The 70,583-nt window shown below is 34.4% G+C and overlaps 8 protein-coding genes and 1 pseudogene across 15 annotated transcripts; 7 read left to right on the top strand and 2 right to left on the bottom strand.

The window, feature by feature from the left end:
* The first annotated feature begins 1,273 nt into the window (after nt 1-1,273).
* On the top strand, nt 1,274-13,923 carry LOC109019506 (annotated as a pseudogene).
* A 2,865-nt stretch (nt 13,924-16,788) lies between these two features.
* Nucleotides 16,789-24,578, top strand: LOC108983117 (serine carboxypeptidase-like 18). The gene is made up of 14 exons (XM_035684039.1): nt 16,789-16,913; nt 17,032-17,177; nt 18,255-18,332; nt 18,400-18,521; nt 18,973-19,075; nt 22,312-22,349; nt 22,477-22,578; nt 22,809-22,895; nt 23,005-23,169; nt 23,304-23,375; nt 23,477-23,595; nt 23,957-24,070; nt 24,194-24,248; nt 24,354-24,578. The coding sequence occupies exons 1-14, from the start codon at nt 16,789-16,791 to the stop codon at nt 24,435-24,437; spliced, it is 1,410 nt and encodes a 469-aa protein (XP_035539932.1). The 3' UTR covers nt 24,438-24,578.
* Nucleotides 24,579-25,221: 643 nt separating this feature from the next.
* LOC109019211 (magnesium transporter MRS2-3-like) lies at nt 25,222-27,968 on the top strand. Its single transcript, XM_035684040.1, has 6 exons — nt 25,222-25,644; nt 26,139-26,345; nt 26,450-26,578; nt 26,759-26,922; nt 27,016-27,217; nt 27,448-27,968. Exons 1-6 carry the CDS (start codon nt 25,243-25,245, stop codon nt 27,736-27,738), a joined length of 1,395 nt encoding a protein of 464 aa, XP_035539933.1. The 5' UTR covers nt 25,222-25,242; the 3' UTR covers nt 27,739-27,968.
* A 2,032-nt stretch (nt 27,969-30,000) lies between these two features.
* LOC109019213 lies at nt 30,001-31,006 on the top strand. Its single transcript, XM_019001460.2, has 3 exons — nt 30,001-30,338; nt 30,474-30,520; nt 30,668-31,006. The coding sequence occupies exons 1-3, from the start codon at nt 30,125-30,127 to the stop codon at nt 30,797-30,799; spliced, it is 393 nt and encodes a 130-aa protein (XP_018857005.1). The 5' UTR covers nt 30,001-30,124; the 3' UTR covers nt 30,800-31,006.
* A 3,496-nt stretch (nt 31,007-34,502) lies between these two features.
* Nucleotides 34,503-36,085, bottom strand: LOC109019212 (protein SOB FIVE-LIKE 6-like). 2 transcript variants are annotated; one of them, XM_019001457.2, is made up of 4 exons: nt 35,314-36,079; nt 35,103-35,186; nt 34,930-35,003; nt 34,503-34,780 (listed from the first exon to the last, which is right to left on the bottom strand). In XM_019001457.2, the coding sequence occupies exons 1-4, from the start codon at nt 35,725-35,727 to the stop codon at nt 34,747-34,749; spliced, it is 606 nt and encodes a 201-aa protein (XP_018857002.1). In that variant the 5' UTR covers nt 35,728-36,079; the 3' UTR covers nt 34,503-34,746. The 2 variants fall into 2 exon arrangements, with proteins under 2 accessions (XP_018857002.1, XP_018857003.1); XM_019001458.2 differs by lacking the exon at nt 34,930-35,003 and having other exon boundaries at nt 35,314-36,085.
* A 5,315-nt stretch (nt 36,086-41,400) lies between these two features.
* Nucleotides 41,401-42,830, top strand: LOC109019210 (1-aminocyclopropane-1-carboxylate oxidase-like). The gene is made up of 2 exons (XM_019001455.2): nt 41,401-42,051; nt 42,136-42,830. The coding sequence occupies exons 1-2, from the start codon at nt 41,501-41,503 to the stop codon at nt 42,710-42,712; spliced, it is 1,128 nt and encodes a 375-aa protein (XP_018857000.2). The 5' UTR covers nt 41,401-41,500; the 3' UTR covers nt 42,713-42,830.
* A 3,550-nt stretch (nt 42,831-46,380) lies between these two features.
* Nucleotides 46,381-48,424, bottom strand: LOC108979725 (cyclin-D1-1-like). 2 transcript variants are annotated; one of them, XM_018950451.2, is made up of 5 exons: nt 47,963-48,424; nt 47,744-47,830; nt 47,323-47,635; nt 47,089-47,219; nt 46,381-46,888 (listed from the first exon to the last, which is right to left on the bottom strand). In XM_018950451.2, exons 1-5 carry the CDS (start codon nt 48,236-48,238, stop codon nt 46,640-46,642), a joined length of 1,056 nt encoding a protein of 351 aa, XP_018805996.1. In that variant the 5' UTR covers nt 48,239-48,424; the 3' UTR covers nt 46,381-46,639. The 2 variants fall into 2 exon arrangements, with proteins under 2 accessions (XP_018805996.1, XP_018805997.1); XM_018950452.2 differs by having other exon boundaries at nt 47,323-47,632.
* Nucleotides 48,425-59,619: 11,195 nt separating this feature from the next.
* Nucleotides 59,620-62,235, top strand: LOC108979733 (cysteine-rich and transmembrane domain-containing protein WIH2-like). Its single transcript, XM_018950468.2, has 3 exons — nt 59,620-59,786; nt 59,950-60,127; nt 61,877-62,235. Exons 1-3 carry the CDS (start codon nt 59,738-59,740, stop codon nt 61,920-61,922), a joined length of 273 nt encoding a protein of 90 aa, XP_018806013.1. The 5' UTR covers nt 59,620-59,737; the 3' UTR covers nt 61,923-62,235.
* A 2,081-nt stretch (nt 62,236-64,316) lies between these two features.
* Nucleotides 64,317-70,541, top strand: LOC108979731 (telomere repeat-binding factor 1-like). Of its 6 annotated transcripts, none has more exons than XM_035684783.1 (7): nt 64,317-64,512; nt 65,192-65,374; nt 65,691-65,908; nt 66,121-66,205; nt 67,109-67,192; nt 69,278-69,628; nt 70,059-70,507. In XM_035684783.1, the coding sequence occupies exons 2-7, from the start codon at nt 65,225-65,227 to the stop codon at nt 70,080-70,082; spliced, it is 912 nt and encodes a 303-aa protein (XP_035540676.1). In that variant the 5' UTR covers nt 64,317-64,512; nt 65,192-65,224; the 3' UTR covers nt 70,083-70,507. The 6 variants fall into 6 exon arrangements, with proteins under 6 accessions (XP_035540676.1, XP_035540675.1, XP_035540677.1 ...); XM_035684782.1 differs by having other exon boundaries at nt 65,187-65,374; XM_035684784.1 differs by having other exon boundaries at nt 64,317-64,559.
* The last annotated feature ends 42 nt before the right edge of the window (nt 70,542-70,583 follow it).

Below are 70,583 nucleotides of genomic sequence, written 5' to 3'. Positions count from 1 at the left end.
GTATTAATCGGTTGCTTCAACCCGACCGATCACCAGAGTTGCGGTTTATAATTTAGTTCATGAGATTTGCTACTCAATATCATCCTTATATAGACGAGGCCGTGCAGCTATTTTATTATACTTCATCGAGTCCACGTACGACTTGCTGCCAAACCGTCAGCCATCTCGTCAATATTTAATATTTATAAGGCTCTGATTAATTATATATGTTATATACAACGCGGTCAATGTGCATGCCTTTCTTAAATTATATTATATGTTCGACTTCTTTACTTTGCCTGTTTTCATAATGAATATTTGTGCATGCGTGTCTAAATAATTTAAGATAGAGCAATATTATTCATGATCATGATCTTCTTATTGTTTCAACATCATGTGCTCTCAAATAATTTAAAGACTATTTATTATATTTTATTAGTCTATCAAAAACTTGATGTCACATTAAAATATATTGAGAAAATAAAACTTAAAAGATGATAAATAATATTTTTTATAACTTAAAAGGCTTAAATAAACTACGTCAGTAAGTTTAGTTTCATTTGTGAAAATGTTCTAATACATGTTGAACCAAAAATCCCCTTTATTATCAGTCTGAGAATTCTTAGCTCGCCTAGCTTTGTGCCATATATTCTGCAAGCAACTGTTGGTGCAAAGGGGCTCTAAAATAAAAAATAGTAAGAGAAAAATTTATTTTAAAGGACATTATAATATTGTTTTTCTTAAAATAATATTCGTTTCCACCAATAAAAGTATGCATATGGGTTACAATCATATTTGATTTTAAGATACAATGAAATCTAAAATAAATCTGTTTATCTAACTGTATTATGCATACACAAAATTAAATTCAAATATCTTCAAATTTTACTATTCAACTAAAAGATTATAAATTTGTCCTTTACAAAATGAATAAATCATAATATATAACAAATTTTTAAGAAATGAAAATTTTAATTTGGTAGGGAGAGAATTTCAAAATTAAATTTTTAATATGTAGTTTAATAAATCTATTTATAGATGTCGAAAGAATGAACGGCAATTTTTCTAAAATCCGAACATGTACTGTGCTTATTACCAAATGAGACAAATTAAGGTTGGACACCAATGGTCATGCTGCATGCATGCGCTCTTCTCCTCCAACCGGCTTGCCCAATTTCGAATCCCAACCCACAGTTATACCTACCTGTCAAGACAGTAACCTTCGATCTCTTCCTATAATATTTATATGCAGGCCAGGCATGTCATGAATTAACATAGCTAGCTACTCATGAATTCTAGCAGCAGCAGCATTACTCAGATCACAATGTGGTGGCCGTCCGTTGTGGTTGTACTATTGCTTCAGATCTCCAACTTGGTTGCATCACAGTCCGTCATCAACACTCTTCCTGGTTTTACTGGCGAGCTTCCCTTCAAACTCGAAACTGGGTCAGTGTCCACGTGTACTACTTCTGTACAATAATTAAATATAATTGTACTACTTCTTCTTCTGGTTTTAATTTATTTATATGCAACGAATTTTAAAGGTACATTGGAGTTGGAGAGTTGGACAAGGTGCAGCTATTTTACTACTTCATCGAGTCTGAAAGGAGTCCCAAGGATGACCCTCTTGTGCTTTGGCTCACCGGTGGTCCTGGTTGTTCCGGTCTCTCGGGCCTTTTATTTGAAATTGGTATCATATATTTCTCCCAGCTTGTAGCCACCTCTGTCTGATCTCTCTGTTATTTAATTTTTACAAATCATGGCTGAAAAACTCTTCCTCAGCTTAATAATAATTTTCGGTTTCATGGATCTTTTCTGAGAACGTGTTTCAAACCTTACAATTAATTTAAGGAAAATGATTTATAAACAATATTTTTCACAATACATTTCATAACAATGTGTTAAATGAAGGGTATTTTTATAAAACACTTTATAAAAATAATATTAATTTACAAAAATACCATTATCTTAATTGTGAAAATGTACGTGTTGTGTATATCTTTAATTAGCATAATACTTGGAAGATATTTTTTCCACGAATGTTGGTGCGCCCCGGCCCCACCCACTTGGAAGGGATAAATATGGTACATTACATAGAAATGAGGACAGCACATGAGAGCATGGCCGTTGTTGAAGCCAAAGTTATGAAAAGGGTCGAATAAGATATTAATGTTCACATGAATATTAAAAAGATTAATGGCTTGTTCCCCTTTTTCTGTGGTGTATTTATCACAGATATTAATAGTTACTGCTTAGTAAAATTATTAAGAGGTGTATTTGTTTTGAAATTGAATGATGGACCAACTTCAGATTCAGAAATAGAATCTGGAATTGGATTAGGTATAACAATATCAGATGGAATGGATGAAGGAAGTGAGGATGATTTTTGCTGAAATGGAAATATAGACTCATGAAAGATTACATCTCGGGATATAAAAAACACTTGTGACTCAAGATCAAAAAGTTTGTATCCCTTTGTTCCAAATGGATGTCCAACAAAAATACACTTCCTTGCACGAGGTAAGAATTTTGATCTATTGTGACTAAGAGTTGAAGCATAGCATAAGAATCCAAACACTCTTAAATGACAATAGGAAGGAAGATCACCATAGAGAATCTGATATGGTGATTTTTCCTTTAGAATATTAGAAGGAATACAATTTATGATATGTGTAGCAGTGAGAATACATTCACCCCAGAAAGTTAATGGAACATTGGATTGAAATTTCAAGGCTCTTGCTATATTAAGGAGATGTTGATGTTTCCTCTCAACGATAGAATTTTGTTGAGTCTCAACACAAGAAGTTTGGTGTATAATTCCTTTTGAACAGAAAAAATTAGTCATGTTAAATTCTAAACCATTATTTGTTCTTATACACTTTATTCCTTGATTAAATTGTGTATGAACCATATTATAAAAAGCTATGAAAATGGTTTTCACTTCAGATTTGGATCGCATCAAATATACCCAAGTTGATCTTGAATGATCATCAACAATGGTTAAAAAATATTTAAAACCATCATGAGTAGGTAATGAAAAAAGACCCCAAATGTCACAATGAAAGACCTTTTTGTTTTGCTAGATTAGGACATACAGAACAATGATCCTTATGATCACTTTTATTCAAAACAATAATTGGAAGTAGCTTTGCAAGTACTAACAATCTAGAAGATGATGGGTGTCCTAATCTATTGTGCCATAAGCTGGAATTAGAATCAGAAACAGAATTGACATTTGGTGAAAAACTGAATTACTAGCTGCACTCACTGATGATTGTTGCAGAAAATATAAACCAGAAGATCTTCTACCCTTCCCAATCATCTTCCATGGGGTAAGGCCCTGTCCGTAAGTGCCTCAACCACATGGAGGCTGTATTATTTTGAATAATATGTGATTAATTTTAGTTTTAACATTAGTTCCTATTTGCTGTTTGGTGTGCTAGAAATTTATCTACTAATTACCTTTTTATTAGTACTTAAAATTTTTAAATAGAAATAGAGATAGTCACGTCAAACAAACTTACAATACATATATTGTAAGATCTTCTTCTTGTGTCTATCTATTCCTTATTCGGAAGTCTTAAATTCAAACATGAACTTTTTTTTTATAAGGGGAGCCGGTTCGAAGCTAGGTTTTTCATTTGGAAAATCAAGTTATATGTCATCAGGTCATCACGCTCTTGGCAAATTCAAACATTTTATGTGTCATGAACTAATCTAATTTGCTAATTCATTGACTCCATGATTTGGCATTCGTGTGTGTAGGTCCTTTTACTTTCGACTATGCAAACTCTAGTGGGAACAAACCAACATTGGAATTGAACCCGTACTCGTGGACAAAAGTAAGATATATTATTTGATGTGTAAACTAGAACATAACATTTTATGATCGAAGTAATTTGGGTTGAACTTTTAGATTGCGAACATAATATTTTTGGATGCACCGGTCGATACTGGATTCTCATATGCAACAACTTGGGAAGCATACGACAGCAACGATACATCTTCAAGAACTCAAACCTATGAATTTCTAAGAAAGGTGAGCGGACTCGGATTAATTTACCAAAAGGCCGGGGCTAAATCTCAGGGTATATATAAGATACATGCATTAATTGGCAGAAAATTAAGAGCATCTCAACGACCACCGTAGATGTAATCTACCCATGATGATCAGCTGCAGTAGCTTGTAATATATATTTTAGGATAAGTGCTTCTGATCATGCATATATTGTACTTAAACGTTACTTGAGATGACTAATTTGTATTTATTATATCATATTGCTTCATGCAGTGGCTTATGGCTCATCCCACATTTCTCTTCAATCTGCTCTATATTGCCGGCGATTCTTATTCTGGGAAAACCATCCCAATCATCGTTCAAGAAGTTTCAAATGGTAAATTAATTTCTCAATTTCACTCTATGTAAGAAAAATATGGTACTAGCATGATCGCACTAATTTCCTTTTTCATTTTCGTCATTATTTGGAAGAAAGAATTCATCTCCCATGTATAAATAACAAAAACAGATCATTATTCAGATGATCGACCTTTCTTATATATATATATATATATGTTAGTTGCTGCGGCATGATTACTCCGTCTTGATCTTGTGATTGATCTCAAGTTAAATTGCATGTAGGTAACAAAATTGGACATTGGCCACCATTGAATCTCAAAGTATGTACTTACAGCACTATCTATATATCATAATATTATATATGTATAGTCATTTGGATTGCACTGTATTCTTTCATGTTTGTTCTCTTTGTTTGGAAAATTCGACATAGGGTTTTGTGATTGGTAACCCACTATCATCTGAGATTTGGTAATATTTTTCTACCTGAAGGACTATGTATAGTTATTAATAAAATGCTATATATATATATATATATATATATACATATGTGCTTTTAGTCAACTAAAAGAAACTGCCAAGGAAGATCTATAGATCCGGATCCAAACAATACACAATGTGTAGAAGATCTTCGAAAGGTCAATGAGGTGAGTAGGATTAATTAAGAACATTCATTCTGGATTACACAAGTCATGTTAATGTCAATTAGTGCAATGAATAATAATAATTTACGTACCCATGGAATTTTTAGTGCTTGGATGATATATATCGTTCCCAAATCTTGGAACCGGATTGCGCTGCATTCTCCCCAAAGCCAAATAAACTTTGGAGTTTGAGCCTCCATCTCGATGATAATTTCATAGATATACTCCATTCAGCACCAGATCAAGTTCCTGAACCATGGTGTCGGGTACGTATCTCTCTCTCTCTCACACATAAACAATTTCTACTCTTCTAAATGAGACGAGATGATATGCTATGTTTTATCAATTTTATAATCATACAGCCTATAATTTATCATTTCCAGAGCTATAACTATATGTACTCTTATGTTTGGGTGAATGATAAAACGGTGCAAAAGGCTCTCCACGTTCGAGAGGTATTTAATTAGTACGTACATATGGTACTTCTAATCGCGATAGAATTTAAATACATATTACGGTTTCACTAAATATGTTTAAGCTATCCTGTGATTGATCAGGGAACCAAAACAGACTGGGAGAGATGCAATAAGAGCTTAGCATAAATTGGAGTATCTTCCACTTCTTTAAAAAAAATAAAAAATTAGGGTTCTTTCATTAAATTCTTGTTAAACGTATCCTTCAATAAATATATATATATATATATATATATATTTGGAAATGCCCAATTATCCTTTTATACGATAGTGCAACTAATAATAATTATTTTGTTTCCTGAATGGGTAGGGCTCAACTCCAATATATCCCATATCCGCCCGATCTTGGATCAGAAGTTGCCACCGCACTGAAAATTGAAGTTGTGGTCCACGACAGCTTGCTCGCTACCAAACAGTCAGCCATCTCCATGTTCGTAGAATCATAGGGCACTGATTAATTATGTTACAACAATTAATCACGTGCGCGCAATATGCCTTTCTCAAATTATATTCCACTGCTTTACTCTACTTGTTTGCATAATGAACATTCGCACGTGTATATATAATTTAGAGTAATAGTATCTCATCATTTTAAGAATATTGGCGTCGGATTAGCCAAATGCCAGTACTAAACCTTCAAAGTTTGCCTAATTGTAATTAAAATAGTCTACATTGGAATAGCCAACTCATTAGCTCCACTTTTGAGATACAATAACTCTAAATCTTCTCCAAGTTTAGCAAGTTAAGGTTCATAGCTAAAAGGAATTTTTTATTCCTAAATTTTTTTTTCTGCTTTAACCCTCTCTCTCTCTCTCTCTCTCTCTCATATTTGATTATATATATATATATATATGTAGATGTGGTCTGTGTTATATAATTAGATTGAAAATAAATAAATACTTGGAAAACAATAAGTTAATTAAAATTTAAATTATTAATTAACATATAATTAGTATAATTGTAAAATATAAAAGATAAATAAAAAATATTATTATTAAAAAATAATTTTAAATTATTATTTTAACTAATCCAATGTGTGGTTATATCTTGAATAATTTTACTTTTATGCAAAATATGTACTTTTAGCTAAATTTTAGATATGACTTTAGCTAGACCAATGCCAATGCTAGATGTGCTCTTAAATGATTGAAACACTATTTTATTATGTTCTAATAATGAAAAATGTTGGTTGCAACTTGCAAGCGCTGGTGGAATCGGCGTGTCCACGTTTGGTGTATTTTTCACCCAATTGTTTTTTTATTCTTAAAGAAACACAAGTTTCATTTTCCCCTCTCCCTCTCTCTCCATTTTGTTCCCTATTTCTCTCTCGTAATTTCGCCGGTTGTAATCCCTCCATTTCCATCTCCATCTCCCTCTCCTTCTCCTCTCCTCGCCTCAATCCCTTTCCAATTTCACTCACTCTCTTTTCTCCTCCAACCGACCTCTCCCTCTCCCTCTCCCTCTCTTTATAAACAGACACCCACCAAGGTAAACACTTAATTTAATGAAAAACAAAAAGAACAAATATCGCGAAAGTTTCACGATTGCAAATAGGCACGCACGAAAGCATTCTAAGCAAACTTCAGTTACTATTTTTCTTTGTTCTTTTTCATGTTTTGGTGTTAACGCACAACCATACACATTGAACCAACATCTTACAAATAAAAGTAAGACGTAATGAGAAGAATGAATAAGAAAAAAAAAATAGCTATTCATCAAAATGATTTGAAAAATCAAAAGGCATATTAAGACGAAAATTAAAAACAAGAAAATTTAAGGGAAAAAACAAATTTCACACTCGTAACCATCTGGGTATAGAGTTAAAATAGCATAAAAAATAAAATAAAATAAAATAAAACTTGAAATTTGGCTTTACAAATAAACCCAAAAACATGACGGAGATGTCAAACATAACAATCAGAACCCAATCTTGTGATCAATCGATCAACCAAAAATGGTGCAGGAATAAAGGAGAAATCCAAAAAACAAAAAAACTTACCCAACAAATTGATTTATTCAAAAATCCTAGGCCAAAAAATACAAAACTAGCCCAGACAAGATAATCAAAGAAAGTTATATCCCTGTTTAGCTACCTTTTTAATTTTCTCGCACTTTCTCAAAAAAAGAAAACCAAACCAAGGAATGTAGAATCGAAAGAAGAAAGAGAAAGAGAGAGGTCTTAAAGGCGAAAGATTTGAGACAGAAACAAAATGTGTGCTCTACTTTACATTTGAAATGTGGTCTGGCGCTCTGGCTCACCGGTGGTCCCGGTTGTTCTGGTCTTTCTGCCCTTGTATATGAAATTGGTATATTCATATATTTCTCCCATATTTCTTATCATTTTCTTTAATTATTTGACAGTAAAATATTATTTTAAAGTAATAGAGAAACTTGGAATATTAATTAATCAGTATGTATACAAGTTCTATAATATCCAAATTTGAATGTTTCGACTAAAGAAATATATATATACACATAGAAGTAGTGGACTCTTTTGTATCTTTTGCATTTTTTGAGTATATATGAATACTCAATAAATGAGTACATGATACAATCTTAAGATGTGTAGTCTCAATTTAGGAGTGATTTAGATTCAAAGATGAGTTGAGATGATTTGTGACTAACAGAATAAAGTTGAATTGTTTATTATATTTTGTGTAAAAATTTAAAAAAATTGTAACGATGAGATGAGATGAATTGATATGAGTTAAGGTGGATTTTAAATTCAAATGAGATTTTTTTATTTAAAAAAAAAAAAAAAACGAATAGGGTACACGATGAAGAGAGTTTCTTCACGTGGAACCCAAGCCTACTTTTTTAAATGGACCGTAGAATTTACACACACGGGATGATGTGGTGGACTCTAGCTAGCTATTTTTATTAACTGACCTTATTATAATAACTCTATAATTTGACATGATTCTTGGATAGGTCCTTTATCTTTCAAGTACTATGCAAATTCTAGTTGGAACAAACCAACATTGGAATTGAATCCCTACTCGTGGACAAAAGTACGTACGTAAGAGATTTAATTATTAATTTGTTGTGTCAAGTTTAAACTAGTACGTAACATTTTATGATTGAACTAGTAATTGGGTCGATGATCTTTTAGGTTGCCAACATAATATTTTCGGATGCACCTATCGCTAGCTACGGGATTCTCATATGCAACAACTTGGGAGGCATATAACGTCAGCAACACATGATCATCAACGCGTCCGATTAATTAACCAAAGGGGTTTAATTAACCAAAGGTGAGCGGAGTACTCCGAGTCCGATTAATTAACCAAAGGGGTTTAAATTTGAAGATGCATTATATTTGGTAGAAATTTAAGAACATCCCATACATACTAATACATAGTGGTATAACCGATCCAATTTGGTCATGTTTTGGACAAAAATTGGAATCGAACCGACACGTACCGATTTTGCATTTTCAAGAACCAATTCTACACCGGTTGTCCCCTAAATCGGTACTTTCAATTTTATCGGTTCCTGTCCAGTTCAGTCTTGTTTTCTGATTTAAATATACTATATACTATATTATATAATATATATAATACTATAGTGATAATATATTGTAGTATATTATAATATATATTATAATTATATTATAGACTATAGTGATATATTATATTATAGACTATAGTGATATCTTATAATATAAAATATAGTGATATATTATAGTATATTATAATATATAGTGATATAGTATTAATATAACTATTAGGACAACTATAATGATATAAGATTTTAAATTTTAATATTATATTAATTAGTAATTTATCATATAAGACAAAATTATTTTATATATAATTATATATTATATATAAAAATTATATACAATATAAAAATTATAATCTATATATAAACCAACCGGTTTTAGAAAAAGAAAAATTAGAACCGGATCGATTTTGACCTATTTTAAGAAAAATACAACCGATACCAGACCGAACTATTGATATTTCATTTAAGGAAAATGCTTAAGCTACCGCTGGGTGCTCCTGCTGGCTCTTTTATGTGTGTATTTTTTTTTTTTTACATAGATTTTTTTAACAATTTTAAATATTTTTAAAAAATAAAAAAAATACAACATCATTAAAAAATACTTCCTTAATCAAGAAGTGTTTTTTTATGATTAATATTTTTTTATTAGTTCCAATGTAAAGACTAATATTTTTTTAAATTTTTTTTACTTTGTAATTAAGAAAATATTTTTTAATGATGTTGTGATTTTTTTTAAAAAAAAATATTTAAGAGCGTTAAGAAAATCTATATAGAAAAATAAAAAATAAACGCACACGTGAAGAGTAAGTGGGAGCTCCCAATGGTGGTTGTTGGGAGCTCCAGCAGCAGTAGTTGCAGCATTGTCATTTAATATGGGTAGCTGAGATCGTGTATACCCAACCTGCAACTAGTGATATTTCATTTAATTTGACATGACATAAGATACAGATCGAGCTTTGTTTTAGATATGGCAGGATATTGGCGACGCGTGCTCAGAACGATGTCCAGTACCTCATCATCCACGGCTTCCATCACTCTGGTTTTTGTGCTGGTGTTTCTGATTGTCCTAATGTGCATGGCTGACTCACAGTCAATTGTGGAGACTCTACCAGGATTTCCCGGAAAACTGCCTTTCAAACTTGAAACTGGGTACGTAAGAAATATTCTATAATCCGATCGATGCTTAATTTGTGTGTTTTTGTTTCCCAATGCCTATGAGAATAATATATATATATATATTTATATTTATGTAATCCGTTTGGAATGGAAACTTTAGTTGTTAATTTCTCAGATACGTGGGTGTTGGGGAAGCAGACGAGGTTCAACTATTTTACTACTTCGTTGAATCCGAGAGGAACCCAAAGAAGGACCCTTTGTTACTTTGGCTGACAGGAGGCCCCGGTTGTTCTTCTTTCACCGGATTTGTTTACGAAAATATTGGTAGGCTTCTCAATTTTTTCTCCTTTTTTCTTTTTTTTTGGCCGGTCGTGAGATTTTCCTAGATTTTCCGAGATTTATAGACATACCAAACTTCCAACTGCCGGCAGAAAACTGTTGGAAATTTGTTTTAAGGCTTTTGTCACTCAAAAGTCAAAAATCTGAGTATTGGGTTTTACCCCACGCGCCGACTTTACTCACTCTTGCACTTTTTTATTTTTCTTCTCTTTCTCAGGCCAGGCTAATGCACAAAACTTGTATTCTTCCTGAATTACATTATATATATTATTATATTAATATATTTGGAGATAATATTACAGTACGGTTGATATTATATCATTAATCGTGTCAATTAGATCAAATGAACCTTATCAGACCTCCAAAAATACAAATTAATTAGAGAGCTAAAAACATGGGTCTCAAGATGCATTAAATTGATTAATTGCTCTCTCTATACTCTAATATATCATGTAATGTAGGACCACTTAACTTCAATTATGAAGATTTCGATGGAAATCTACCAACCCTTTTGTTGAACCCATATTCATGGACACAGGTATGCATGTCATTATCTCGCCCTCCGCGGCCTATACCATAAATATATCATAAGCAATTAATTAATTAGACGGTCATGATTTAATATCCTGCAGGTTGCCAGCATTATATTCTTAGATGCTCCCGTTGGCTCAGGATTCTCATATGCAAGAACCTCCCAAGGTTACAATATCACCGATAAAATCTCAGCGGCACAAACCTATCAGTTCCTGCGGAAGGTGAGTGAAAATATAAATATATTATTCGACCAGAGATCACTGATCAGTTTTCCTACTCCCAAGTAAATATATACTATCTTGACAAAGACTTAATTAATTCCTTAGAATGTCCACAAAAAATATATATATATCATATAATTATTTATATATGTATCTAACAAAGAGCGCGCGCGCTATGTTTTAACTTTTATTTTCCGATTTGTGAAACAGTGGCTGATAAATCACCCACAATTCCAGTCAAATGCACTTTACGTTGGTGGCGATTCTTATTCAGGCATTGTCGTTCCAATCATTGTTGAAGAAATATATAATGGTAATATATAATTTATGGACCCAGTTTTGGTCTCTTTCATTAATCCAATTTGGTTCCAGAGAAATTAAGCATATATAAGATCAGAATTGACTTGACTTCCAAACACGCCCCAATTGCACTTTTTTTCTGGCCATGTTCGTTTAATTGTATCCATTTCACTACTCTTTTCAGTACCAAAATTGAGCAAAATTAAAGACTTATTTCCAAATCATGAAACTTGGTATCCTATTTTAGCTCCAAATTAACACGCCATGCAGTTTAATTTCAACTATCAAACTTTCTTGCAGGTAACTTAGTCGGAAAGGAGCCCTACCTGAAGCTCAATGTAATTACTTTTATTGCATCATTATTAGAGCTTGTTTTGTAGCATTAGATTTGCAATTAATATTGCAATATTCCTGATTTGGGTTTCTGGTATGTCATGACTAAATCAATTGAAAATAGGGATACCTACTTGGCAACCCAGTAACAGATCGTCGTGGTGATGTCAATGCAGAAATCGAATATGCTTATCGTGTGTCCCTTATATCTGATGAACTCTATGCAGTAAATCTCTCAAAACTTGCATTGAATGCCTAGCTGCAGCACTTATGTCCTGTGTTTATGTTTAATATTATGTGCACTATATATATCATAGTCGATTCACGACAATATATGTTTTGATCTGTCACTCTCATTGTTGTTTTTTTTCCCTTCTAAATTTCCAGTCATTGAAAGAAAGCTGTCAGGGCGAGTATGTGGTTGTAGATCCAGCAAATGTACAATGTGTCAAAGATCTTGCAGCATTCGAGGATGTGAGAAAATTATTATTCATTGGAGTTGTTCTTCTTTTACCATATTTGAAGACAGAAAATAAAATTCAGTTTCAGTTTTATAATGAGCATTAATTCAGAATGACTAACTGAGTTGGCGTATAATGATCTGTACGTAGTGCATCGCCAATATTGATGTTGCATATATTTTGGAACCTAATTGCGCTCTAATCTCTCCAAAATCAAATGGAATAGAATGGCCGCATCAAGCAATTATGGAAGAAAATCAGAGGAATGTTTTACAGCTCCTTTCATGGTCTAAACCACCCCCTGCATTATGGTGCCGGGTAACCTAATCATCTGCTTTTCTTCCCCCTGCAGCTTTCTCGATCGTACTCTATATACATAAATTGATATATATTAATATTTATGGTACGAAATGATCATGATATTGTAAACTATATAGCTTAATTCTTCATTTACTTACAGAGTTATACTTACGCGCTTTCTTACATTTGGGCTAATGATGAAAATGTACAAAATGCGCTTCATATACGGAAGGTACGTACGTATATATATATATATATATATATATATAGACTGCCACTACTGTTATTAATTCCTAACTCTGCTATATATGATGACCCTCAGGGAACCATCAAGAACTGGGTGAGATGTAATAAGACCATGTCGGCCTACACATATAATGTTATAAGTACCGTTGATTACCATCGTAATTTCACAGAGCAGACAGGTTACCGATCTCTGATTTACAAGTGAGAGCGCATCACTTCATATTTCTCTTCTTCTTTTTTTCGATATATTTGAGTGCTCGGTGAAAAATATATCAAAATGAATAATACTACGTACTGCTCTTCATCTTAAATTTTGTTATTTTCAATCATATTTGTAAATACAGTACATTTTTTAACTCGATTAATTAATATTCTAATGATTCCCCTCCCCCGCCCTCCGTCTCACAGCGGAGACCAAGACCTGTCTGTTTCATATATTGGCACCCTACAATGGATAAGAACTCTGAATATGACCCTCGAAAGTGGTTGGGAGCCGTGGTTTGTGGAGGGTCAAGTTGCCGGGTTGGTACCTCTTTAAGTTTTCAAATTGAAGTCATCATCACTAGCCTAGCTGTATTGTCAAATTTTAATCAGTTTTCTTGCCTGTATGAAATTCTAGCTAGAATGATCTCACTGGCCTGAAGAACTAATTTTTTTATTTTTTTTTTCTTTTAAAAATCATGGCAGGTACACAATGAGCTTCACCAAGAATAATTACCATATGACTTATGCTACGGTTAAGGTATGCAAAACACCCTGATCTGAATTATTGTTTTTTTTTTTTTTTTTTTTTTCCAGATCTAAATTTTTAACTATTTTTATATATTGTAAATCATGCAGGGAGGGGGTCATACAGCTCCAGAGTACAAGCCTAAAGAAAGTTTTGCCATGGCATATAGGTGGTTCGCCCACTACTATCTGTGAGTTAATTAGATTAGTTGCAATTAAATTTAGGCATGCAACGAATTGACATGTAATTGTAAGAAGTGATTTATGAAACTCTTCAAGCCTACTGTGTTGAGTGTCACATGCAAGGCCATAATTCGATGAACTGTAAGAGAAAAGATAGAGAAGGAGAGGAATACATGAAAAATGGTGGAGTTCGTGGTAATAAAATCTGGGTTCAAAAAGAAAGACAGGCCCCCCCTCAGGCGGTGAATGATTCACAATTGGAATCTCCTCAAGTGGAAGTGATGTTGCTTGAATCAGGAAAAACAGAGGAGGCTAGGGACGTTGTTGATATGAGCAAGCATGGGGAAGAAAAAGAGATGGATGGTTTTACAGAAAATGTTATGCTAGACATTGATATAGAACAGGAGGTGGAAAATGGGGCAGAAAAAGGCCAAGGCACTGGGAATAATTTTTTTTTTATGAGGTGGTGCAGAAAGACATGGAGGAGGGGATGCAAGACGATATCAATGAGTTAATTTTTCTCCTACTCGATCAATCCATAACTGAATAGCCCTCCAAACCGAGGCACTAGATTCAAGAGTTCCCTCCATGCGGCTTGTACACCGACGCAACCAAAGCCTCCAAGTGATGATGAGAGGAATTAAACCCATCAACTGTCCCATTTCTGATCTTTTTGTAGCCTTTTGAAGCCACAATGCAACAATTTCCTGCCAACGTTGTCCAGGAACACAAGGAATCCCCACAAGTACACTTGCTTTTTTCCATACTTGGCAAATTCACCTGTTGCCAAAACATGATCTTGGTCTTCATAACCACCATTCACACAACAATTACATTTAGAAACAATAGGAATACCAGTCTTTTTGACCCCATCATCTACACTAAGAGCAAGACTATAAGCTTTCCACACCATAACAGAAATATGTTTTGGTAAGCAAGAGTGCCAAACCCATTTTGTCCATTGAAGTTTAGGAGCTTGTACTCTAATGATGTCCCAAGCACTTTTAGAGGAGAAATTCCCATCCGAGTTGCCTTTCCACACCAAAATATCTTCTCCTTCTCGAGTTCTACCAAACGTTTAGAGGACAATCTCCGTTTGCTCCATACTCAAAACTCTTTGAAGAAAATCAATATCCCAACCATTTTCCAACTTGAAATCCTTCACTCGAATCTTAGGAAAATTTGTGATTGATAGACTATCACAAAGAGGGCCATCATCTAACCAAGAGTCTCATGCATTTAATTCAGAAAAACTAGATCAGGAAGAAAATTAATAGTTTGTGATAGTTTTAAGTTTGTGACTATTTCTATTCTTCAATAAAAATAAAAACTGAAAATGCTAGACTAACAGGTCGTAAAAGACGAATGATTATAAATGATATAAGAAGTGGAGGAAGCATGTGTTGTGATGGTGAACAAAATAGTGACAGTATAAGTGATGACATAGTTGTGCGACGTAGAAGATGAACGATAATGGATGATATAGGAAGTGTAGCAAGAATGTGTATTGATGGTGAACGAAACAAAGATAATACAACAGACAAATATCTAAATATATATCTATATAATCCAACATAAATAACGGTCTACGCATTGCACGGGTTATAAGCTCGTATATACAATGGGTAAGATTAATTTTTGTATTTAATTTATATAGCAAAAGAAATGGGCCACATAATTATATCAATAAAATTAATTGGAGACAATCCACTGTCGATATTATATCATTTATCGTGTCGATTGAACCTCATACCCCCAAAATAGACATTTGAAAAAAATATCCCCAAGAGATTGCTTTGTACGTAATCTAATTAATATGGGACCACTTCAATTTATTACTGAAGAATAAAAAAATTCCTTTCTCAACTCTCAAGCCAGTGTTTAATTAGGGCATACTTAATAAAATATTTACATGTCATCTTTTAATTTGGAAGATCATAATTTTGAAATTAATTAGAGCTAACTACCAGTACTTAAACCTACCCGTCAAGACAGTCACCTTTCTCTTCCTACATTTCCCATGAGCTACAGAAATTGATCATATGCCATTAAAATATAATATCCCTTCGATGATCAGTATCATGATAGGCTTGCTATTGATCAATAGTATATCTGAAATTTTTATTTTTTTATTATTTTATTTTATATATTATTTTAACATCCTTAATTATTAATTCTATTCATTTTCTCACGTCATTACACGATAAATTATAACTTGATTTGAAACGTTAAATCATATGTATTTTCATATGAATACATATTTTTCCCCTAATAAAAATTAAGAAATAAAAATAAAAGTAAAAAAGAGTTAAACAGAACAATATATGATATTTCATCCCTTCTTATATAAGAGTTTTATTTAAACTTTATGTCTCATACACTTATATTGATAGAGTTTAGAATAACTCAAAACTTATTAATTAATAAATGAGTTATAATAGATAAAAAAAACACTTAAGAGATAAAATTAATTCTATATCTCTAATCACAGTCAAACACAAAGTCTTAGATTTTTTTATGGTTAGAAATTTATAAATAGTACTGATAAGGGATTTAGGGTTCTCACTTACAGTCTCATTGTGCCTCTAGTCATTGAGAGACACTCGGAAGTAAAGTTATTAGAGTGATCCTTTTTTCATAATCAGATCAAAATCTTTATCAAACTATAAAAGAGAGATACATTTTCTAGCTGTTATTATTATATTATTATAGATTATAAAAAATAAAGATCTAATTATTAATATTTATGTTAAAATATTAATTAATACCTTAATCATGCATTTGGTCGCTGGTAACTTGGTGAATACGAACTAGGACGGTAGCTCCGTAGCTAACAGTTTTTAAACCTACCTGTCAAGACAAAGTCACCTTCTGTTCCTACATCATTTCCCACGACCTACACGTACAAATTCAAATTAATGATATCGTCGGCACCTTCGATGAACAGTACCAATTAAGTTACCAAGGCAGCCTAGTATATATTATGCAGACTGCAGGGCACCTTCAGTACCACATCTGAAATCCATCTATATATTCAGACGTTGCAGTACTAGTAGTAGTAATCTGACAATGTGGTTGTCTGTAGTAGTACTTGTTCAGGGATTGCTCCTGATCTCCAACTCGGTTGAGTCGCAGTCCATCATCGACACTCTTCCAGGTTTCCCTGGCAAACTTCCCTTCAAACTCGAAACTGGGTCAGTGTGTATAACACATGTTGCATTATTGCATTCCATATATATATATATATAGAGAGAGAGAGAGAGAGAGATCAGTTTAATTATATGCATGGTTCTGTTTTTACATGAGACGAAGGTACATTGGCGTTGGAGAGTTAGACGAGGTGCAACTGTTTTATTACTTCATCGAGTCTGAAAGGAATCCCAAGGATGACCCTCTTGTGCTTTGGCTCACCGGTGGTCCTGGTTGTTCCGGTCTCTCGGGCCTTTTATATGAAATTGGTATCATATATTTCTCCCAGCTTGTAGCCATCTCTGTCTGATCTCTCTGTTATTTAATTTTTACAAATCATGGCTGAAAAACTCTTCCTCAACTTAATAATAATTTTCGGTTTCATGGCCGCGTCCACCTTTCCTGTGAACGTGTTTCGCACCCTATAATTAATTTAACTAGCATAATACTTTGAAGATTTTTTTTCCCACGAAGGGTAGTGATAGGGTTGTTATCTTGTTACTATCCAATTAAGTGCATTTCAAATTTTTTTAATTTTTTTATTATTTTCTTTTAAATATTTTTTAATATCCTTAATCACTAAGAAAAAATTAAAAATATATATAAATTTACTAATACTTACTTTCTTAATTATTAGGTAAAATTAAAAATTAAAAAAATTAAATATGAAATTAAAAAAAAATAGTAGATGAATAATAATAGAATAATAATCCTACATTATTCAAATGATTAATATTTTAGAGTACAGCAGATCGTTCCTTTTTTAGGTTTTTTTTTTTTTTATTTCTTGAAATGAGGGCAAGTACACATGAGAGCATCGTTGTTGCAGCCAAAGTTATGAAGGGTCGATAAAATATTAATGTTCACATGAATATTAAAAATATTAATGGCTTGTTCCGTTTTTTCTGTGGTGTATTTGTCCGTGCCTCAACCAGATGGAGGCTGTATTATTTTGAATAATATGTGATTATTTTTAGTTTTAACATAATTAGTTACTATTTGCTGTTTGGTGTGGTGGAAATTTATCCGCTTACTTTTTTATTACTACTTAAAAATTTTAAATAGAAAGAGAGATAGACACGTCAAGTAAATTTTACAATACATATATTGTAAGATCTACTTGTTGTGTCTATTTATTTCCTATTCGGGAGTCTTAAATTCAAACATAAACTTTTTTTTTTATAAGGGTGGTGGGGTTTCGAACTTAAGTTTTTCATTTGAAGAATCGGATTATATGTTATTAGGCCATCAAGCTTTTGGCAAATTCAAACATAAAAGTGTGTTGTGGACTACTAATTTTTGCTAATTCATTGACTCTATGATTTGGCGCGCATTCGTGTGTGTAGGTCCTTTTACTTTCGACTATGCAAACTCTAGTGGGAACAAACCAACGTTGGAATTGAACCCGTACTCGTGGAAAAAAGTAAGATATATTATTTGATGTGTAAACTAGAACATAACATTTTATGATCGAAGTAATTTGGGTTGAACTTGCGAACATAATATTTTTGGATGCATCGGTCGGTACTGGATTCTCATATGCAACAACTTGGGAAGCATACAACATCAACGATACATCGTCAACAGCACAAACCTATGAATTTTTAAGAAAGGTGAGCGAACTCGGATTAATTTACCAAAAGGCCGGGGCTAAATCTCAATATATATATGTATGAATATACATGCATTTAGCAGAAAATTAAGAATATCTCCACGATCACGGTTCATCTAACCTAACCCAACCGACGTTAGAATTAGTAGCTTTAATTGTAATATTTTAGGACAACTCATGCATGCATGTACAAACATATAGGTCTCGTTTGGATATAGAAATAGTTTCATCTCATTTCATCATTAAAATTTTCTCAAATTCGTATATAAAATATCATAAACAATTCAATTTTTTTAAATCTCAAAATAATAATAATATTAAAAAATAATATTATAACAATATTTTATTCATGAACTTTCAACTTTCATCGATCTAAAATCATCTCATTTCATCTCATCATCCAAATGAGGCAGATACTTACGTTATTTGAGACTTTGTTATATATACTGTAGTGGCTCATGGCTCATTCCACGTTTCTTGTAAATCCGCTCTATATTGCCGGCGATTCTTATTCTGGAAAAACCGTCCCGATCATCGTTCAAGAAGTTTCAAATGGTAAATTATATATTATTAGTTAAGCTTCGATCCAGTTTCATTCTAAATAAACTATGTTAATATGATTTCAAAATTTAAACAAATTCGGATATATTCTGTTGATCACATTAATTTCCTTTTCGTTTTCATCATTATATGGAAGAAATAGGAGAACGTCCTTATTGTTATCCTTCTTGTTATCATATGTGTTAGAATATAAATGATATTTGAGTCTTAGGGTTTGCAAGTCTCATTTGAAAAAAATGGGTAAATTTAAAACTTATATTAAAAATCATTTTTTAAATGGTAGACTCTATTTTTTTTTTCAAATATAGTATGCGAAACTTGCACATCCTAACACTACAAGAAAAAGGGCCATTTCCAGCGTTTTTAATATCGCCACAACTATAATCGCCGCTAAAGGCTAGTATTTGCAGCGATTTCCATGCCGTCGCTGAGTTGCAGCTCAAATTCGCAATCTGATGTTCACTTTTGTTTTTTGCGGCGATTTTGTATTATTGCAGCGATATTTTTTCGACTCAATAGGTGTCGTTAACTGTAGCAGCACTTATTTGTCGTCGAAAGTGAATAATTGACGCAATATCTCTTTTTTGCGGCGTATATTGTCGTCGCAATAGTCAACGTTGTCAGCGTAAAATAGATGGGCAGTTAATTGCGGCCAATGATTTGTTTTTTGCGGCGACATTTAAGCGCCGCAAATATGAATAAAATTAATATTCCCCCGCGGGCGCCTTATTTCTCCCACCCTACCCAAAACTTTCCCCCCTTCCCGATTTCTCCCAGTTCCCGCCCCCTTTCTCTCACCCTCTCTGATGTTCTTCACTTACACATTGTCGACTCCGGTGCCCATCTCGCCGCCTCGCCGATGCCGGTGAGCTTGTATTTCAGCGAGTTGGTCTCCATCCACCTCTCTCGCGCTCTCGTCTTCGCAAAGCGGTTTCCGGTTGCCCAGTGCCGCCGTCATCTGCAGATCCCTAGTGAGTTTCTCTTAAAATATTTTCGTTTTTCATTACTATGATTTGGGTGCATTAGGTCATGAGAAATGTTTTCCATTCACACTAGAAGTTCTGGAATCGAGCCCCTGTGTCCCTAATTTCACCCCAATGTCGACTTTGTTTTCCTTATAGTTTCGTGTTACACATTGTTATATAGTGTCTTTAGTGACTTTATAAATTTGTGGGAATGAGATTAAAAATTTTTTTATGGTGTAGAAGGTGCTCATAATAATGTTACGTGTTTAGGCCTATACCGATTGTTTTCTTTATGGGTTCACAGTTGATTTCTACTTGACCATATGTGAGTTTGTCTTGATCTAAAAGTGTATAAGTAAGCATATGAACTGTAGATTATTCTATCTGTGAGTAGTGGGAATGCTTGCAAAGACCTAAGAACTGTAGTCTTCATATCTGGGCTGTAAGAAAATTTAATACTAATTAGTGCATGAATACATCCAAATGTAACTCCTTGTTTTCATTCCCCATTCAAAATTTTGAAAACCAATAAAAACAAAACAACAAAAGTCAGTCCCAAATAAGCATGTCATTTTTAAACTTATCCCTCAAAGTAATTACTTTGAGGGATAGAGTAGCAACACCCTTTTTATTTTATTTTTTTCTTCTTTCTTCTTCTTGATCTAACAACCGTATATATAATTGTTATATAGTGTGTGCTGATATATTTTATCTATAACTGTCAGATTGGTGTTTGTCGAGATGGAAATGAGAAATATCCCACGAGTATAAGGGAGTTAATGCAATCTTGCAAGGAGGTGTTTTGCTGACCTCTCATGCCCAGGTGCATATTGTTAGATCTGACTAGATATAATTTATAAAGATGGAGGAGCAGTACAGCAAGCATATTGTGAATGATATATGTACTCTCTGCTATTTAGTAGTTAAGATGTAGTGTTTTGGCTTATGATTGGTCCACCACAGTGTATATAGCCCATAACAATATTTAATATCATTTCCCCACCTCAATGGATGAATTGAATGTCATTAATTTATGTAATTAGATGGAAATGGTTTGAGTACATTTGTCATGGAATCCTACATGTTCGGTCAGGCATATATAGTGGAAGTTCTATAGCATTTCCATCTCTATAGCATTTCCATCTGGGTTTCATGTTTCTAAGTATATATTTAATATCATAAGGCATGGCTACTGCTGGATAAACACTAAGTACATAGCAATGAAACAATATTATTTTACTTGATTAAAGTGCAGTTTATTTTATTAACAGTATATCTTATTCCAGGTCAGTCACTAAAACAATATTAATACACCAAAGTTATAATTAATATTGTTTTAGTTACTGACTTGGAATAAGATAAATATATTGTTAATCAAATAAATTAAGGTTCCATTACATGAAGTATGCAACTGAAGTCAGCCAACGTCTCTAGGTGCAGCGGGAAAAAAAAAAAAAAAAAAAAAAAAAAAAAAAAAAAAAAAAAAAAAAAAACACATTGCGGCGATTACTTAACCGTCACAATGGGCTAAAGCTGAAATGGGATCCTTGCGGCGAATTATTTATATCGCGATAAAAACTCATTTCCGGCGAGTATTACGCGCCGAAAAAGCCATTTGACATTTAATTACTTATAGTGACGACAATCGTAATCGTTGCAGCTGAGGAAAAGCGGCGGAAAAAATAATATTGCAGCGATTACTTTTCCGCCGCAATATCTTGAACTGCAACGAATGTGAGTATCGCTGCTATAATCCGCGCTCAATTGCGGCGATAGTCTGATATCGCTGCGTTGATCTAGAATCACTTGCGGCGATTAATTGATTTTTTTCGACGCTAAATAGTCACTGGTGATACTAAGGTGCGGCGATTATCTCCGAATTTGATACCATCAATTTCGGCGTTTTATTTTACACTTTGTGGCGACATATTATCGTTGCAATTGATAGCAAATACGGCGAGTTTTTAAAGTCGACGAAAGTGTTCTATATTGGCTTCAGGATATCGTCGACTTGGCAGCGATTCAGAAATCGCCGAGATGAATCAATTGTAGCGAGAAGTATGGGTATTTTTGGCGGTTTTGCCCGCCGGAAATGACCCTTTTTCTTGTAGTGTAAAAGTATTGTATCTAACATTACTCGTATTAAAAATAACTAATCATGATCTCCGCTAACAGCTCGATAAATAACAAAAACAGAGTTTTATTGTTTTTCTATATATGTTAGTTGCTGCGGCATGATTACTCGTCTTCATGTGCATGTTGTAGGTAACGAGATTGGACATTGGCCACCATTGAATCTCAAAGTATGTACTTATAGCAATATATATATATATATATATATAGTCATTTGAATTGCATTTAGCTCAATCGTATTGATCATTATTAATGTCTTATATCCGATAGACTTATAGTTTGGAAAATTCGACACAGGGTTTTGTGATTGGTAACCCACTAACACATGAGATTTGGGACACTAATGCAAGACTAAAATTCGCTCATCGAACAGCACTTATATCCGATAGACTTTATCAGGTGAAGTCCTGATCAATCTTAATTAGTTAGCCAATGAATGCTTTTAGTAATATTTTTCTACGAAGGAGTACTATACTTGTTATTAAGATTCTATATAATTCTATTCCAGTATTATATACAATGTATAGAAGTACCGATACTCTCTTGTAATTTATTTTCATTTTTGGCTACAAAAAAAGTATATCTCATTCTAAAACTCTGTAATTTATTATCTATATATGTGCTTATAGTCAACTAAGAGAAACTGCCAAGGAAGCTATATAAATCCGGATCCAAACAATACACAATGTGTAGAAGATCTTCGAGAGGTCAATGAGGTGAGTAGCTAGGATTAATTAAGAACATTAATTCTGGATTACACAAGTCATGATGTTGTCAATTAGTTTGATCGGGCAATGAATATTAATTTAGCGATGGAATTTGTAGTGCATAGCCAATATATATATTGCCCAAATCTTGGAACCAAATTGCGCTTATTCGCAGCCTCCAAAGCCGAATAAACTCTGGAGTTTGAGCCCTCATCTCGATGATGATAATTTCATAGATATACTCCATTCAACACCAGATCAAGTTCTTGAACCATGGTGTCGGGTATCTCTCTCTCTCTCTCTCTCTCACACACACACACGTACACAAATTTCAACTCTTCGAGATGAGATGTGCTAGGCTAGCTCTATCAAAATTACGACTATTTTATAATCATTCAGCATATTTATTATTTCCAGTGCTATAACTATGTGTACTCCCTCATTTGGGCGAATGATAAATCAGTGCAAAAGGCTCTCCACATTCGAGAGGTATATAGTAGTACGTATGGTAATTATAATCGAGATAGAATTTGAATTCATTACGGTTTGATGATCACTAAATATGTTTAAGTTGGCCTATGATTGTTCAGGGAACCATAACAGACTGGGAGAGATGCAATAATACCCTAACATATACACACAATATCATAACAAGTATTGATTACCACCGAAACCTCACCAAGAAAGATCTTCGAGCTCTGGTTTACAGGTACTACGTACGTACTAGATCTATGTATGCTCCTTCTATGAGAATTTCGCTACTCATACTTATCGATCGAACAAGGAACTACTGTAATAAATTCCTGTGATTGCCATGCCAAGCTTATGCCCTCCCTCCCCTGCCTTGGGCTTAGCTTGGTGTGTCAGTTTAACCCTAGTTTAACCCTAGTAAAGTTTATCACGGTTTTGTTATAACCATGATTTTCCTTCGCCACAAATGAAAGTAATCAATAAAATTTGAGTGCCGACTTTTTTATAAAAAAAAATAGAATAATATACATATATTTGGACTAGACTCTATTTCAAAATTCTCTAAGCATTCCTAACCTAAAGAGCTTCTCTTCGTGTAGCGGTGATCATGACATGTCAATTCCATATGTGGGCACATTAGAATGGATTGAATTACTGGACTTGTCTGTAAAGGATGACTGGAGACCTTGGTTTGTTGATGGCCAAATTGCAGGGTGAACTTCCATGACCACCTAATTAATTTGTGACCCTACTCCTTTGATCTAGACAGTATGATTTTCCTTTTTTTTAATTTGCTACCATCTTATGCATGATAAATCTCAATTTGTTTTCTTCAGATACGTCACGATCTATACAGAGGAAAAGTACAGTTTGACATTCACAACTATAAAGGCAAGAATTATCCATGCTTCGCAATATATATATATAATTCCCTATATATCGTATTCAAGAAAGAAAATCTGTTATGCATATATAATGTCGTTTTGGTTTGTGCAGGGCGCGGGTCACACAGCACCGGAGTACAAGCCTAAGGAATGCCTTGCCATGATCGATAGATGGTTTGCTTATTACTTTTTATAGTGAGAGTTGTAGCTCCAAATTATGATCAAACGGCTTCTTTCTCATTAGAGTGAGCTGGTTTTTCTAATTATTATGTAATAATTGGACAAGTACGTACAAGTTCCAAAAATAAAAGCATGCTAAAAAGTGGTTGTGGCTCCAGCTTGATCGTCGGGTAGTCGAGTTGCTGTGTGTTGTCAGTCCTTTAATTAAATTAATTAAAAAACTAACGAGCAACATACTCGAAATAAAAACTCTGAAAACTGAAGCATGAAATTACACGCGTGAACCACCACCCAATAGTTTTTGGACTGGATTTCAGTAAACTTGATTGATTTCAGAATCTATGAAAAAACTTTGGTTTTAAGACCAGTAATTAAATAAATCGGCTCCGCTTACATGGATGATTTCAGCCCAATAGCCATAAGTTGAAACCAGGCACTCACCCACAGGCCACATCAACCATCAACTTTGGGCTTCGTGCTACCTATTTTGGGCTGTCCCACTTAGTAGCCCAACTTTTAATTCCGGCAAGTACTTGCAAAAGTATGAAAAGAATTGTTACTATTTTGTTTAGCAAAGGTTTTCCTTAATTGATTACTTACTTCAAATACTCAAAATCCAGATACAATCTACCTCAATAAAAACAAAAATCTTGACTTTATAGTCACACACATCATACTTTTGCTCTCCGGTATTAACCAGACACGGTGCCATCTTGTTCAGTTGCAACCTGGCACTCCCTCTTATCTGCTTATTGTAGCCTCTTTGTTGGAGTTAGTACCCACTAAGAAACACAGAGACACCGGGGAAGAGAGAAAGAGAGATGAGCCGTTGTGATCTTTCCGACGACATTGGGCAATCAGAAGACAGCCCAGAGCAGGTACTGACCGCCTCCACGTGGCTAAGAAAAAAGGGAACCGGGATTCGGGCCTGGATGGTGGTGGATACAATGGGCAAGGCGCATGTGGTGGAAGCCGGGAAGCATGCCATCATGCGCCGCACGGGTCTCCCCGCCCGAGACCTCCGGATCCTCGACCCAATTCTCTCCTACCCATCAACCATTCTAGGTCGTGAGAGGGCGATCGTGATCAATCTGGAGCATGTAAAAGCCATAATTACGGCTCATGAGGTTCTTTTGCTGAATTTGCGAGACCCATCTGTAACTCCCTTTATCGAGGAGCTCCAGAGGTGTCTTCTGAGTCACCACCACGCATCTAAACATCAGGTTGGTTGGTTGGAGGTATCTATCCTAGTCAATGATTTCGTAAGGTTCCCTTAGTTTCGTTTTCGTTATTAATTAATTTAGATATACTTTGTCAGTTTGTCTCTCCTTAATATCATCATTTCGTCCATGCCATCAATCATGTATGACACGTGTGCTACGTTTTTAGTTTTGCCGGCCACATATGGTTTAATTCGTAGCTAACGTGCTAGCTATATCCTCTTTCTATTAGTTAGACACGTGTTTGAGTTTCATCCTAAGTTCAAATCATTTTCTGTTTATTTTGTCCTTACTATTTAAAGATTATAATAACATCATAGGTTCAACCTATGATTCAAGTTAATTACTAGACTTTGTCTAAAAAAAAAAGTTGATTACTAGACCAATATGGCTTTTAGACAGTACTTGAGGAGTAGACCAGACCTCCTTTTCTTTTCTTTATGCTGGTTTATTGTTTCTTTTTGTAGCTTTTGTTATTTATTGTGTTGCTTTTTCAGGAGGGCAATGGTGATGGTTCAAACGGGAAGAATTTGTATGAACTAGATATACCGCATGAGTCAAGGGTGTCTGAGAATCGAGATGAGTCGAGTAAGGTGGAGGGGAAGCGTGACATTGAGAATCAAGATGGATCAGCAGTTCTTCCATTTGAGTTTGTTGCATTGGAGGCATGCCTCGAGGCTGCTTGCAGTTGCTTAGAAACCGAAGTAAATGTTATTCCCTTTTCCATTTGATAGTTTTTTCTTGCGTGTCAGCTTGTGTGTGTCTGATATAGCTTACTTTTATTTCCTCTCCGTTGTTACCAAACTAGGCAAGGACGTTGGATCAGGAGGCTAATTCTGCGTTAGATAAGCTGACTTCAACGATTAGTACTCTCAATTTGGACCGTGTTCGCCATATTAAAAGCCGCTTGGTTGCTATAACCGGACGTGTTCAAAAGGTTAATTTGCTGTGTTAGGATTGAGAACCAATACGCATTTTATCAATCAGTTAAGATGATAACGCCTTGTACATGGTTGTTCGTATATAGTTTGGATGACAGAACAATTGAACCACACTGTTGTATTCCATATTTGCATATTTGCTTTTAATTGTGGTACTCATGCTCATGATGGTTCAGGTAAGGGATGAATTAGAAAACTTGCTAGATGATGAAGAAGATATGGCTGAAATGTATTTGACAGAAAAGTTGGTTCATCAAAACCTAGAAGATTCTTCTGATTCCTCAATGAATGAGATAGATGAAATGGTTGATGAAGCCTCTCAATCAGATATGCATGATAGGCACGTAACTAAATAAGTCTCATTTTTATCTTATAAATTACAACCTTCTATTGGCTTCTGTCGCATCTAGAATTTCCCATTGCATTTTATCAGGATGATGCCTCCCGAAATATCTTTGCAAACTGGTGGGTGTTCCAATGTTTACAAAGGTGGACATAACCCTGACAACCCTGGTGGGAACCGCACTAGCACTAGTCACAGTGGTGGGAACAAGAACCTTGATGTAAAGGAGCTTGAAATGGTCTTGGAGTCATATTTTGTGCAAATTGACGGTACACTAAACAAATTAACCACGGTATGCAAACCCATTTTACCACTCAATTTTCTCTTAGGGGTTTTCTCTTTCCCTTTCTTATAAACATAGGCACCAACATAGTTCAAAAACAATTGTTCTCGTGGCAAAATAATTTGGTATTTCTCTAAAAACAAATCTCTGTTCTGGTTTCTTTTATTTCAAGCATGCATTCGATTGACTTTTCCATTGTTAGCATACCTCATTCTTTTCTGGTGGTTGTCTCTTGGAAGCTGAGGGAGTACGTAGACGACACAGAGGACTACATCAACATAATGCTGGACGACAAACAGAACCATCTCCTGCAAATGGGGGTCATGTTATCAACAGCAACTCTTGTGCTGAGTTCCTTTGTTGTTGTGGCTGGCATTATGGGAATGAACATCAGAATAGAGTTGTTCGAGGATCAGGTATTAGGGCCAAAAAAGTTCATGTGGACTATTGGGGGAAGCACTGCTGGAAGCATATTCTTATATGTCTTTGCTATTGCCTTGTATAAACGCAAGAGATTGCTAGAATGGTGAAGAGAGATAGGCCATCAATTTCATGCATCTTTGTGCCGGTCCTGCTGGACAATACTATATAGAGAACCAAAAAATCTGTACCCTTGCTGTGTTTTTGTGGTCACTGGTCTTTTAGCATGAATATCAAAATCGAGCTGTTGGCTGTGGAGAGATCAGGGATGCTACAGTTCCTGTGGACTGTATGTAACTGAGCTGCATTTATTTTGCACAGACAACTACAACTTTCTACACATCTTACAATTTCTATCATAGACTGCTCGAAAATAAACATGTTGCAACATGCGATTCAAACGCAAGAGCTTTTCTGTTAAATAACGTCCGTGCTATATTTTGCAGGCTTCCAAACACTGAAAACCAATATATTAACTAATCTTTTACTGAGTATAAATAATTTAAATCAACAAGTTTCAAATAGCCTTGGAAGTTCCAGCAATAGCAATTCTTTCTGCGTCATTGGTTAGATGAATACAGAAAATTATGAACATATAAATCAGTTGCGCCGAGGCTTGAGAGAAATCGTTCACTTAAAAAGTTTTTTTTTTTTTTTTTTTTTTTCATATCAAAGTCTTTGATACTTTAACCCCTCGAGTAATACTGCTCTTTATTTTGAATATTATCATTTTTAATCATATCAATTTGCGTTACCATAACCCGCGCAACACCACATATGTAACTCCCAGAAACCAAGATGGAGAAGAACACTTCCGTCGCCGATCACCTTGCTCGCATGAAAGTCAAGTAATTTCTTCTATCTCTCTCTATTTCATCAATGCCTATAACAACCTCTGCTACCCATATTTGGTTTTCGAGGAAACTGGAAGAAAATGAACTGAACGAAATAACAAAGAAATTAGAAAACTCTTTTCGTAACTCTTTCAGATTCATGGAACGAGGGAAATTAGTGAAGGAGTTTTGATTTTGGATCATTGCATTTGTGAAAAATGTCACTTAACTACCATAGTGGAAGTGGGTAGATGTGATTCCTGTCGATGATTCTTGGTTGCAGCTATATGAACAAAGAGATGAGGACCAGCATGGAAGGAATTTTACTGGTAGGTTCATTTGATTTAGCTGCGCGCTCTGTGTTATGATGATGTGGGAACTCAACTTCATGATTTTTTTTTTCATGGTCATTTTTGCTTGCTCAAAGAAATTGAGGAACTGCATATCTTGTTCATTTCAGTGCAGTATCTATACACTATACTTTCTCGTTTCATTTCGCTTCAAATTTTGGCCCATTTCGGCCATTCCTATCAAATTCAAGCCATTCCGGCCAAAATTGGCATTTTGGTCTCTATTCTATTTCTGGCCATTTTTATAATTTCTTGTGTTTAAATGATTTTTTTGTAAATTTTAAATTTAACTAGTATTTAATTAATTTTAGAATATAAAATGTATTTATATAATTTTAATTTTTTTGTAACTTTAAATATGTCCCCTCATTCTCTCTTTTTTCAAATATCATTATTTTTTATAATTTCTCTATTCTATTTTTTTTTTTTTTTTTTTTGTGTCTCAACTTAAGTTTGTGATTTTTTCAAAAAATATTCATTTTATAAATCTTCAATTATTCCATATATATATATATATATATATATATATATATACACACATATACATCATACACACTTATACATATAAATATATAAATATTTATATATAATATATAATTAATCTCGAAACGGTATATCGGAATTCACCGATACCTAAATATTCTATTTCAGTATGTAGAACCCCTAAAATCGGCGCCTTCGTTCCAAAGAGGAACTGTTTTTTTTTTTTTAAAAAGGCACATCGCATTTGATTTGCATGATAAGTGTTAACTAAGCCTTCGTCTGGTTACACAGTTCAGATGAGATGAGATGATATGTTTTGTTAAAAATTAAATAAAATATTTTTTTAATATTATTTTTTAATATTATTTTTGTTTTGAGATTTAAAAAAATTGAATTATTTATTATGTTTGTGTAGAAATTTGAAAAAATTGTAATGATTATATGAGATGAGATAACCAAACAAGTCCTCATGTCTAATTGAGTGTTAGGAGATACCGTTGGTAATTTAAGTTGAAAAATTTTATACATAATCCTCACACTTTGCACACTATTTAAAAAGTATGTAATTTTATTTTTCTTATATTTTATATTTCAATTCAATATAAAATATGAGGATAAAAAATTAAAATCACATATTTTTTAAATTATGTATAAGTTTTTGAGGTTTATGTATATCACAACTCATATAAGTTACACGAAGTCAGAGTAGGAAAGGAAACCTTATACGAACTCAGAGTAGGAAAGGAAACCTTATCGTCATATCCATATTTCTATAGAACTGGTGGTTGTCCTCGTACCCCACACAGAGAGTTGTAAATGGTAGCTCTGAAATGAGTTCAATAGGCCAAAGTATATTGATGGCACTGACTGTCACTGTGAACAGGTTTGCTTCATCTAACGTGCAGGCTGTCCATAGAAGAGAGCGAAAAACACCATCTTCAACAACCACCACCACCACGTCAGACATTGGAAGGCGATGCCTCCTCTTATCCACTCTGGTTGCTGCTCCCCAAGTCGCTGACTCCAGGACTGACCTTCTTAAACGTATTGATTTCTCTCTTCAGCCTCAATCGCATTTTTTTTTTTCTATTCTGTCAAAGTTTTTGGGTGCCCATATATTTAGCTTTGCCGTCCGCTCTTTAATTCTTCTGATTAATTGGCACTAGATAATCTTTTCAGAGTATCTGAAGAAGTCAGAGGAAAACAAGTCCAAAAATGACAAGGAGGTGAATAATTTCTTGGCTGCACAGATTTCCTACTTTCATTTTTTGTATATTGGATTAAAACCGTTGAGCTTAAAAGAAGGGTTGCTACTTTCTAGAACTAAAAAACTGTTGAGATGCATTTTTATCATTATTATGATTATGTTGCAGAGACTGGATAGTTACTACAAGCGCAATTACAAGGACTACTTTGAGTTTGTGGAAGGAGCTTCAAAGGGGAACCAAGAGCAGCTTTCAGAGGCAGAGAAGGGTATTATTGATTGGCTTCAAAGAAACAAATGAGAGGACGTTTCACATCACTTCTTGAAACTGTATAAGCTGCTTAAAAGATGTTATTGGAAGCAACATTTTGACTTGTTTTGCACCCATTTACTGCAACTTCTACCACACTTTCAAGTTCCAAATGTTCAGCAATTAGTTCCTGCTTTGGTGATTTGATAATACTCATTTTTTGCGTGAAATTTCTTTCCATACGGAATGAGTTGTATATATATATTTCCAGCTGAGGAGCAATCATTTTACTGTTTAAACTATGGGCAATTAACACATCAATGGAGGGCCTTCTGCCATTCGAGTCTGTGCAAACTGCATGCTCCGGTAAAAAAATACTTCATTTGCCAAAGCAATTTATTATAAATTCTTATAGGTGAAGGGGAAAATAGCTGTAGGTATTTGATATCTTATCAGGTCTCCAATACAATACCTGGGGGGCAGGTTTGGCTTTACAACGAAAACAGCGTTATGATTGCTGCACAAGGTTTGAGCTTTGAACTTGGAGTTGAGACCGAAAGCATTCATGCGATTGAGATTTGGTTGAGTCCCAACGTAACTATTGTGATGTTGCACAATGGATTGGGCTGACATGTTTTGGCCCAAAGAATCCGTGATTCTGGGCCCTTTTCGTAGTTTTATTCTGATAGCATTCTACCTCAGCCACAATTCTGGGCCCATCGGGCTAATTTAAGCGTATATTTGAATATTGATAATTGTAGAATCACATTTTCAGTATTTGCTGTATAACCGAAACATGAATAGGATAGTTGTGGATAAAAAAGAAAAGCCCATTTGCCATATTGAGTTTGGCTCTTCAGAGGATATCGCGATGTTGAATGGCGAAGATAATTTCAAAACAATGAGGCTTGATATTATTTTGATTTGATTTTTATTATTACTAAATTTAGAGATGTGATTTTAGAAGATACTTATCTTATCTCAGCTTTATGGAATCTTCTTATAAATGGAGATCAATAATTCAACATAATTATTGACAGTTGTCATATTTTTCAGATTCTCCGTCTCCCGAAAATCAGTCACCTTAATTCTAGGAATCTATTTAATTTATATAATTAGTCTATTTACCTTTGATACATGTTTCCATACTTAGTCTGATCCTTATAATTAGTTCCATATTTTTGTAATTAGAAAATCATTCCCTTACATACAAAGTTTCCATACAACGTTAGCCTTCTGTGGCTATATATATGTAACGTTCCTCATTGTAAAAATCAAGTTATGTGAATGAAAGTTTGTATATTTCTCAATTTTAACAATAATTGAGAATTATAAAATGTAGTCTCAAAATCTCTCTCCCTCAGTTATCCCATCTCTATCTCAATTTCTATTCAATATTTAATTTTCTATAAACGCTAAATTACCAAAGCAAGCTACTCCCCCCGATGTGAGTCCGCCTGTGGATCTGCTGGTTTGGACAAAATCTTGAGGAGCTCAGTCATGAAGATCCAGCTTTTGCTTAACTATACTGAAATATAAAACAAACTCTGCGAGTGTTGCCAAATACCAAACTAGGTGTATAGATAAGAAGAATCTCTATGGCTTACATGTATTGATTTACGGGGGCCTCATAGCTAAGAGATTTATCCACCCTTTCCAGAACTTTGCAGACTGTGCCGCAGATTCATCTTTACAGTGGAGAGAGTTAAAATGCATGTTCAGCGCCCTGGCTTGAAAGAAAATAGGATATGCATTTATGTGTTATGTTCCCTTCTTTCAAGCACACAAGTTATGTTGAAATCAATTTACTGGTCCTGTCACGAGACACATCATAGTTCTGATGATAATAATTGGCCACAACCAGCAAAAGCACCCTCTGCCAAAATTAGATTTCACTATTATTGGTACTGTCAACTCTTTGGTCGTGACAGTGGACCTAGTGCTTCCATGCTTCCTGATTCATAACATATTCATGTCCTTGGCAGAGATGATAAGGTATGTGGAGACGTTTTGTCTAAAGAAATGGGAACACTCGAAGTTAACACAGCATTGCAGACACAAGTAGATATCAGAGCTCTTGTAAGAAACAACAAAGCCCCCCTCCCTTCCCCCTCTCTATATGTTTCAGTAAATTGAAGGTTTTGTTTTGGCGGTGGTTGGAAGGGCAGAAGAAGTTTCTCCCATACCTCTTAGATCCTCCTTATCCAATATGATGATGGAATACAGTGAGGCAAAGACTTAACACCTTCTCCTTTTTTATTTTATTTTTTCTTATTTGTCATTATCTTGCTTCCACTTTTTTTCTTTTCCTTCTGCAATTTGTTGACTAGATGGAAGACTCCATTACTGAACCAGAGAATTAAATATGAAAAAGGGGCATGTGAGCAAAGCTTAAAATTTGGACATCCTAAATTCCCAAGTCCTATCTTTTCTTTATCTTTCTCAACCTTTCTAGCAGAAACCCAACTTTATTTTATTTGAGTAGGAACTGACTGGGAATAGTAAGAGGAATAAAGAAATCCAGGGAAAGACACATAATTGTGCATGACATCAAGTCCAAGGACAGCTTCAAAGGCGGACAGGCTTGCATAAATAAATGTCGTATACATAAAATATTTGAGAAATGAAGATCCTTCCAAATGAGATAAAGATGACATATTAAACAAAATGGGGCATGTTCCATTAGGTCAGAAAGATCACAGGCAGGATCTCGTGGACTTAAAAAAGGGTCATGGAGATGCATATGAAATATTCCCCCATCAAGTTTGGCATTTCCGCCTCATCCGTGCACTCTGTACTGATTGCCCATCACCCATAATACTTTTCATTTTCCTGCATTATTTTTCATGTGCAGATTAAGCCTAAACTGTCGTGTTGTCATGAGGAAAAGAACTATCAGGACGGATGGAACCTTGTCTGGATTATCAGAGACACAAGTTTATTGTCCTTGTTAGTGCCCGAGCCTTTTCTAAGATTTGGTTCTTCTCCTACAATAGTAAGCTTTTCAACAAAGATTTGAAGGGATTCCATCAAATCATAACATTATAATTATGTGTTTAGATGATATGTATAATGAGTAGTTAACTTCATTCCGTCCTTTGTTAAAAAGTTATGGTTTAAAGAAATATCAAAAGCACCCAACGCATTACTAAAACTGCATGACAGCTCTATCGCTATCTCTCGCTACCTGTTTACTTTCTGATTAATTTGCTAATCTCTTGCTTCCTTTTTTTACGGTCACTTCCGAGGACTTGGTTTCGTTTGTTGTAGTTTGGATGGGTGAGAATGACTGGAATTTGCTGAAAGATTGATGTGCGTGCGTCATAAGATTTGGTAGGGATTTAGTGTGGGAAGCAGAGGAGGAAGGATAAGAGGGAGGGCAGCTAGGAGTTGCAATCTGCAAGTTCCAATAACCACGACATATCTGATTTATGTTTTTAGGTAGGACACAACATATGTGAGTAGTGAAAAATGTGAAAATAAATAAGAATACTGAGGCAACACCCAGTAAGCCCCAAGTTTTCAGTGAACATCCATTTCCATAGCAATTTTCCAGAGCTTTCGGAAGCAGATATTAAAAAGTGCTCTGCTGGATTGCAGATCCACCATCCAGTTTTTGCTCTCATTGCCATTTGAAGTAAAATTAGTTAAAAGCATCTAAAGATGCAAATAAGTGATATAAAGACTGCATGGGGCTCCATGAAAAACAAGAGCTGGCATGACAGCATGGAGACTGCCTAAAAGACAAGGCTGATTTGTACCCACTATTCATTGACAAGGAAATTAAAATTTTACAAACAAGAAATTTATTTCCAAGCATTCCTCTCAGGTTGTTTCCCACTGCATTGACAGGCAAAAGCAGAGAAAAGAAAATAAAAGGCATGGAACAAGATCCCTTTTGAGATTCAGCTCCTTTACTTTGACAGCCATTCCATCATTTCATTCAGAGCAACTTCTATAGTAACAACAGCATCAGCGGCAGAAGCAGGGAAATCACCTCATCCCAATCCTAACCTCTTCCCTTCAAGCCACCTGTAAAGAAGAAAAATTTAGGTTGATTAATTACGAACAATCATTAGCATGTTAATAGCTCAAGCAATGAATCATAACCATTCAAGCTTTCAATAGTACCATGGTATTAGAATTTAAACTAAGAAATATATTAATAAGCAGCACTAAACTGGTTGTTCTGAAGCTGGTTTGCAGGCAGGGTGGACTTTGAAAAACCAAAGTGGTCTTGGAATGCAGGTGTACGCTGCGAGAATGCACCAGCTATAAATATACTTTGTATAATTATTTACAAAAGAGAAGTAAAAGCTTCGATCAAACCCCAGAAAGAGTTAGGGGCAAGTACCTCAAAACGAGTTTCTGAGAAACCTTGGGAAAAACCCAAGACACTCTCCATTGAAGGTTGATTATTGTCAAGAGTGAAGTTGTTCTGCCAAATATTAAAGAACCATCAGAGAAAATATAATCCAATAATTAATTTCTCCTAGCAAACACCATCTGGATCATGCTATTTTTGGATATTACTTTAGTTAAGGGTGCTATATATGCGAACTTACCCAGGAGAAATTGATAACAGGAGAGCTAGCAGTGTCATCGAGAAAATCATTCAGTTCGTGATCTTCACGGTGTCGGTGTTGTTTTATTTTCTGCCTTTTCCCCACATTCTTCGCCAATGTGGCGGCTCTGGACGCAGGGTAAAAGCACCCACTATCATCATTGACGTAACCTTCATCTTCAAAGAGATGTGGAGGCCCAGAAGATGCATCAGAAACCATAGACAGGTCCTCTTCTTCTTCTTCTTTAGCCTCTTCTTTAGCTCTTTTATCTTTATATTCATCACAGAAACGATTGTTTCTATCTAGAATCCCAGTATCTCTACTTGAAACATTTGGAGAAAGAAAAGAGTGTTCCAAGTATAAAGTCCAACCAGACTCGCACCCACTGCTGCATTCTGAATCAAACACATTCATTTTCCTCTAATTTGGTCAAAGGAAATCCCAAATGGGTTTTCTTCTATAAGCCCTGAAATTTATCAAGAAAGAGAGACAACTAAACTGAGAGTCACTCGTGCTCAAGCTTCCTAGCGCTCCACTCTTAAGACTACTTTGTTTTCTCACCAAGTAGTGTGAGATGGGAAGAGTGGAAATGGGGTGTGAGGGAAAATCCAAAGGAAATCAGACTAAAATCCTAGACTAGTTTTGTCCTGACTCTCCCCCCCTACTCGGGCCTGTAAGTGAATGAATCAGAAGTGCCAGTTGGGGCTGGGGTTATAAGAGGGTGCATGTAAGAGAGAGAGAAGGGGAAAAGCCACAACTTCACATGCTAGACAGCAAGGCACTGTGTACCTCAACTAAACCAGGTACACGTCCATTTCTCCCTTCCACCGTATATGGACACCTATCCTTTCTGCAGTAATGCACCTCTCTCTCTCTCTCTCTCTCTCTCTCATGGCAAACTCTTATCTTCACTTTTGTGCGTGATTTAGTGACAATCTCTGATTTGATTAATATGGTTGGTCTAGTTGGCTTATTATAATTTATATCCATATCTATGAACTATCCTGTGCACCAGGTATATGTGGTCCTCTGCTAGTGCAGAAATATGGAAAGATGGGAGGTTCATTTTCAAGATTACAGTGAATACTTTCTAGTATTTTTTTCTCATTTTACTCAAATTTCCCTCCTTTTTGAATCTCTGCACAGGTAATGTTTAATCAATTGGAATGAAGAATTGAAAGTGTGGTAAAGAGAACGAACATATTAGGCTTTTGATGCTGCAGAACACCAAAATAAAATGACATAAATATTTAGGTTCTTGTCAGTGCATGTCCTCTGATTGGAGGCTCTCTCCCATATCTCTCTCACTATCTAACATATTTTCCAAGAGATCATTTCAAAAAAAAAGAACAAAACAAGTTTTTATGGCATGACAGCATGAGTGGAGACTGTAGAAATTTCTTGGGGCCAGGAGTGTAAGTTCTGTAGTTGACTGGGTTTTTATGAATCCACATGCCATCACATTCATAACCAGAGAGACAGACAGACAGAGAGAGAGACAGAGAGATTTCTCTACCAAAAATTTACTCAGCCTCCAAGAACTCACACACACATGTGGGCACGTGTGCTTATGCATATTCGGCCTCCCATATATTCACACATGTATGCACGTGCACACGCACTTCAACCTAAAATTCTTCTACTAAATTTACTCCATAAAAATTGACAGTTGATGATCCTTTGTGTACTACTACCAATGTAAAATCCGCCATTTCTTTTCCACATACTCTTCCTTTTACGCCTAAATGGTCTTCTTCTTTTTTCCCCCCATTTATATAATAAATAATATATTTTCTTTTTTTTTTTTTCATTTTAGAAAAAATGGTATCTTGTTTCACTCTTAGGACAGTGTTACTTGGACCGATATTTAAACGAATGAAGTATATCTATGAGTGTAAATCCACTTTTTATTTTTTTTTCTTTTATTTTAAATCATTTTTTACACAATTTTAAATATTTTTTTTTTAAATATATCAATTCACTAATATTCATTTCTTTAATCATTAAGTAAAAAAATTAAAATTAAAATTAAAAAATTAAAAATTCAATTGATCATTTTTATTGATTCAATTAACATTTTCCTTCACCCTTAATCTTCGCAATATTGTTCCATAAATGTAGAAAGGAGGGTGGAATTATGATGGTATTATCAGCAGCTAGAAGTAATATCATGGAGGACTACTTGCTTTGCTCTTTTTTATTATTATTTTTAAATAATTTTTTTATTATTTTTAATTCATCGGTATTATATAAATATTATAAGTTTTCTCCGCTAATGAATTCAGCAGACCTATGTCTGCTGGCCTAGTATAAATTTGGCAAGCCTCACCCTATGTTCCATAAGTTTAATAATATCAAGTGGATGCAAGTAATTTCTTATATTATGCTAAGGAAAAACAAAAGATCAAGATTTATGGTTATATTTCCAATAAAATTAAAAGGTTAAAAAGTTAATGATGCATGTGAAGTCAAATAAAAAAAAGTGCACGCACGAAAAGCTTTTCCTTAAATAATTAATAATCTTTCACGTGTTTATTGAAAGTGCTCCATAGTCTTATAATAGTCTATGCTATAATTTGAGGATGATGGCTATTTCATTTGATAGGCATCTAAAGGTATATAATTTATAAATGGGTGAAAATAGGGGAAAGAAAACAGAGAGCTCTAAATCTCTCAAGACTCACATGGCACCACAGGAATTTTAATACCCATGTGAAAATTTTCCCTCAGATCACTCATTAATTAATGAATGAGTGATAGCACCTAGATACCCTAATTTGTTACTTTTCGGCCTTCCAAGGCTACCACGCGCTCTACTATTGGACTCCCAAGTCGCTGATCTATTAGACGGTAAGAGAATATCGTTCAAACGAGTGGCGCGTGTGTCTCACGTGCGGCCTACAATGCGCATGGGTTCTAGGCACCGCCTTCCCAAGTGGAGTCTGCAGCCATCACGAGCGGCAGTGCCAGGGTCAGCAGCTTCGGCTCCCTCAGATCCGATTGTTCTTCTTTTTCCTAGTGTAGCGCGTGATCTTCAAATGCCACCACAGCCAATGGCAGTCCTATACCAATGTATCAGTTTATCTATTGGTTGTTATTCTCCTATGTTTCTATTTTCCATAACCACTGATTAAGATAAAATGTCGATGATAGTCTCCCTCAGCCAGACCAGATCAGCAAAATGCAGCACGCTCCTTTTGACTACGACTTTTAGTTGTAGTTTTTTAATCTGTTTATCAAACATTGTAACCGTTTTTACATGTCATCCCATTTGTAGAACATGGGTTAGAATCAATCTTTTGATTCGAGAACCCGCTTTTTATTTTTATTTATATTTGCTGGTGTTGTTTTTACTTGTTTTGGAACAATTATTGAGGACTCTACTCCATAGAATCTTGTATCTTTGTAATCACTTATTTTAATCTATGTTTTTCTTGAGAGGAGGAAAAAAAACAATAGCCATCCAAATCTCTCTCTCTTCTCTCTCTCTCTCCATTGATTGGAGGGAGTATCGGTATGTGCCCATGTCCAATACAGCTAATCTGGGCCATATTATTGTCAATTGCTGATTTAGGGCTTCACTATTAATGGGCCATGATTCTGTTTCGACCTCCTCGCTGGAGACAAACTAATCAACTAATTAAATGAGTGTGCTTCAAGTTAATTGATTAATTACCTTAAGAAGAAATAATTAAAAAAATATGATACTTTGTAATCTCTACCTATCCATTCGTAAAAGCTTCCTAACCAAGATCATAAAAATAATTATAAAAAAAAAAAAAAAAAAAAACCTTCATAGTTATTCCTTGAAGGTGCACTCTAATGTCAGCAAAACATCCACATATTTCTAGTAAACTACGCAAAATCCGGAACTGGTATCATTGGAAGGTAGTGCTTCTTTTATTCATTAAAAAAATAAATCAGCAAAGCTGGTTACAGATCATCTAATCACTGAAAAACAGCATACCAAGTAATATCCACAACTGCACCCTTCAATAATAATAATAATAATAATTATTCCTAATTTCGAAAAATAAAACTTAGATAAATGTTACATATATAAAAAGATTATATAAAAATAAATTCATAAAAATGATGTGACTTTATGTAATATTTTATATCTGTTTTATAATAAAAATAATTTTATAACCTAAGGTACAATATCAAGACATGTTACTTTATGTGTTTGTGACAAAAATATTTTTATAGAACAAAAGAACGGAATTTATCAAAAATAAAATATAAAAAAAGAAAATAATAGAGTTATTATCTTTCTACTATTTATTTATTATTATTTTTTTGATTTTTTTTAATTTTTAATTTTATTTCATCGTTAAAAAAGTAAATATTAATAAAGTTATATGTATTTTTAATTTTTTTTAATGATTAAAAATATTTAAAAAATAATAAAATAATAAATAAATAATAAGAGACAGTAACTTATCACTAAAAAGAGTGCATGAAGGAAGGGGTCGGCGAGACAGGGACATCCAAGCTGGCTCCCACGCCCGGAGGGAGGGAGGGAGGTAGGGTTCCCATGGGAAGGAGGCCCACGCCACACATACTGCCGGTAATATCAGTCAATCGATGATTTGTCGTTTAGCAAAAGTACATAGTACGGAAACACGTACGAGGGCACACCACCACGAACGACCACAGCGTGGGAGTGCCGTGTGTTCCGCTGCTTTTGGGATGCGGACATGAATTTTTTTTCGAGATAAGATTTTATTGCCTTTTCCTTCGCTTTTTCTTCCCCACTCTCCATTACCATGCGTGTCGTTTATAGGATCATGCTTTGTTTGAATAGTGAAATAAAATATTATTTTTTAATATTATTATTATTATTTTAAATTTTAAAAAAATTAAATTATTTATTAAATTTTATGTGAGAATTTTAAAAAATTATAATAATAAAATAAAATAAAATAAAATGAAATGGTTTCTTATCAAACTAACCCTAATCTTATAAAAAATAGAAAAGATATTTACAATCGTGAATGTGTAAGTACCGTACAATTATTTTAAAAAAAGTAAATAAATACAAAATTCACATACAAATAAATTAATTTGTTAATAATATATCTCACTCTTTTTCAAAATGATTACACAATACTTACACATTTCAAAATTATATATAATATTACTTCATAAAAAAAAATCCTATCTATTTCTTCATCATACATACATTTATAAATATATGTATATAAATAAGTACAGGTGGCTTGCACTTCTGCCGTCCTACATCTTGGCTACGTTACAGTGGCACGTGGGTATGCTTCTCATTTTCATCACTCATAACCCATACAATCTATTTTCTTATAATTCTATTTTAAATGAATAATGTTAATATAAATATAAAATAATAACTACTAATTTTTATGAGGCTACTAGCTATTAGAATAATAAATTGTTAAATAATTATCTAAATATCATTAAATTAAAGTATAAAGAACCACTTGTAAATACATTGCAATCTCAAACTACTTTTCTCACTGATTTTGCATTTCTTATAAATGATATTCGTCGTATGATTAGGAATTTTCAAGAAGTGCAGATTTTACATGTCAACCGGATGGGTAATATTGCAGCTCACCAATTAGCAAGAAATGCATGGAATGTTGAGGATATTGTAATGTGGTGGGGCTCTTATCCTTCTTTTGTATCACAAGCTGTATGACTTGATAGAAATAATGTTATGTAAAGACTTTATTATTTGAAATGAATGAATGAATCATTGGTTATCAAAAAAAAAAAAAAAAAAAGTTTCGTATAAAATCAATCATCATATACTTTGGGCCGTTGGTGTTGCCATCGGCCCATAACCACAATAACAGTCCAATTAGGCTACCTGCTTGAACTGTTAGATCGTTACTGATAGAGTGGTTCAATGACGAAAATGGCTTACTTGTCCTGTCCTGTCCAGTCCAGTCCAGAGAAGTCCAAACAATTGTCGAATCTCTACAGCAACAAAATTGATTGGCATAATTTTCAGCCTCTTCTTTCTTCTTTTTTCTTTTTTCTTTTTTCTTTTTTTTTTTTTTTGAATTGGGATCGAATTCAGAACTCAGTTATGTCATATAGGCCACAACTTTGGCAAATGCTCCACTCGTTAGTTCTCTAATCTTATCTACATTTTCTTCTGAACAATCTAAACCGACCTGAACCCCCTTACTCGCAAGTCACCAACATGGAGGAAGACAAAGGTTGCTTCCATCTAGCTAGCTTCATCGACCAAAAGGACCGTTTGAGAATCTCAAGAGTCCCCGTGGTACAGGAATTAGCACGCCAAGGACTCCATTACTTGCCAGATAAGTTCATCAAACTGCGCCCCGACCAACCAACCACACCCTCTCTCGTCCATGAGGTCAATACCTTTCCATCCATCAATATGGCTAAGTTACGGCTGGGGTCCGAGCCCGAAGGTCGAGCCCACGAGCTAGCCAAGCTAGCCAGTGGTGCCCAAGAATGGGGCATGTTTTTAATCACCGACCATGGGATGCCCGCTGATGTTTTGTACGATGTTAAGGATGTTGTGAAGGAGTTCTTCGGCTTGTCTTTTGAAGAGAAGAAAGCGAGTGTTGGATCTTATGCGAATGTCGACAACATGGGTTATGGCCGGAATTTTGTCAAGTCGGAAGATCAGCCGTTGGATTGGATTGATCGGCTGACCATGAAAGCAGCCCCGGAAGGAGCAACTGAGGGACTCCATGTTTGGCCTCAGAAACCCAATAATTTCAGGTACGTTTACTGATTCACATAATGGACGATCGTCACTAGTTTAATAGAAGATTTCATCAAAGTAAATGACATTGGGAATGACAGGCAAGCCATAGAGAAATACGTCAAAGAATCAAGAAAGGTCTTCAACGACCTACTCGAAGCCCTTGCCGAATCCTTTTCACTGGAAAGACATGTTTTTGTGCATTATTTCCATCATAAAGATAGTGAGGTTAATGTGAGAGTGAACTACTACCCACCATGTCCGAGGCCTGACCTTGCCCTGGGCATCACCCCACACACGGATGCAAGTGCTCTCACTCTCCTAATGGAATTTGACACCACCGGAGGACTCCAAGTGCTCAGGGACCGAAAGTGGGTTGCGGTGCCATGGCCACGGGATACATTGCTGGTGAATGTGGGAGACATCCTAGAGATAATGAGCAATGGAAGGTTGAAGAGCCCATGGCACAGGGTTGTGACCCAAATGGATGCCGACCGATTCTCGATTGCTTTGTTCTACAATCCACCCTCCCGGGCTGAGATTGAGCCTGTAAGGATCAATGCAACCATGGAGCATGAGGTTTACAAGAAGGTGGCGCTTAGGGATTATTTGCAGCACTTTTATAAGATCAATCCCACATCTGAGAAACAAGCAATCGACTTTGCCAAGGTTCAGTGAGTTTGATGTTTTGAGGAGGAGAAATTATTTGAAACTCCAAATAGGAAATAGAAAAAGCCTCGGCAGCGTTGAATTTTTTTGTGGGTTGAGGTGAGTTATGTTAGTTTTGATTCTTGCACCACCATGCAAGCCCATATAGTATATACCACCATGCATTGCATTCTACTACTTTAAGAGGTTGCACCTAACGAATTTGACACAGCCTCATCAAACCCGAGAAGAAGATATGATTCCTTTCTAATCTACAACCTAAAATTTAAAAAACGTATTTTAAAATCTAAATTGGGCATGAAATTAATGTAAATCCTTCAACCACGCATAAAATATCTAGGAAAAGTTCAACAATCTCGCATGAACTCAGTCCAAATCATAGTTACAATTATCCTATTGTCCCAAAGTTCTATTCACACCTTGGATGCTAATTATTGATATTGAAAAATCAAAGGCACACCCACTTGGCAACCGGGACATGAGGACTACTAAAATTAAAGTTTGCAAATAATTTTAAAGAAACAGTATTATTGCCATCTTCAACTGCTCACCGTCCCAACTGTGGTGATGCATCATAAATATTGGTCAAGTAGTCTGTAGTTGAGTCGACCCTTTCTTTCATTTGATCCATGAAAGTCTTGGTAGTTTATATGGTATCCGGTTGGTCATAGGTGGCCGTCCCTCTTTCTTTATCTTTTTGATAGGCTAGAAAGGGAGGCGTCCTTAAAGTAAAAAGAAAAATTTCAAAATTTCAACGTGAAAAAAATATGCGAAGATGGAGGCAAGTGCGACATGCGTTTCAAATTTCAATGAAGATAGTATGAGTACTGCCTAAGTTACGCGTGAGGGAGGCACAAAGAAGTCACAAATTTACATAAGGTCGGCAGGGTCTTCACCAAGAAGAAAATTTTCAGCTTCGGGAGCTGCCATGACACCCACTAAAACTAAAGTAAGACGTAGCAACGTGTCTGTCAGCATTGGGGTTGAGTATGAAGACGCGAGAAAAAAAAGCTTAATAATTATCACCTTCCTTCAAATGCAATTTCCTTTTATTTGGAGATTTTAAGCGTGTGGCTTTTAGTGCATTGTCTCGACTCTCAATCAATCATGCATGCTGTAGAAGTAATAATGGTATTCATTCACAGGCAGAGAGAGAGAGAGAGAGAAAGAAGTAGGTTTAGAATTGATATCAGTTGCCAAATTCGAAAACTTATGGTTGAACCATTGGATTTTCATGCTTATATAAGTGAAATGTTTGAGAATCTAATTTGCTCTGTTTTTATAGGTATTATAATCTTTGTGGGATCCATAGTTTCTGAATCCCCCGTTAATTTCGACACTTTTGTCCATCTTATTGTCTACTCTTGTTCCTACTTGAAGTTTGCTCTTCCATAAAAGAGCAAAGCAAGGGTTAACAATAGGAATGGCAATAATAATAGGAAAATGCCAGGGACCGATGAATTTGACTCCAAATCAATCGATACTTCGTTTTTTTTTCTAAACTTAATGGGTAAGAAAGTGTTTATTAGTGACTTAAATTTTTTTTTTTAAATATATTTTTAAAGATATTTAAAAAATATGTAAATTTTTTTTTTATTCTTATCGGTTCAGCTATCGGTATCTGTTATCAGTAACAAAACTCATCGTTTAGTAGTAATAATAATAAGAGAGGGGTTATTATGCCACCTCACTTTTTTCGCTGGACGGTACGTGTTATTTTTTTAATTTTTAATTTTAATTTTTTAATTTTTAATTTTTTAATATATTTAAATACTTTTAAAGAATAAAAAAATATATTAATATATTTAAAATTATTTCTTTAATTATTAAATAAAAAAAATTATACAAACGATCAAATAGAGCTCGGCAGACTATTTTTTCTAATAATAATAATAATAACGACAAAGCACATTGACGAGGGAGGGAGGGAGGTACCGTGGTTGATCAATTAAAGAGGAAAGAGATGGGGATTGGGCGTTGAAGGTGTAGTTCATGAGCTCACGTGAAGAGGGGAGATGGTGGGATCGGAGGTCATGAGTTGCTTCAAAAAGATTGTCAATGCTGGTTTGTCTCATTCATTGGCTTGGCTCCTCCTCTATTGAGTCAGTCCTAAATGGTCAAGACTCTTGGAAAGCCTGTGCCTGTGGGGGAAAACTTTCCGTACTATCACTAAAAGTATGCTCGTGAATCTGTCGCCTTGTGAGCAGAGAGGGGTCCATTCCCTGGTCTCAGACTCTCAAGGCCCACTCTTTCCATTTGCACACTCCACTCTTTTGGCAGATAAAATTATTACAACAGAAACTCTCTTTAAATAACATTGGAAGTAGTATGTGTTTTTACTCACAACATGTAATAATTACTTTGTACGAGGACCCAATAAAAAAACAGAATTCCACGTTATACATGTCCCCACCTAAAAGAAAAGAAAAAAAAAAAAGAAATCCCTTGCAACAATTACCTCATTAATCTTTCTTATCTGAACACGCCCATCCGGTCCGGTCCGGTGCAATGCAGGAAAATTTGATGAAGAAAGAAAGCTGGTTTTTAAACAGCCTGGAATGGGGCCCAACCTTGACCACTCTTATGGGGAATCCCAGCCACTAACTTGTGCTCCCCATTTTTAGCCCTCTTTCAAACCATAAAGAAGAAAATAGAAAGCTCTAGGCAGAGGAGTCGATCCCATGTTTTGGTGGTGCTGCGATTGAAACTAGAAGGCCAACCACTCCAATTATTGTGATCCTACGACCTCTCTCTCTCTCTCTCTCTCTCTCTCTCTCTAACATCAACAAAATAGTCCAAATCAAATGGGTTTTTTAAAAAATTATATTTTTATACTTATTTTACTACTGTTTTATTATTTAATTATTATTATTTAATTATATTAATTGATTGAATTTATTTTTTTTTTAAATTATGTAAAAATATTATGTTTTAAACTTTTTAATACAGATTGAAATAGTTTAAAAAAAATAGTAAACTAATGATAAAAGAGGTGTAAATTTATCCTTTTTTTTGTTTTTCTGGAAGGGGTGGGGGCGGCGGCGGCCAAGTGGCGCACACGAGCTTTCTGTTCGCTTACAAGCTCTGAGATGATGTGTCCTCTATGTGGTGGTCTCCACCCCCAATCTCTGTCACCCCACACATACCGTCCATCCAATCAAATCATTGCCTTCCCCTTTATTAGTTGTAGTGGCACTATTCCGACTGTTCACTCTCCAAACTCCATTCTTACACGTGTACGGACCCGATTGATTCTACCTCTCTGTCTCTCCCACCCCCTCCACTCACATAATTTCCCTCCAAATCTCCTCTCTCCCCCACCCTTTCACCACCTCTTACGTGGCTTCTGCCCGTCATGCCCCCAACTTTCCACCTATCAAATTTGATTTTTCTTTTTGCGATTTACTATAATTTTATCACGTGTCTCAGCAATGATGTCGAATATGTAGGTTAGATCCTGGTTCGACATCTACGGATTCGAGATATAACCGTCGAGCACCAACAATCAATGGGTCCAATATAACACTCATCAATCAAGAGAAATCAAGAGAGCCAGAGAGAGAGAGAGACTCCTTTGTCGGGGGCTTTGTGAATTAGAGAAACATCATTGGACTAGAGTAGTATAGACAGTAAATGTGCGTATTTGACTAAACTCCACAAAGTAGCCGAAACCCACCGCAGCTTTTACTTCAAAAGTGGTTATATAACAGCATCATATCATCAACTACAATATATCATCTTACTCTTATCATATATCATTTATCGATTTTAACGAAACAAAAAAGGAAATTAAAAAAAAAAAAACTCTCTTTCCTAATACCTACCTACCTTCTTGCAATCCCGACCGTGCATTTTATAATCCAAATTATAAAAAAATAAAACTTTAAATTGACGCTAAAAGAAAAGGAGAGATAAATAAAACCGGTTTGGGCTTATCTAGTGCTGCTGTAAATCCGGGGCAGAGGATCGTTGCCACTTGATAGGCCGCTCCTCTTCCGCCACGGTTAAGCCAATAGTGGCGGGGTTCTCGGAACGCGTCTCGCAGCTTCCACAGTCAGCGGCGTCCAGCACCGCGACTGGGCTGGGCGGAGCCGCCGGCTTAGATCTCCCGTCTTTTGGGCAAGCTGCCGTGCACGTGTCAGTCAGGTACTCCACCATTAGTTGGTGACAGCTTCTCACCCTTTCCTGTCCCCAAAATAGAAAAAGGGTAAAAAGAAAAGAAAAAGACCAAAAATGTATTACACTGCTTTCAATGACCTTCTCTGCAGTACATTCTACACACCACGCTTCTCTTTGAATTTCTCGCAAAAGAGAAAGAGACATTTATTTACGAAACAAGCCCAACAACGAATTAAAATTATATTATATAGACGCCAGAATAATACTTTGTTTACTCTCTCGTGAAAAACAACAGGCAATTTGCCATCGACCACCGGTGAATCAGAAGCATCAGCAGTAGCACAAAGCACAGCCGCTGCTGCTAATGTCGATGGCGCATAACCCAAGAAATCTACCACTGAAACATAATATTATAAAGTATAAACTTAAACTGTTAGTAATAATCTAGTATAAAAAACAGAATCCGAAAAGTAGCTGGGATTGGGTTGGGTTTGGATTACCGCGGGTGGTGCTGAGAATGAGATCCGAGCAAGCGGAGAAGACCAGGTTGAAGAGCTCGGATCTTGGAGTGGAAGAAGATGGAAGCTTGGAGATGAAATAGTCGAGAAAATCGAACGGTGTGACCGAGCGCAATCTCCAATTGAGAAGGGACATGACCCGGAGCTCCATTCGCTGCACCGTTTTGGGATCGAACACGAACTTGGGCTCAAACACTTGGAGGTCCAGTAGGAGTGGGACCTGGGGTTCCTCCATTTTCGCCGCTAGAGACAAGCACGCCACTGATAGCAGCTGAAGCGGCCACCCATTTGGCTGCTGAGATGAAAACAAGACGATCAGCAAAGCTCAGTGTCAGACACACTCCCGGTGAATCCGGAATTTCTTCCGAAAATCAAGTGTTTTTTCCCGGGAAATTACTCCTACCAGTAAAGAATGGGACGAGAGGAAACGATCGAAGTAGTTGACGGAGAGGAACGCTGTAACCGGCCTGAAGTTATAGTACGCGTGCACCTGTGTCACGCAGAAAACCACCACAGCAACCAATCGAAAATTCAACATCCGCACTACCTTTAGATACCGTATATTTAATGTATACATACCTACCCACGCACGTACTTTCTATCTGTAAAGCAAACTGTGTACCTTTAAGATCCAGTCGATGGAGTCTTGGCGAGTGGTGACGTCGATCGAGCGGTCACGACAGCGTCTGAGGTAGTCCGGGATGGGAAAGTGGAGGAGTTCCGAGTCGACGAGCGCGGAAATGGTGGACTCATCGGAGGGCGGAGGATGAACGGAGAGAGACGATGATGAAGTCTGATTGGAGATCCACGTATCTGCGTCCAAGGAAGTGACGTCGACGACATCCTCGCTGCAGTACAAGCTAGCAGTGGCGGCGGAGTGGCCCGCTGAGTGAGGCATTGCGGCAAGGAGAGAGGGAGACTAACGGAGAATTAAGAAAGGCGACGGCATTTGTAACGGCGTTGAGAAGGAGAACGGTTGGGGTGGTAGTGGAGATGGTGTAGGTGGTGCTTAGTTTGGTCATGGCTGGCCTTTTGGGTTTGGACATAACAGTCTTTATTAGCTAGCTCTATGCCTCTGTCCCTCGCGCGCGCGCGCGCTCTCTCTCTCTCCTCAGCCTTTTTTTTTAAGAGCTAAATTTTATTATATAGAAATGAATAAAAAAACTCAATTCATTTAAAAAGAATAAAATCAAAAATTAAAAAAATAAATTAAAATAAATATAATATATAAAGATAATGAGTATCAAAGCTATTAATACAAATAAAAACATATCCCACCGACTAATAATTTTTTATAGAACTTTCCTACGAATAAATTGATGTGCTAATACATCACTTTGAGATTTACTATAATTTTAAAAAAATAAAATATTAATATTGTTTAGCATAATTAATGTGAAAAACTTTCGCATCATTGGTACGTAAAAAATAAGAATTCTAAATTAAATTTCTCATTGTTGTAATTATAATAAATTTTACAGTAGATAGTTAATCAAATTATAAATAACATATTTCATATACACATATAAGCCTAAAATCAGTAAATGTTCCTCAGCTGGGGCTATCTATTTAAGTGGAAGAATCTTTGGACAGCTAACTAAATTGAATTCGCGTTCTTTTATAGCTGTTAGAGTAATACTAAATGGGTTCTACAAATACTGCGTATTTAAAAATATATATATTATTAAAGGTTTAATTTTTTATATAAATCTTATATTTTTTATTTTTTAAAAAATAAATGGACGGCATTTATACTGAATATAAGATTATGAGTGACACAACAGTCATCAAAAAAGTGTTCCGATAAGTATATTTCACTTTTTTTTTTTCATGTATTTTTAAATCATCATAAATATTTTTAAAAAAAATAAAAAATTTATAATATTATTAAAAAAAATACTTCTTTAATTATTAAATAAAAAATTTGCTGGGAGGCACACTTTCGGAATCCGACTTCGGTGGGCATAGCATTTGTGTAAGATTATGTATGATCTCTTGTAGCCCAAAACTAGAGGACAGAACAAAAAGAGAATGGTCTTGTCCGAAATTAAGCATAATTGGCAAAAGATATTAGAAAGGCAATCTTGTTGACTTTGGTACGCATCTACTAATGTAGCCTTTGAGTTGGGATATTTATGTCCAAATCTCAAGACTCAACCCCTCTTTCAACGCGCTCTCGCTATGTTCATCATGTTCATGCATAACAACACTATTGATGACAGCAAGATTACTGCCTTCTGCAGAATGTTGTGGGCAGAACCTTTTATTTCATGAATTTTGTTGTTTTGGTTTATAATAAGAATCTAATGCAAAAAAAACTAAAGGACGCTCATATTGCAGAAATTAAAGGACGCTCGAAGCATAAAAGAATGCCAAGCGCTCAATCAAAGGATGAACTCGACAGTTAGAAGGAAGGGAAGAACCTGTTAAGATTTATCAGGCAGCCCATAGAACTACTATCTCCTATTATCTTGAGCTGCGGCCACGGCGGAAAATGGAGTCCAAAGAGAAAGTGACTATAGCTGCTGCCGTAGCCAGAGATGAGGAAAAAAAATTGGTACTAAGGCTACAAGTAGGCATACGCACCCGTGTAGAACCAGTGTGGATAGGACACCGATCAGATAGATGTCAACAGATACTCGTTGAATTAGGTAGGCACGTAAAAACCCATGAAGACAGCAAAGCCTAGAATGAATTTTGAACTGTAATATTTGATTTGACTCTTCTACTTCCAACTCTGGGTGAGAAGAATGCTGGCTTTACTCTTTGTATTAAGATGTTGTCTTGACGTGTATATTAAATTTTCACTTGGAGACTATGACAATGTTCATATCCAAAGTCCTGCTCTAATATTTTCTCCAGGAAAGCGATAGAAGGAATTTCAGAAGTTAGATACTTACAGTGATGCATTGGAGCCACTGGCAGTGCCAAAAATGCCATTCAACAGTATCTATGTCATTCTAATTTTTTAAAATTTTTATATAAAATATAATAAATAATTTAATTTTTTTAAAATTTAAAATAATAATATTAAAAAATAATATTTTAAACTTTCATCTATATTTATAAACATTAAACAATCCAAAAGAATCATTAATCGATTCTTAAAATTTACTGAAAGCTAATTACAAAGAACGAGAGTCGAGGCAACAGGGTATCAATAGCAACCTGCCAGCCAACACCACGGCCAAACAGAAAGGGAGCACATGCTTTGGCAATCCCATATCTCGAGGCTGCAATACATGTCTATATCTACCTGTGAACTGCTACAGCAATAACAGGATAAATTACTATTGAAGCATATAAAACTAATGCCAATCCTTATCTTGACATTTACTTTATTAAAATTATTTTTAAAATTTAATAAAAAATACATATTCTTCTTCTATTTTTTTAATAATGACATTTTTTTTTCTTTTACAATTATACCATCTAAAGAAAACTCAATGATTAACAATCAAAAATTAAAGAAAAGGCATCTCAAATAATATCGATAACTTATTTGCTGTTTTAGAATTCGATGGGAGCATCAAACTTTTTAGTTAATAATATTATATTATATTATTATAACAAATAAAAATTACTGTAACTATAATCCTATATAAATTTAATTGGATTATTATTTAAAGAACAAATTATTATATTACTATACACTGTTTACCTAGGAAAGAAGTTAGTTTTAATTTTTATAATAAAATATTACTTTTATGATGAACAGAAGATGTACTTAAAATCACTATAACTCAAAATTTAAACTTTTGCATTTTGATGAAGCCAATATAAATGATTTTATCTATATTTCTTTAAATTTTAAAGATGCATTGGTTTTCAAGGTAGGAACATGAGCAGAGCATGGATTGACAATACTAGTGGTTTATAATTGTGTCCAAGAGGAATACAATTTGTAATTATGAAGTACGTAAATACTATGCAATTCCCTTTAAAAAAAATGAGTAAAAATGTGATCCATATTAAAAAATTATTTTTTTAATAATAGATCAATTCTTTTTCAAAATGATTACACGACGTGTGAGGAGCTATTCCCAGTGATGGGCCTGACCGCACAAGCCCAACCCAACCCACGCGACATGGGTGGGCCAGAGGATAGCTCGGTAGGATGAAATCGATATGAGACAATAGGATGAGCTGAGTCGGCCTATGAAAGGCGAGGTAGCACTTGCGGGGCATGGGACTAAGCCAGGAGGCCTAACACGTCTACTGGCTGACAATTCGCACATACAAGGTCATGGACAACTAAGGTCTTTGAGCATCGACAATTGGACAGACTTGGAAAGTGGGTGTGCCTGACCAAGGCCACGCCTCATTTAATGAAAGACGAAGGTTGGTACACCACGACAAGGACCCGAGGTTGTCAATTATCACCACGATCAGGCATGGACAGCCTATTGCATGGCAAGGAGTTGGCAAAGGACACGACCTGGATTCAAAGCAGCACCACGACGATCAGCCTAACAAGGAATCACCACTACCAGGTATAAATATCTCACCCTTGGGGGCAAAAAGTCCTACATTCTACACATGCTTTGATTGGAAGCTTGCACAAATCACAAACTCAAAAACCTAAACTGACTTAGGCATCAGAGATATCCTCCACCACCCCAAGCCCTCATTTTCTATTTGCACAGGAACGGATCATCACAATGCGTGGAGTTGCTCGAGCTACAAAGCATGGCATCAACACGACATTTGCAAATCTTATAACTGTATATAACTTTACTTTATATCCAATTACTACCACAAAGGAAAGAAACCCACCAAATTGCCGTATCATCAAGAATTAGCAAATTGCCATATTACTAGATATATTAAAAAAAACAAGGTCAATGAATGCTTTATATAAATTTAAATCTCAATAATACCAAGAAAAAAACAAAAAAAGTAGCCATCATTGCAAAAGCATCTCCAATAAGTACTGTTTGAATAGTAAGTTAATAAGATAGATAAAAGTTAAATAAAATATTATTTTTTAATATTAATAATATTATTATTATTTTAATATTTTAAAAAATTAAATTATTTATTATATTTATATAAAAATTTAAAAAAATCGTAATAATAAACTGAGATAAAATACTTTTTGTATTCAAACTGGATAGATGCCCCATCGGATTGGACATGGAACTCTAATCCCGCATATGACAATGTAAAATAATTTGAGTTCCCACAGCATATAAGACAGCTTTGATTAAGTGGATGTTAAGAAATAATTTTTATTTATCTCAATTCATCTCATTCTATTTCATTTTTATTCCAAACAACATTCAAATACAAATATTTTTAAACTAATCATTATAATTTTTCTAAACTTTTAAACAAAAAATAATTCAATTTTTTTCAATCTCAAAATAAAAATAATATTAAAAAATTACATTATATCAATATTTTAACTATATAATATCTTTTATTCAATTTTTTTCTTCTTATTTCTCAAAATCTAATAAATACTTAATTCAAATTATCTCACTACTATTCACGTACAAACTATCTTATTATTATTCAAAAAATTATTACCTCATCACATTATCCATCATCCTTGAGATTACAGAGACTACATATTGTTTGGGATCTTGCATTATCAGGTAGTTACCTGTCAACTCACATTTTTCAATGATCATGTTCTAGTGTAAATGCCTCTTCATGATAATACTATGACCAGGAATTATTTTCAGAACTAGGATACCACTCATACCATAAAGAAATTATATGCATGTTAGATCTAAAGCTTTTAAGTATTAATAAATGAATATTTTTTTGTTCGTACCATTTTTTTTTAAGACGATAGGGAATTGGTATATACTATATAATTCCTTCCAAAAAAAAAAAAAAAAGGAAAGAGAGAAGACAGAGATAATTTTATGATTTACTGAGTAGAATAGCTAAAAGAAATGGAAACGGAATAGTTAAAAATATTCAGATGTGTACTACATTGTTTCTTGTACGAAACATCGGATAAGATAAATGGTAACGGTAAAAAATGTACAGTGTAATCGATTAATCACATGAACAAGTGCCCCGAATGAGAGATGCAGCCGAACAGATCACTACAGCTGAATTTTCACATGATTTTCCTTTCACATATGATCTCACCAAGGCGCGGCACTTATGAGCCCAGAGTGATCGGCACGGCAACTTATTTGGGTTTTTAATGACATATTATGATCATATGCATCAGCTACAGTCAATTTCCGCATACATCTATACAAACACGACCGAGACTATCACTGCAAATCGATCGAATATGGCCCTTTTCGATTCTGTCATAGAAGGTGGTATATGCTGCAATCCTTACGTTAGCTCGACAGAAGAGAGACAGCAAAAAACAAGTAAATTATCTGAAAATATAAGCGATGAAAGGTTGCAGTCTAGTTTCCTAAAATTTATAGACTTGACACGCTCTTTTTTTTTATCTCCACCAGTGCAAAGTAAGGATGCAATGCTGCGAACTAGTATCTAGCGGCCATTACCCAACCCAACATCCTATCTAACAATTGCCATAGGTGCCACTACAGGGCTCCTGCATAGGTTCATATATCATGTCAACCAAATCAGAGGATGAATGTAAACAGCATTTGTCAAGCCAAAGCAGGCTTGGTTGTAAAAACATACTCGTGGAGAAATGCAAATAAGAATGTAAAGAACGATCAAATTACATGCCTTTATTATTTGAGAATTTTCAAAGACAAAGCAGCACAAGCTGAAGTACACTGCCCACCTGAGATAAAACAATCATCATAATCAATTCAGGGGGAGCCCAACTATAAGTACACCTTGGAATGGATCGAGTATAGAGAGGTGTTAGAGATTTAAGGGAGAGATTGTAACACACTGAATTGCATTGAATATAGGAAGGTAGTAAATAGGATCCCATATTCCTTGAGTTTGAGAAGTTCTTCCCCTTTATAATAATTTCAATGTTAATACAGCTTGCCAGCTACAAGCATCAATGAAAAAGAAATGTCATCTTCATTATATATGTAGAAATGTTATCAATTCTCCCACTTCAATGCATTATGCCTATTAGTGAAAAGGCAACATCTTTTGTAAAAGAGATTTACTAATATAAGTGGAGCTGCTGCATTAATACGAGTACTTGTGTAGAACACATCAGTACTGGGGAACTACACGCGCAGTTTCCAAGTAAAAATCATATCAGTATAGGCTAGTCAAAGAATTTATTAGAATAAACAAAATAGATAAATCCGGAACCAGTCAAGGCCTGTTAGAGAACATCAGTTTTGGGATAGGCAATTTGTCTAGACAAATTTTGAACTAGCTGGTGCCTGTCAGAGAATTTCATTTTTGGTTGATAGAAACTCCACTAGGAAGCAAATACAAATTTTCACTTCTCTCACCAGGAGAATGTGTTTTCTGGTTTATTTTCTCAACATCTAGCATTAAATGATAAACTTACAAGTGAATTATATATTTAATATCACATCATAAGATAATGAGAGAATAATAATAAAATAGACGAATTGAATCAATTTATTCCATGAATTTAAAACACACTATTCATTGGCTTGGGAAGTTGTTGATCTCCTGCATTTTGACTCTCGAGTACCTTGCATTTTTAAAGAAAACTATGTTTATTGCGCATCTAAAGCAACAACTAGTTTATTGAAAAAATTGTATAAAATGTTCACGTTTTAAACTTACACGTACCACTACTCAAATAACAATCAATTCCAAAAGAATGTTTCAAAACATATCTAGGAAATATTGAACCTTAAATAACAATCAATTCGAAAAGAATGTTTAAGTTGGGAACCTTAAAGAATGCTAAATTAGAACCTTATAAGGTGTTCTTGAGTGGCTGAATTACCTGATTGTGGTCGCCCCAGTTTAGCTTGGAAGTACATTTGATTGGGCTGAAAATGAAAAATCAAATAAGTTGTGCATGTCTAATATTTCTTGTTACCAAGAATATGTATTCTAATTATTAAGCTTGAAATTTATGGTCTCTAATTGTACATAGTGACAATTTTTTTTATGGACACAGTAATCCATCTATAGGTCACGCAAAATAAAATTAAACAAAGTAAAATAAATTCCTTAAAGCTTCCTTTTAAGTTTTATGTTGTAAATTACTTGGAGGACGTATTAACTACGTAACTTATGCATATCAACCCTTACGAGGAGCATAAGGTTTCGTTTGGTAGATGATTTTATCTTATATAATTATTATAATTTTTTAAAATTTTTATATAAAATATAATAAATAACTAAAATTTTAAAATAAAAATTATATTTTAATAATATTTTATTTAATTTTTAACTTTTATGTTATCGTATCTTATTTGTAATCAAATGTGAATTAATTTTGCTACGTGTAAAAGCATGCCCCCGGCATTTCACACCATTTGTTGAATTTAAAACACGGTGTAAACCCACGTCGAATTTGCTTTACCACGTCAACCTCTTCCCTTTTCGGAATCAGAAATGGTAACAGGATTAACATGGATTCAATAAAATTATATTTTAATTAAAATTTAATTATATTATATAAAAATTTATTATAGTAAATTCGATAAAATTATAATATTTTTAATTTTGATCATATTCACTAAGCAAATATGTTAAATCTAAATTGCTAGTTAAATATTATTTTGACATAAAAAATTTCATCTCTTGCATGCTATTCGTTTCGTACGAGCTCACAACTCTAAAAAATTTCATTCATCTTGAAAATACGAAATGTCCAAATCTCAAATTCAACTACAGAAGGCGACCAGTTTTCATTAGTCATCATTTCAATGACGTGGCATCATCTTATTATAATACTTCAAGTTCTAGTTCTGTAATATTATTATTAGTTTATACCAATTTTTTCTTTTAAAGTCTAATATCAATGTTAGAAAATTAATGTGTACTTTTTTTATAACGACTATATATTAAAATTAAAATTAAAATAAATGAAAATGTCAAAATCAATATTTTAATAAAATAGTGATAGATTTTGAGAGTCTGTTATTTGTTATTGTTGAAAAGTGAATAGCTAAATTTATAAAAGAGAATTATCTAACTAAATTTTGGTCAAACTTTGTTGAGTCAACTACTAATACTCTAAACCCCACATTGTCCACACATGGGCTCCCAATAGAGGTTTTTTTTTACATAATAATTAATGAAGTATTTTTTAATAAATAAATAATAGTTACAGTCGTAAATGTACAAATATCGAGTAATCACTTTAGAAAAAGTAAATAAAGAGATCTAGATAAAAAAATTAATTTTTTAATAATAGATTCTATTATTTTTTAAACCGATTATATGGCATTTATATATTCAAAGATTGTATATAATATTACTCCTTTTAATAATATTGTGAATTTTTAAAAAAATTCCTTATAAGAGAAAATAAAAACATTAAAAAGATTAAAAAAATAAAAACAAAAATTGCACTGTCGGTATCCCATGTGTCGGTACCCATGCGTGGCTGTACCGCTGTATAGCGACTTTCGGAATTCAGGACGAACAAAAAACCAAATTGATTCACATCCATAATGCTCGAGTTGTCACTGTCCATGTGTACCTCCCTCCTCTTAAAAAAACAAAATTGAGGATGAGTTATTTTTAAAAATATTTTACAAAAATAAATTTATAAATTGATAAAATTAATAATTTATTTCAATTGAAATTTTTTTTAAAATAATTTTAAAATACTATATCAAATTTTGTTAATTTATAAATTTAATTTTATAAAATATTTGTAAAAAATAAACTCGATATGTCATTGTCTAGAAAAAAGTAAAAACATAGAAATTACGAGTACCACAACTACTACAATAGTTTGGTTTTTTAAATTATTACAAAAGGTTACAAGGTCGCTATCTATTAAGAGTAATACTACATACAGTCGTGGAATGCGCAAACGCCGTGCAGTCGCTTTGAAAAAAAGTGGAGTCTACTATTAAAAAATTAATTTCTTTTCATGTGGGTCCCTTATTTATTCACTTTTTTCAAAGCGACTGCACGGCGACTGCACGCTCACGACTGCAAGTATCATTTCTCATCTATTAATGAGAGTCCAGATCTGTCAAAAAAGAAAAAACCATGAAAGTCCAGATAATGCGTATCACTTATTTATATTAATTTCTTATCAATTTTGAGCATCATTATTGATGGAAGTTGTTATTTGTCTTAATGTCACACTATTACTTTTATTTATTATTTATTAAAACCAAACAAATACCATAATTATGAAAATGTGCAGAATATGTATTTATAACTTATAATATATAAATTAAAAAGTAATATTAGATACAATAATAGATTATACAAGCGCAATGCTCTATTTTTAAAAAAGAGTAGGGTTTGATATTTACTTACTTTTTTCAAAAGATATATGCCATATTTGCTTACTTTATGATTGTAAATATCATTTCTCAAAATTGAAAAGTGCAGGCATGTCATTTTTGTCATATTTAAAAAATAGAATTATATTATAAATTCGGTGTGTAGGTTCTTAAATATTTACACGTCATAATCTGACTTAAAAGATAAATTTTAAATTTTACATTTTACAATATAAGTGATTTGCATTATGTAATTTTACAATGTAAGTGATGTGCATTATGTATTCTATACATCGAAGTGATAATAGAATAACTTCATTTTTAATAGGATTTAACTAGTGACATGGACACCAAATTGGAGTTATTTGTGGATGTCATTCCAATAAGAATAATGCTAGTTTGTCATCTTATTTTTACCATTTATGTAATTAATTTTTACTTATTGATTAAAGAAATAACTATTAGTGTATTGATTTTTTTTTATTTTAAAAAATATTTAAAGATATTAAAAAAATATGAAAATACAAAATACAAAAAAAAAAAAAAAAATTTGAAATTTGCCTAGCAGGCCAGCGTGGACGGGAGCCTAACATCACTATATAAAATAACAAAAGAAAGAGAAAACATTAATCCCCGTCAATTAAGCAAAGACTTTGATTAGAAAAAATAAATAAAAATAAACAAAGACTTTGGAAGAATCAATACCTATTCCAACGGATACTATTAGGTGTCAAATTGTCGTTAACTGAGTTATTCAAATTTATAAATAATTATTAAGTAATTTTAGACTTATATATCATTTTAATTTTACAATTGAATAGTATGACAATGGTAATTTTGTTTTTAAAATGGCTAACAAGAATTTAAAAAATATATCCATCAGATTATGTATAGTAAATGTAAAATATATTTTGTGCTGTAATGATTATCTACATTTAAACAAGCATTATTTATATATGTATCTTATTATTATCTCTTTTTCTTTTCATGTCATTTTTATATTTTTCACAATGGCATTATTTCATTTTAAAAAAGTAATAAAGGTACTCTTGATGTAAGTTTATAAAACATAATATAAGTTACAATATTACGAGAATAATGTATTTTGTTAAAGAGAAGAATAATCATGATAAAAAAAAAAGTTTATAAAACATAGGCTACGAAATCTAAAAAAGGAAATACATGGAAAATATTTAGGACGGCCGATTTTTTTCATTATTATATTATTATGAATTTTTATCTAAGATATTTTTATCGTATTCAGTGTAAATTATAAAGAGAGATATTACAAATTGAGTAATGATATACACACAATATATTTTACAACATATTTCATAACTCGTGTTATAAAATAAGGATATTTTTATTTAATAATATTAGATTTATAAGGTATTTTACAAAATATTCCTCATTTTAAAATATTATTGTGTAAAGTATTATATAAAATGTTGTGTATTTATCATTTTTCATACAAATTTACAACCATGCTAATAAATAAGGGATGCTATAAAGAAAGGTTGATATTGCAAATTCATTAATAGTCCGAGAAAATAAGTACATTTTTAAAAATAAAAAATAATATAAAGAAAGGATGGACTATTTAAAGTACGAGAAAATAAGAAAAAAAAATTTCTGCAAGTGAGTTCGCGCACCTAATTACTTATCGATATTGTCATGTAAAACGTTCTTTTAATAAAACAGTGTGAATTAAGATGAAAATTATTTTCGTAAGATAAATGACCTTATTCTTCTTTTAAAATTTTTATTCTTTTATTTTTTTATTTAATAAAAAAATTATGTTAACATGGATATGCCGTTTAGTACCCAAATCGTTTGTACCTAACAATACTAGTTTGTTTAGGTAAACTATAAAAAATGCTCTAATAATTTCACCTCCTGCAAAATTAAAGCCATTAAAGAAAAAGATTGAAAAAGAGAAAAAGAAAACTTGTAACAATATAAAAAGACCAACTTTTTTTATCCCGTGTACGTACACCCACCTCCTCAAAAACTCTGTTTGGGGAAGAACGATAGGAAGGAGATCTCACATTCCAAGGCCAAACCATCAAGCAAACTAAAGTATGAGCTATTACAACCAGAATCCACCTGTTGGTGTTCCTCCCTCTCAAGGTCAGTGAATGCTGTCTTTCCCACCCCCTCTTTTTTTCTTTGTGATTTTCTGTTCGAGTAATTGCAATTCTCTTTTTTGGTTTGTTTTTGTTTTCCGCATTCGTCTTGTTGGATCTGACCCCTGGATCTGTGTGTTTGTTTTCTTTGTCTGTTAATATAATAGGTTATCCGCCGGAAGGATATCCTAAGGACGCGTATCCGCCGCCGGGCTATCCAGCACAGGGATATCCACCACAGGGTTATCCTCCTCAGCAGGGATATCCTCCACCCTATGCCCCTCAGTACGGGCAGCCTCCCCCGCATCAGCAGCAACAAGGCAGCGGTGGCTTCATGGAAGGCTGGTACGTCCTTGCCTCCCATCTCTCTCTATTTATTCACTGTCTCGCTTACTCAGATCCGAGTCGATCTGGTTTCTTGTCTCGGTTAAGAACAGTCAACTCGACGACGGTCGAAAACGATGGGGTTCATATTAGCTGTTTGGTAGTTGGGTTATCTTCCTTTCTTTCTTTTTTTTCAAATTAGAGAAGGGTGTTTTACTAATAATTCAATTCGATTCTTTTTTCCGTTTTATCTTTTCATAAACTAATCTAAATTGAATTGGTCACTACTGATATTGGCAGAATCCCATGATATAAAATATTGCGGGAGTCTGTGAAGATCCCAATTTTAAATTATTTGTCGTTGGTAAACGTTGGGCTACATTTTATAACTAAATAATTACTTCCTTTTATATTATCTAGTGGAAAAGCTCAAGTTGCATTATACTATTGTCCAGCCATTTCAAAACCCCATATGTTTTTTCTTATTCAGGATTTAGAAAAGAATAGTATAAAAGTTGACATTGTCCTATGTGAACACATATCTTTTAAAACACACTCATATTTTACCGATACTCTCCCAATTCAAGACCCTTTTCTGCCTTGCTATCCGCTTGTCTTTGGGTAGTTTGTTTTAGGTACTCATTGATTCTGATTAATGAAGTGCTTCCTACCCTGATTTGACTAATCTAAATGGATTAGTGCTGCTGTTGCCATAATAATCTCATATTGATATCTTCTATTCATTTATAGTTTGAGTTTATTGTTTAAATTTAATTCTTTACACCATTTACAAAAAAAGCTTAAATCCCTAGGGTTTGGCTCAAGTGGAAAGAGGCTTAATTTTGGTGTATGCTCCCCAAGTCTAAACTTTGAACCTTCGAGGCAAACAATTTCTAAGGGCTGCGTCCTATTGGTTAAGGCAATGATTTGTGTGATCCATGTGATGCGGATGCATTACATGAGTTTGGGGCTAACCAGATAAAATGCATGCTGCAATTGCAAGGGCTAACCACCCCTTGGGCTTAGATGAGTGGTTAAGGGTGGCCGATGAGTCAAGGGATGGTGAGATCAACCTCCAATGGTGGATTTCACGAAGTCATGTCACATAGTGGCGAAAACCACCCGAAGGGTTGCCAGTCACCCCCCAAAATGGGATGGTCACCCTTTCCGCCCTAACTACTCATTGAGGGATGGTCAGATTGCCTAGTCACTCCTTTAGGGGTAATCACCACCCTTCAATATTTTTCACAGTTTTTATTTATTTCATATAATGATAAGGAATTATTTGGTGCGTGTTTAAAGCATGAAAGGTTGATATGGTTCCATTGGTCAGTATAAAACCACCATGGATACACTTCTCAAAAAGATGTTTTATTGCGTTTGGGTAGTGAGGTGATTTCAGATATTCTGTGAATAATAGTGAAAAAGTAATAATAAAATATTGAATAATAGTAAAAAATAGTGAAAAGTAAAAAGTAATGTTAAAATAATGAATAGTAGGGAACACTCCACTATCCAAATGGAATTTTCATTTCAAACTTAAAGATAAAAGTTCAAATTATCTTCATGTCTGAGTTATATTTATTAATTTGTAATGAATTACTGTTGTTTGAACCAACCGTGAGGCGTGAGGAGATACGCGGGGCCTTGCTATTATGTTTCTTTTGGGTAGATTGTTTAAATACGTTTTAATTTATGCATTAACGAAGTACTCTGTGCTAATGATTAGTGGGTTTTTTGTCATGGTTTGGTTTCTAATTTTGCTTGTAGTTTGGCTGCTTTGTGCTGTTGCTGCCTCTTGGATGCGTGCTTCTGATGAGGAACATTGCAGCAAAAATGGGTTGATGTTCTATTGATCACGCTACTTAGATAATTCAAATTCCCCTATCTATTTCGATTGTCAAGTTCTTCTTTTCCCATCCCTTTCTTCTTCTCGTCTGTTTCTCCTTGTGAGTAATATGTACTTTTATTTGGAAGTGAACATGTCCTAGACAACTTCCTATTGTTTGGGTTTCTCGTTTGAATTCCTGACTCTCTGTTTCTTTTTTACATGGTTTGATTTCTAGGCTTGTGGATTGTGAGAAATTCAACATGTAATGAAATTAAGGTCCGTTTGATACCTTTTTTTTTACGTACCTTTCAAATGAAAAAAAATGTGAAATTTGAGTATTTAGACTCGTGGCCGTTTTTTAAAACGAGAGGGATGCCTTTTTTTCAAAATGCATTTTTCCCCCTAAGTTTTATAATCTTTGCTCCAAAAATACCATTGCCTTGAACATCTATAACATATGGTATTTTGATGTTGCCATTATAATCTATTTCATATCGTTACTATTCTCTCACTCTGTCGTTTTGAATTTTAATTGAGGTGACAGTAATTAATTTCTATCAGATTATTATATACTAAAATATTTTTCCAATAATTTGAAAAAAAAAACTTTCCATCGTTTTGGGATTGGATTTTAAATTAGTGTTGGTTTCTGGATAGAAAAGGCCATTTCTCCTAAAATGTTGAGCTCAAACTGGCCCGAACCGAGCAACAAGTAGGCCGTCTTTTGTAGACTCTCAGTGGACCGGTTTCAGTTTAAAGTTCACACATTCCCCAACCTTGATTGTCCTGAGAAGGGCCAACCCTGCCACTAAATTCCAATGTCTTTTTTTTAACTTGATCTAAATCATGGTTTGCAGCAAAATAAAGATATTTACTATGGTACACAAAGATCGGACTCTCAAATGTATTGTGTTAGTATATTTAATATTTGATTGGTTACCTCAATATTTTTTTTCTTTTTTTCTTTTCTTGGGAGAGAACTTGGTTAAACAAGACAATAAAATAATGATAGTACGAGCCTATAATCTATGCAATGCGCAGATTATTGTGTATGTTGTGTACGAGAGAGAAAGATTTAGAGAGAGACCGAATTTTATAGTAGAGAAATTTGAAACGATTTATAGGGCAATTTATTTTACAAAATAATATAAATGTTGAAATAGTGCATTTGAGTGAATACTTGAATCAGTTTATATCTTTATATATAAAAAAAGAAATGAAAATTAAAAATTACAACAATTCATAATGAAACATTGATTTAAAATGATTACCGTTCCATAAACATAGCATTTCAAGTTTAATGGGTAGAATACTTACTTTTAGGGGTAGAATGTCACATCAATGACTCCGCTTATAATACAAAACAATATAAATGTTGAATTAGTACTTTTGGATGGAGTCTTTAATCGGTTTATATTTTTATTTGTAAGAAAATAAATGAGACTTAAAAGTTATAATGATTCATAATGAAATATTGTTTTTAAAAGGCTTACCGCTTCATAAACATAACATTTCAAATTTAATGGGTAGAATGCTACGTCATAATTCTATAACTCTGCTTTTATATATAGTAATATATGAGTTTTTTCTTGGTAAAATCACACTTCATGTATTTGGTCTAATCATTCAATTGTTAAGATTAGCATTTAATCAGGGTGGACACTTAGATGAGAGGTAAAAAAGTTAATGAGCGGGGTGGGATCCGAATAGGATAAAAACCTACTCGGCATGTACCTAGCCACCCGTTTATCCAAAATAAGAAAAAAAAAAAAAACTAGTAAAACCTAAACCTAGTCTCTCTATTAACTCACCGCCTCTCTTTGTTCTCACCGCCTCTCTTTCATCCGCTCTCTTCTTCCCACAATGCTTGTGCCTTCTATTCTTCTTATCTTCCTCTCCTCTCCTCCTTGGTCTCTTCATTTTCTTCTTCTATCACTCTTCTCTATTTTCTTGCCTTCTTGCATAGCATCCGGCTGCCATTAGAGCTTGCATATTAGATGGTAGCATTACTCATGGGTTAGCTTTTCTCTCCATCCAAATAGTTTTGTCTATTCATGTTTGATTTTGTTCATTGATGATATATACTAGAAAAAAAAAAAGATTTTGGTCCCTATATTGATTATGCTTATTGTTATGGTTTTTTATTTATTAAATTTCTTGTTAACGAGTGAGTGAATTTCATCTATCACCTATATTCTAATTAGAATGAGAAGATATATTTTTGACTTGAAAATATAGATAGTAAAATATATAAAATTTAAACCCTATTAAATAAACAATAAATAATATAAAATTGACCTAAAGTGCGCCTCTTTAGTCCACCCTCTTTATACCTTCGAATTATGTCAAAATTAAAGAAAAGAAAAGAAAAAAAAAAAAACCAAGAAAGACCAAGAAAAACCGCGACAGAGAAAAAAATCAACGATTCAACATTCTTTCCTAAAATTGTCGTGTTGTTTAGGAGGGGTAGCCGTGCCCTAATTATCTCCCGTTCGCAACGGAATTACAAATCCCAGACCCCAAAAACGAACGCACACAGCATTTAGAACCGAAACAAACTATAAACGGGAAATAGGTACAAATAATCGTTGTTATTTACATTGCCTAATCCTACATCGTCCGGTAATTTGTCTTCTTTCAGATTCGTTTTTTTTTTTTTCCGTTCTCTAATTTCCTCGTGATTTTAGCGGTCGATTTCATTTGTCTTTAGTTTACTTGTTTGTGGAATCCGGGGCTCCGTCTATTGGAGTATGAAATTTATATTACCATAACTCCGAGTTAGGTTTTATTTGTTCGTTAATAACTCTCGGAAGAAACATGTTTGTGCATTGAAACATTAATATATTCTGAATTTTGTGTATGCCCCGTAAAGGGAACATTTTGATTTGTGTTGTGAATTTCCTAGTTTATATCTGAACAAACTGGATGGGGTGGATGCGTTTCTTATAAAATGATTGAGGGAATTGCTATTCGTTCTTCTTCAGGGTCAGCAAGTTAACAAACTCATATAGCAATTGTTGTTTGGGTAGCCGAGACGATCCTGAATAAATTTTTTAATGGGTTTAGATTCAAGGTTCTTGGATGTCATTTTTAACAAAAGTAAGATATATATTTTTGACAAGTCCATACCCCAACAAAAGTAAGATAATTGATGGCGCTTTAGTATAATCGGGTATGAAATTCATACCAGTTTGATATAAATTTCCTGGCTGCTGAGTGCATCTGCTAATGATGAGCAATGTTCGGCAGATCAGATTCTTTAGGGGCACATATTTGTGCTACTCTTGATGGGTGCTCCTAAGCAGAAATGGACCCAAGAAGAGGAAGCAGCACTTAAAGCTGGGGTTATTAAGCATGGAGCTGGAAAATGGCGCACGATACTCAAAGATCCAGAATTTAGTGGTGTCTTGTATCTGCGTTCAAATGTAGATCTCAAGGTGTGTTCTTTAGAATTTATTTACCAGGTGGAGTTTATTTATGCACCTTTTCAATGTTCCCATCATGAATAAATGAAACAAAAGTTTTATCCTGAACTGTATAATATCTTCCCTAAAGCGATTAATTAATTAGCCTGCTTTTGATGCCTAGTGGTCTACGGGTGGGCTTGGGACGAGCTGTAGGTAGAGCAGACATCTTGGGTTCAATTCTATGCTAGGAGTTCCCTTGGTTACCCGATATACAGATATACAGGGGCCTACCTCGGTGAGGTTCCATATCATAACAAAAAAGTAATTTTCTTTTGATGGTTGGTAGGACAAGTGGAGAAATATGAGTGTAATGGCGAATGGATGGGGCTCCAGAGATAAGGCAAGGTTAGCTGTAAAAAGGGTGCCACAGGTCCCTAAGCAGGATGAGAACTCCATAGCTCTCAGTACTGTTGTTCATAGCGATGAAGATATTGTGGATGCCAAACCTCTTGTAGATTCTAATGATACACCGAAGGTTCCCATTCCAAAGAGATCTATTGTAAGGTTAGAAATTTTGGCAATTGTTGTTTTAGCATCTTATTTCCATAATCCTAGTACGTGGAAAGTAGTTTCATGGCACTATGCTACTGGCTCATGGAATTATTGGTCTCTTGCTGTTTTTGGATGACCGCAATATTGTTTAATAGCAATAGAAATTTTGTGTTCATTATGTGTTTATTTGTATACCATTTTATCTTTCGGATTCATTTTTATAGGTTGGACAATCTTATATTTGAGGCTATAGTCAGTTTGAAGGAGCCGGGTGGTTCTAATAAGACAACTATTGCTACATACATTGAGGTAGTCTTCTATTTTCAAAGCAAAATATCATGGAATACAATGCATGCCGTTCTTCAGTGGATGGTCCATGAGACTTTGTAGTGTCATGACTTGATCAAGTTTAATACTGTTGTAATGGCTTTATGATCTTACATTAATTTCTTAACTTATAAAAAAAAATGATCTTACATTAATTTTAGTGGAGTGTCAAAATTATAAACTTAAAAAATATCTGTATATGTGAGAGGATGACATGGCTCACATACTTTCCATTGTGGATCTAAATTGTTAATTTTGATAGTTTGGGCCTGAGGGACTGGCAGTCAACTTTGTGATAACTTACCGTCTACCTCTAGTTTTGCTTCTGTATATAAGGATTTTGGGCATTAAACTTGGGATGTTATGTAACTATATGATATTAGACTTCCACTAGCACGTCATGAAAAGGACCCACTCTAATGTTATAGGGCACATCTAATTGCGCCCCCTCCTTATTTTATTCCTGTGCAATCCCAAAGTGACAGTTCCTACCTATTAACTGACACCATCAACCTTATAGACAACACACACACGGCACTTCTCGTTACATCAGATGTTTTCTTGTTTGTATCATGGTAAAACTTCACATCTGAGTTTCAAATATAACCTGACATTTCATTTCCACCCTGCATTGTTATTCCTTTCATGCCTATAACTGGAATTTAATTAATAAGGCTTGCTCACTGAGCCTTAAATGGTGCGACACTTAGCTTGTCTGGTTCATTTATAATCATATAGAACAAGTCATTAGTGATACCATTGAACTTGTGTGCTTATGCTTATTCACCATTGAGTTTGTGCAGAAGTAGGGATGATGATTTTCTCGTATCCATTTATGTATTATCTTCATGGTCTTCTGAAGCCAGTGAATTTCTCATTTTATAGGAACAATATTGGGCACCTACAGACTTTAAGAGGTTGTTGTCAGCAAAATTAAAGTATTTGACAGCAAATGGAAAACTGATTAAGGTAAATTCTATGCAGAATCGTTGATTCAATTGTCTTGAACCAATTGGCATGTTCTGCCTCTCCTTGCTTTACTTCTGTGGTCCTTATTGCTTGCTGAAGCATATACAAGTTTTATCAAGCTAAATAATGTGATTTTTTTTTTTCTGAAAAGAAAAATAAATGAAGTTTCTGATGCGGCTATTGAGTGTGTCAATTTATTATTAATCCTTTTCAGGCAGTGGTGTTTGGCAGGTTTTGGTTGGAAATGTAGAGTGGATATTTTTGCAGCTCAACATCTTTATTAGTTCTTATTTTATTTTTTGTTTTATCTTTTGGGAACTCATGCAGTTCATTCCAGCCCAATTAGTAATAGAAATATCCAACCCAAACCTAGCTTGAGCAATTGAACTTTTGCCTTATCTTTTTTTTTGGATTGAGTTCAAACCTATCTTGGGGTAGCTTTGTAAGATCATGAAGGGAGGTAATATATTAGCATGGGTTAGGTTTGGCGTTGGCTTCTATATATTTATATTGTTTGTATGGATGAGGAGTATAGTGGGTTTTTAGTCAAGATTAGGGGATCCAGACAGATGAAGGGATGCAAATGTTGTGTGTTTTGTTTAACTGCAATTAACACCCAATACAAACCATTGTAAGGTCATGTATTGAAGTGATATGTTGATATGGCTTGGGTTCTATTGGCAGCTAGAGCCCTTATGGCTGGGTTTTTCTGAGTCTTCTTTGTTTAAACAAAGAACACGATTGAGTGAGGGAGGGATTTATTTGAGAGGTGGGAGGGGAAAGCCCTAGCTTAGCTTTTTGAGGCAAAAGTTTAAGATCCTAGTTGATAGTTTCCTTTCTCCTCTATTTGGGCTAGGCCTTGGCTTTACACCTGAAAGATGAAGAGATTTAGATTGGTAAATTTTCTCCATCTTCTTTTGTAGTTTTCCCACTTTTGTACTGCTACCCATTTGTCCTGAATTTTTAGTGATAGGTTTGGGACTAGGATTTGAGACTACTGTTGATAGAGAGAGCCGTAGCTTGAACTAAGAGTAAGAGATGCTGTGAAAGCATCCTCTTCTCTCTCATGGTTTTCGTCTCTTCCGCTTGCCTCATCTTCACAATTTTCTCCTTATGGGGTTTGAGGGTCCACGTTTAAGGGTTGTGATTTGATAAAATAGGGACTTAGATATTATTTGGCTTTCTTTTCTCTTCTCACTCTGTTGTCTTGATGCATGTGTGTAATTTCTCCTTTTGCCTGATTTTGCTATCAGGCATCAGGACGACTACATCTTCACATCTTATTTTTTATGGTCCATTCCAGCATCTTGGCTGATCCAAGCTCGGTGCAACTTACTTCAACTCAACTTTTTCTCTTGCTCTAGTCCTGACTAGAGAATCTGCAATATTAAGCTCTGCCCTCCTTGGCTTATTTGGCCCCTACACATGAATGCAATTATTTCGTGGGCATTAGATGTGCCATTACAATTTGATGGGAACAATTTTATGCATGTTGCCAATATTCACCTTTTTAGTAATAGAGAAGGAAATGATTTCAAGTTTAGATGAATGCGTAAGTGGATGAAACATGTAGTACACAAATGTTGAGCTACTGTACCTCAAAAGGTAGACACCATTGATGAATTGAAAATCATTGAGAGCTTTTTTTTTTTTTTTCCTCCCTTTCTCTGTTTAAATAGTGTATAAACAGATAATCATGAATCTTGGGGTAAATTAAAGGTATGAAGATTTTGATAACTTATTTGATGGGATTGAGAAGCCTTTTTGGCTATATACTTATTCTTGTTGGAATTTTCTTCGTTGTGCTTTGTGGCAATATGTTATTCTTGAAATTGAGCCGATTGCAAATATCGTTGGTTTATTGTGATATGTACTTGGGTGATGATCGCTACGTTGGTTTATTGTGATAGGTACTTAGGTGATGATCGTTAATTGAAACTGAATTTACATAGTCTGCTCACTTATCTGATTGGTACTTCAAGACCATTAAGAAAACTACAGAATAGGATTGGTTCTTTTACTGACCCATTGAAGTGTGAATGATTTAAGATAGGGTGGATTCCTACATTTTTTTTACCTTTACAGGTTAAACGCAAGTATAGGATTGCACCTACTCCAGCATTTCCAGATAGAAGAAGAAATCCTTCCATGTTACTCTTGGATGGAAGGCAGAGGGTTTTTCCTAAAGTTGAAAAGGATGATACTCATATGCTTACAAAATCCCAGATTGATTTAGAGTTAGAAAAGATGAGGAATATGACTCCACAAGAGGCAGCTGCAGCTGCTGCTCAAGCAGTTGATGAGGCAGAAGCTGCTATAGCAGAAGCCGAAGAGGCTGCAAGAGAGGCTGAGGCAGCAGAAGCTGATGCAGAAGTGGCACAAGCTTTTGCAGCAGCGGCAGTGAAAACTTTGAAAGGAAGAAGCAACCCGAAAATGGTGAGATTCCTCTCTTACCCTATCTAATTTTCATGCTTTTTTTTATCTATATTTTTCTTGCTTGAGTGGAGCTCTGCTAGGAGCTTTTTTTTTATCAGATAGAAGCTCTGCTAGATATTTCCATAAGCAGGCTTTGCTGCAAAAAGGGAGATAAATTTAAGAGAAGGAAAGATGTTCCCCACTTACAGATGTTCGAAAGGAAAGCAGATCTCAATTTTTCATATTTCTATGTAATTAGTGGCAGCAACTTGTTCTCTCTTTTCTTTCTTTTCTTGATCCAGGTTTCTCATCCTGCTCTGTTTTTTCGTAGAAAATATAAATCTTAGATTGAAAGGAAAAAATAAACTTCCCTATCGAATACCAATATTCCATTTTCTTCTGTTTTTGATCTTGTTTTCTAAGCTTTTGACTAATTTGCATTTTCTGAAAGTACATGCAGATGATCCGAGCTTGACCCAAATTAATAACTTCGCAAAATGGCCAGCAAGGAGTAATGAACTGGAGCATATTTCTGACCCACAAGAAAGGGTCAGAGTTCTTTTTGTTCGGGAGCTAGATGCATGTTTGTCTTGTGCTGACAAGCCCGGAGGTGCCTGTATTTGTAAATATGTGAAGGCGATTCCTTGGCCGGCCTAAGCTGGATTTACCTTGTCAGGAAATCCTGTTCATCCAGTACCTTTTCTTTTGCAGATTTGTGTTTATATTTTCCGAAAATGCTGGTTCTTGGCCAATATTTGCCACCTTTTGTGAACTTAGAAATTGCAGCTAAACGTAGAAACTAGAAAGCATAAAGAAATAGAAAGAGATGGATTTCTTCTGATAGAGTTGTCTGTTTTAGGACATCTGATTTAAATGGTCTTTAAATTGCCAGATTATTTATGTCATGTCTGTTTAATGCAAAACCCTTATCAAATCCCTCTTCTTTACCTCCACCCCTTCATTGTGTTATGCTTCT

This window comes from Juglans regia, chromosome 13, assembly GCF_001411555.2.
Source record: "Juglans regia cultivar Chandler chromosome 13, Walnut 2.0, whole genome shotgun sequence".
Taxonomy (NCBI): domain Eukaryota; kingdom Viridiplantae; phylum Streptophyta; class Magnoliopsida; order Fagales; family Juglandaceae; genus Juglans; species Juglans regia.
This window is presented reverse-complemented; position numbering and strand designations above follow the sequence as displayed.

Bases quoted from the DNA above. Each gene is read 5' to 3' on its own strand.
- LOC109019212 (XM_019001457.2), bottom strand. From the start codon at position 35,727: ATGAATGTGTTTGATTCAGAATGCAGCAGTGGGTGCGAGTCTGGTTGG. The intron at 35,187-35,313 runs GTAAGTTCGCAT...AATATTTGGCAG, and splicing joins CTGTTATCAATTTCTCCTGG to AACAACTTCACTCTTGACAA. The intron at 34,781-34,929 runs GTTTAGTGCTGC...TCTTCTTTACAG, and splicing joins AACCAGCTTCAGAACAACCA to GTGGCTTGAAGGGAAGAGGT.
- LOC108979731 (XM_035684783.1), top strand. From the start codon at position 65,225: ATGGGTGCTCCTAAGCAGAAATGGACCCAAGAAGAGGAAGCAGCACTT. The intron at 65,375-65,690 runs GTGTGTTCTTTA...GATGGTTGGTAG, and splicing joins GTTCAAATGTAGATCTCAAG to GACAAGTGGAGAAATATGAG. The intron at 67,193-69,277 runs GTAAATTCTATG...TTACCTTTACAG, and splicing joins CAAATGGAAAACTGATTAAG to GTTAAACGCAAGTATAGGAT.
- LOC109019210 (XM_019001455.2), top strand. From the start codon at position 41,501: ATGGAGGAAGACAAAGGTTGCTTCCATCTAGCTAGCTTCATCGACCAA. The intron at 42,052-42,135 runs GTACGTTTACTG...TGGGAATGACAG, and splicing joins CAGAAACCCAATAATTTCAG to GCAAGCCATAGAGAAATACG.
- LOC108983117 (XM_035684039.1), top strand. From the start codon at position 16,789: ATGTGGTTGTCTGTAGTAGTACTTGTTCAGGGATTGCTCCTGATCTCC. The intron at 22,896-23,004 runs GTGAGTAGCTAG...TGGAATTTGTAG, and splicing joins ATCTTCGAGAGGTCAATGAG to TGCATAGCCAATATATATAT. The intron at 24,249-24,353 runs GCAAGAATTATC...TGGTTTGTGCAG, and splicing joins TGACATTCACAACTATAAAG to GGCGCGGGTCACACAGCACC.
- LOC109019211 (XM_035684040.1), top strand. From the start codon at position 25,243: ATGAGCCGTTGTGATCTTTCCGACGACATTGGGCAATCAGAAGACAGC. The intron at 26,579-26,758 runs GTTAATTTGCTG...ATGATGGTTCAG, and splicing joins TAACCGGACGTGTTCAAAAG to GTAAGGGATGAATTAGAAAA. The intron at 26,923-27,015 runs GCACGTAACTAA...GCATTTTATCAG, and splicing joins CAATCAGATATGCATGATAG to GATGATGCCTCCCGAAATAT.
- LOC108979725 (XM_018950451.2), bottom strand. From the start codon at position 48,238: ATGCCTCACTCAGCGGGCCACTCCGCCGCCACTGCTAGCTTGTACTGC. The intron at 47,636-47,743 runs GTAGGAGTAATT...TTTTCATCTCAG, and splicing joins TCTCGTCCCATTCTTTACTG to CAGCCAAATGGGTGGCCGCT. The intron at 47,220-47,322 runs GTAATCCAAACC...ATTATGTTTCAG, and splicing joins CATTCTCAGCACCACCCGCG to TGGTAGATTTCTTGGGTTAT.
- LOC109019213 (XM_019001460.2), top strand. From the start codon at position 30,125: ATGAGTTCAATAGGCCAAAGTATATTGATGGCACTGACTGTCACTGTG. The intron at 30,339-30,473 runs GTATTGATTTCT...TAATCTTTTCAG, and splicing joins CAGGACTGACCTTCTTAAAC to AGTATCTGAAGAAGTCAGAG. The intron at 30,521-30,667 runs GTGAATAATTTC...ATTATGTTGCAG, and splicing joins AGTCCAAAAATGACAAGGAG to AGACTGGATAGTTACTACAA.
- LOC108979733 (XM_018950468.2), top strand. From the start codon at position 59,738: ATGAGCTATTACAACCAGAATCCACCTGTTGGTGTTCCTCCCTCTCAA. The intron at 59,787-59,949 runs GTCAGTGAATGC...TTAATATAATAG, and splicing joins TGGTGTTCCTCCCTCTCAAG to GTTATCCGCCGGAAGGATAT. The intron at 60,128-61,876 runs GTACGTCCTTGC...TTTTGCTTGTAG, and splicing joins GGTGGCTTCATGGAAGGCTG to TTTGGCTGCTTTGTGCTGTT.